The sequence below is a fragment of the Hypanus sabinus genome, unplaced genomic scaffold, assembly GCF_030144855.1.
Source record: "Hypanus sabinus isolate sHypSab1 unplaced genomic scaffold, sHypSab1.hap1 scaffold_176, whole genome shotgun sequence".
Classification (NCBI taxonomy): Eukaryota; Metazoa; Chordata; class Chondrichthyes; order Myliobatiformes; family Dasyatidae; genus Hypanus; species Hypanus sabinus.
In genome coordinates this window covers 611,073-672,020 of record NW_026779845.1, presented here as the reverse complement: position 1 = coordinate 672,020, position 60,948 = coordinate 611,073, and the positions used below count along the sequence as shown (strand labels likewise).

The window sequence follows — 60,948 nt, the reverse complement described above, 5'->3', positions numbered from 1 at the left end:
AGGTCTGTGTGACAGCAGCGGCCTGTCCGCCCACATTCCCCAGGACAGGGAGCGGCCTTTCTGCTGAAATCAGATCCTACTGGTCCGACGATTCACTCTCTTTCAGGTGTGAACAACAACACTTTAATATTGTAGTTAACCATTTCTGCTGCAGGGAAGAGTGATAGGATCTATAAGGTGATTCTAAGAAAACTACCTGGGGTCTCAAACAAACAGCTTTACCAGTCACTCTACCCCTTTCGCAGCGAGTTTCCAGCATTTTATTTTTACTCCGGACTCGCGACATCTGCAGTTTCTAAAATACCTTTTTAGATATATAAAGAAAACAAATTTTAGAAAATTAAGATGTAAGGAAAGATTGAAAAGATTCGAAGTTTATTCCTTTGAACGAAGTGGATCGAGAGGAGATATGATAGAGATAAACGAAATTATGAGGGCGATTGAGAGGGTAAAAGCAATCAGTCGTTTTCCACTGAGGTTGGGTGGAGCTACAACCAGAGGTCATGGGTGAAGGGTTGAAAAAGAAAAGTTTCAGGGGATCATGAGGGGAAACATCTTCACTCAGAACGGGTTAAACAAAGATCAGAAATAATTATCAGAATTTTAATTTTTCACAGCTTAATTCCACGAGAATATTCTAGCAAGGAGGTTATGTTCTGAAGACTTTTCAAGCTGCCCTTGTCTATGCCCCACGCGCTCATTTTTCGTAACCATGGTAACACACAGACTGCTGGAGGAACCCAGCAGGACCGGTCGCATCTTTGGAACGGAGAAATAAGTCGAGCGTTCAGGCCAAGACCCTTCAGTGGAACTGGAAAGGAAGGGTAAAGAGGGCAGACCATGGATGCGGGTTGTATTTCTGTGAAACTCGGAGCTCAGGGTCTGTGTGGAAGCATCGGCTGGACCCCACATTCCTCGGAACAGGGAACGGCCTTTCTGCTGGAATCAAATCCGACCGGTTCGACAACTCACTGTCACTCAGGTGTGAAATCATTCACTTTTATAATGTATTTGACCATTTCTGCTGCGGGGAAGACCGAAAGAACCATTAATGTGTCTTTAAGAAATTTACCTGGGGTCTCGAACCCGCAACAATACCCGTTACAATGCTGCGAGTTTCCAGCATTTCATGTTCCCCTCGGACTCGCATCATCTGCAATTATCCTTCAAGTATTTTCAGGATTCCTTCAAATAATCAGTCCGTGGCATTCCTAACCGCAACATTAACTTGGCTATGTTCCCAGTTACGGCTGCCAGTAATTTTTAAATGTTTCCTGTAACCGCGAGGGTGAGGGGGAGAGAGAGGCTGATGGAAAGGAGGAGAGTGCGGGTTGAAGGGGTGAGCAGGCCGAGGAAGGGCAGAATGAGTGTGCGGAAGTTGGAGAGGGGGAAGATGAAGTTGTGTCAGGAGCAGGAAGAGTGGGATAGTGTTAAAGAGATGGGAGACATGGAGAGGGCGAGAGAGAACGGGGAGACAGAGAAAGAGGGGGCAGTGAAACTGATGGAGGGAAAGGGCCGAGAAAGGAAGGAACAGATAGAGGGCGGTCAGAGAGGGAGAGTTTGAGAGAAAGGGTATGAGGCATCGAGAGAGGGTAAGTGAGAGGGGTAGGGAGCGCGTGTGGAAGAGAAGAGAAAGAGTTGGAGAGCGGGTGAGTCACGGGTAAGGAGGGGGATAGGACAGGAGAGAGAAAGGTGGGAAAAGGGGGATAAGGGAGAGAGTGGAAGGAGAGGGTTCAGCAGAATGGGAGAGACGATGCTGGAGATGGGTGCGAAGAGCATTGGGTGAGAGAGAGGAAGGGGTGTGCAGGAGGAGGCGAGTGAAGGAGAGTGCAGGAGAGTGAAGTGCAACAGCATAAACGGTGACTGACCCGGAAGCATAGGGGAGAGGGATGAGTGAGGTGGGGGGCAAGTAGACAGGGGAGAGTAGGGGAACTCTTTGCATGTCGTGATCACAATGCCACCAGATTCAAAGGAAATATGGGAAAGTGTATCCGGCTTGAAATTAAAACATGGAAAGGACAATTTTGATAGTATCCGAAAACACCTGGCTCTTTTTTTTTAGGCAACGTCATTCTAATAGGCGGGAGGCCTTCAAAGGCCACCAGATTCCAAGGAAATATAGAAACGTGTATCTGCATGGGTTGAGATTAAAATTTGGAAAACACAATTTTGCTGGTGTCAGAAATGACCTGGCCGCTATGGAGTCGGGCAAAGCCGTTGTTATAAGCAGGGAACCTTTAAGTGTGAAATTTTGAGAGTATAAAGTTTGTATGTGTCTGTCAGAATGAAAGGCAAGGATACCTGGTTTAGGGAACCTTGTTTTTTTTTGAGAGATTTTGAGGTTCTGGTTAAGAGATAAAAGGAGTTCCACAGTAGGTATACGGAGGTCGGTAATTATTGAGTATACAAAATGCAAGGTAACACTTAGAAAGAAATCAAGTGTGCTAACTGAATGCTTTGGGTGAAGGCCAGTACTAACGGACTATACAGATCAGACGAAAGGACTGCAAAGGATAACAAAGATCGGAACAATACAGGGAACCAAAGGAGATGGATATTCTGCATCTGAATTTACTCGGGAGATGGATACAGAGTCTGTATAAGTACTGAGGTCCTGGATCCTCTGTGGATTAGAGAGGATTCTCTGTTTCAGAAAGAGGCAACAACTCTGTGAGAATGTTCTAGGCAGGTGAGTCTGATATCAACAGTGGGAAAGATATTGGGAGCTATTCTAAGGGATAGGAAATACAAATTATCTGTCTGACATTGACTGATTATGGATAATCAACATGGAGTCGTACGTGGTTGGTCTTGTCTCAGCAAACTTACAAATATTTTTGAGGGTGTTACCACGAAATTTGATGAAGACAAGGTAGTGGATATAGTCTTCATGGAGATTAGAATGGAATTGGCAAGGTCTCGCATGGGCGGATAGTCAAGAAGTTTCAGAGACTCGGCTTTCAATACACTGGATAAGACATTGTCTTGGTGGGAGAAACCAGAAAGTAGATGGTTACCTCTCTGACTGGAGGCCCGTGACTAGTGAAATGCTGCAGAAATCAGTGTTGGCCTGGTTGTTCTTTGTCATCGAAAGCAACAATCTACATGATTATGTAGTTAACTGGGTCAGAAAATTTGCAAAGAACGCCAAGATTAGGGGTGTGGTGGATAGTGAAGAATGTTATCATGAATTGCAGCGGGAATTGCACCAGCTGCAAAAATGAGCTAAAAACTTCAAAGGTAATTTAACGCGGACAAGTGCGAGGTGTTGCACTTCAGCAGGACCAGCCAGGGTAGGACGATAGGGTACTGAGGAGTGCGGAGGAACGAAGGGATCTGGGCTTACTGTTCCATAATTCACTGAAAGTAACGTGACAGTTAGATAGGGTCGTAAAGGAAACATTTTCAAACAATCGCCTTCATAAATCTATGTATTGAGTACAAGAGATGGGATGTTATGTTGAACTTTTATTAGACTTTGGAGTACAGTGTGAAGGATTGGTCACCGACCTGCAGTAAAGATGTTAATAGGGTTGTAGGATACTGAAAAATTGCAGAAGGGTGTTGCCGGGTCTGGATGACTTGAGTTATAAGGACAGGTTTATGAGGTTGGAAGATTGAGAGGGGATTTGAACGAGGTATACAAAAGTATGAGGCATATAGGTAGGGTAAGCTTTTTCCACTGAGGGTGAGTGGGACAGCAACCAGAGGGCATGGGGGAAGGGTGAAAGATGAAAAGTTTAAGAGGAACGTGAGCGGAAACTTCTTCGCTCAGAGAGTCGTGGAATGAGCGGCCAGAAAAAGCATTGCATGCGATCACGGTGTCACTGTTTAAGAGATCGTTTGGACGGTTGGGGTATGGTGGGCTATGTCCCCGGCGCGGGTCGATGAGATTAATCATTTGGATGGTAGGGGTATGGTGGGCTATGGCCCCGGCGCCGGTTGATGAGATTCGGCAGTTTAAATTCCTCGGCTGAAGGGCCGTTTCTGTGCTGTACTTTTCTATGACTGTATGACTCCTTAATCTCCGATCCATAATCCAGACAACGGGCTGATTAAGTGATAGTCCAAAATAAATATCAGAAGTTGAATTATTCACACCTAATCCACCCCCTCAAAAAAAATCCAAAAGCGTGGATGTGTTTTGAAGTAGTTTCTCACTGCCCACACGCTCCCACGCGCCGATACTTCGTAACCATGGTAACACACAAGATGCTGCAGGAACTCAGCAGATCTGGCAGCATCTATGGAAGTGAATCATTAATCGATGTTTCGGACCAAGACCCCTCAGTGGAATAGTAAAGGAATGAGGATGAGGCCAGATCATTGATTTGGAAGATGCGAGTTGTTGTTCTGTTTGACTCGGTGCTCAGGGTCTGTGTGAAAGCAGCTTCCTGCCCGGGCGCATTCTTCAGAACAGGGAGCGGCCTTTCTGCTGAAATCAAATCGGACCAGTTTGACAATTCACCCTCATGCGGGTGTGAAACAAAGTCGCTTCAATATTGTATCTAACAATTTCTGCTGCGGGATAATGCGATTAAAATCTGCAACATGATTTACAGTAAATTGTCTACGGTTGTGAACCCGCCACGTTACCAGTTACAGTTGCTGCCCCGTTTTTTGCGAGGTTACAGTATTTTATGTTCATCTGAAACTCACATAATCTGCTGCTGTTTAAAAAACTATTTTTCATGATGCCTTTAAATAAATCAACACTTGGCATTCCCAACATCAACATTTCACAATATAAAGAACTGTATCAAGTATCTGGAAGCTGGTTCATTCCTAGTCACAGTTACCAGTAAACTTTTAAATGGTGTTGTTGTACAGGACAGAGAGAGGAGAAGCGACGGTGATGTGGATGCTGAGGGGGGTTAGCAGGGCAGGGGAAGGACAGGGTTTAGGTGTGGAAGTTGGAGAGGAGAAAGATGAAGATGTGTTTCACTATTTGGGGCAGGTAGAGGGAGAGAGAAGGAGGAGCGAGAGAGAGAGAGAGAGCTAGGGCGAGAGATAAGGAGAGAGGAGAGAGTGAGGTGAGGAGCGGGAGAGAGCGGAGGACAGCGAGGGGAGAGAGGGTGAGTTAGAGGAGGAGATTCTTAGCGAAAGGTTCGGAAGGATGGTGAAAGGGTGAGTGAGAGAGGTAGAGAGCGTATGAGTGGGATAGGAGAGAGAGAGGTGGAGAGGGGAGGGAGTAAAGTATGGGGAGAGAGTGAGGAATCAAAAGGTTAAGTACGATATAATAATGTCCTAATGGTGATATGACTAATATTTCAGTGTAATAATTATTGAAGGACAGGCAGATGATCTACTGTAGCCATTAGACTAGTTTACAGGACGGCAGGCCTGACAGCGCAGAATTTCGGGGTTCCCTTGTTTTAGACATAAGAATGTGAAAGGGATTGCGGTGTTACTAGTCATGGAAAATATGATATATTGCTCAGTCAGGACAGACTGGAAAACTCATCCACATGGAACATAGAACAGCTCATCTCAGGAACAGACCATGCGGCCGACAATGTAGTGTCGAAGCATTTCAGAGACAAATCAAAGCACACAGACAGTAATCCCTCCTACCTGCACCAAGTCCACATTCTCAGCATTCCTTACATCAATGTGCCAATCCAAACGTCTCCTAAAAACCTCTAATGTCTCTGCCTCTCCCTCGACACCAGGCAGTACATTCTCTGAACACGACTCTGAATAAAGAAGCTTACCCCTCACATCCCCCTTGAAACCACCCCCTCCTGCCTTCAATACATGCCCTCTGCTATCAGACGTTGCAAGCCCGCGAAACAGAAAACCTCTGTCCACTCCATTTAAGCCTCTCATAATATTTTAAACCTCTATCAGATTTCTGCTCGACTTTGTTGCTCCAGTGAACAGCCGATTTATCCAGCTTCTCATGATAACTCATGCCCTCTGTACAGGGCAGCATCCTTGGAAGCCTCTTCTGCACCCTCTCCAAAGCCTCGACATCTTTTCTATAGTGGAGCGACCAGAAATGTACCAGTTCTCCAGATACGGCCTGACTAGAGTTGTATAAATTTGCAATATAATATCCGAATTTTTCAGCTCAATGCCGCGACTGATATAGCCAGACATTTTATAATCTTCCTTAACCACCGTATTGACCTGTATAGCCACTTTCATTGAGTTATGAATTTGGATCACAGGTTTCTCTGCTCAGCAATACTGGTAAGAATCTTGTTCCTAATAGTGTACTGTCTCCTTGAATTTTTCCCTACCGACGTGCAACACCTCATATTTATCTGGGTTAAACTCCGTCTGCTATTTCTCAGCCACATCTGTGACTGTTCTATATCACGTTGTATATATTGCCAGTCTTCTACACGATCGACAATTCCACCCGTCTTAGTATGATCCACAAATGTTCGAAACAACTCCTCTGCATTTCCATGCAGATCGTTTATAAACAGCACAGACAGCAGAGGTCCCGATACAGATGCCTGCGGAGCTCCACTAATTCCAGACCAACAGCTCGAATTAGTCTCTTCAGCCGCTACAACCTGTCGTCCATGCACAAACCAGTTCTGAATTCAAACAGCGAATTCGCTGCGGATCCCGTGCATCCTCCTCTTCTGGATTAGCCTCCCATGAGGCACTGCCAAATGGCTACTAAAATCCATCTAGACATCATCCAGTGTCTCACCCTCATCAATCTCTCTCATCGTCTTTTCAAAACGCTCAATCAATTTGGTACGACACGACCTAACAAACACACAGCCAATCCGGCTCTCCGTAATTAGGCCATGGTTTCCCAATGCTCAAAAATACTAACCGAATAATTTCCTTCAGCAATTTCACTCCACCTGACGTGAGACCCACCGGTCTACAGTTCCCAGGATTTTCCCCACACTCCTTTCATAGAGTTGCAAAATTATCGGCTTGCCTGTTCTCCGGGACCTCACCGGTAGCGAGAGAGGACAGAAAGATAGTGGGCAAGGGTCCAGCGATATTATCTCTTGCCTCCTTCAATGAAATGGAGTAAACCCCATAATGATCTGGGAACCTATCTACCTATCAAAGTTATGGGAAAAGTCCAGCGAGCAGGTCTGAGGGGTAAAAAAAAATCAGATACGATTAAATGGTGGAGAGGACTTGATGGGCCAAATGGCCTAATTCTACTCCGAAGTCTTATGGTCTTAAAGTCTTAATAGTCATTAGGAGGCCGAATACCTCATCATGCGTTTTGTTTTATCCAAACTTCTGAAGCTCAAAATAGGTTTTCATTTCCATCTTAACTAAATTTATCACTTCACTGGTCATCTGACATAGAAACATAGAAAATAGGTGCAGGAGTATGCCATTCGGCCCTTCGAGCCTGCACCGCCATTCAGTATGATCATGGCTGATCATCCAACTCAGAACCCTGTACCTGCTTTCTCTCCAAACCCCCTGATCCCTTTAGCCACGAGGGCCATATCTAACTTCCTCTTAAATATAGTCAATGAACCTGCCTCAATTGTTCCCTGTAGCAGAGAATTCCACAGACTCACCACTCTTTGTGTGAAGAAGTGTTCGTCATCTCGGTCCTAAAAGGCTTCCCCTTTATCCTTAAACTGTGATCCCTCGTTCTGGACATCCCCAACATCGGAAACAATCTTCCTGCATCTAGCCTGTCCAATCCCTTTAGATTTTTATACGTTTCAATAAGATCCCCCCTCATTCTTCTAAATACTAGTGAGTATAAGCCCAGTCAATCCAGTCTTTCTTCATATGGAAGTCCTGCCATCCCAGGAATCAATCTGGTGAACCTTCTTTGTACTCCCTCTATGGCAAGAATGTCTTTCCTCACATAAGGGGACTAAAACTGCACACAATACTCTAGGTGTGGTCTCACCAAGGCCTTGTACAACTGCAGTAGAACCTCCCTGCTCCTGTACACAAATCCTTTTGCTATGAATGCCAACATTTGCCTTTTTCACCGCCTGCTGTACCTGCATGCCCACCTTCAATGACTGGTGTACAATGACACCCAGGTCTCGTTGCATCTCCCTTTTTCCTAATCGGCCACCATTCAGAAAATAATCTGTTTTCCTGTTCTTGCAACCAAAGTGGATAACCTCACATTTATCCACATTAAATTGCATCTGCTATGAATTTGCCCACTCAGCTAACCTATCCAAGTCATCCTGCATCCTCTTAGCATCCTCCTCACAGCTAACACTGCCGCCCAGCTTCGTGTCATCCGCACACTTGGAGATGCTGCAATTAATTCTCTCGTCTAAATCATTAATATATATTGTAAACAACTGGGGTCCCAGCACTGATCCTTGCGGTACCCCACTAGTCACAGCCTGCCATTCTGAAAAGGTCCCATTTACTCCCACTCTTTGCTTCCTGTCTGCCAACCAATTCTCTATCCACATCAATACCATACCCCCAATACCATGTGCTTTAAGTTTGCACACTAATCTCCTGTGTGGGACCTTGTCAAAAGCCTTTTAAAATCTAAATATACCACATCCACTGGCTCTCCCCTATTCACTCTACTAGTTACATCTTCAAAAAATTCTATAAGATTCGTCAGATGATTTTCCTTTCACAAATCCGTGCTGACTTTCTCCGATGATTTCACCTCTTTCCAACGGTGCTGTTATCACATCTTTGATAACTGGCTCTAGCATTTTCCCCACAACCGAAGTCAGGCTCATCGGTCTATAATTCCCAGGTTTTTCTCTCCCTCCTCTTTTAAAAAGTGGGGTTACATTAGCCACCCCCCAATCCTCAGGAACTAATCCAGAATCTAAGGAGTTTTGAAAAATTATCACTAATGCATCCACTATTTCTTGGGCTACTCCCTTAAGCACTCTGGGATGCAGACTATCTGGCCGTGGAGATTTATCTGCCTTTAATCCCTTCAATTTACCTAACACCACTTCCCTACTAACATCTATTTCGCTCAGTTCCTCCATCTCACTGGACCCTTGGTCCCTTTCTATTTCTGGAAGATTATTTATGTCCTCCTTAGTGAAGACAGAAACAAAGTAGTTATTCGATTGGTCTGCCATGTCTTTGTTCCCTATCATCAATTCACCTGTTTCTGACTGTAAAGGACCTACATTTGTCTTGATCGATCTTTTTCTTTACACATATCTATAAAAGTTTTTACAGTCAGTTTTTATGTTCCCTGCCAGCTTTCTCTCATAATCTTTTTTCCCTTTCCTAATGAAGCTCTTTGTCCTCCTCTGGTGGTCTCTGAATTTCTCCCAGTCCTCAGCTGTGCCGCTTTTTTTTTTGCTAATTTATGTCTTTCTTCTTTGGACTTGATAATATTTTCTTCTTTGGACTTGATACTATACTTGATACTGACTTTCTGTTGTCTTTCCATCCCCGTCCTTTCTCTTAACAGAAACTTACCTTTCCTGTTCTCATCAATTAACCTTTAAACATCCTGTACATATCTGTTGTTTGCTTTCCAGACAATATGTGCCCAATTAACGCTTCTTAGTTCCTGTCTAATACACTCGAAGTTTGTCCTACTTCAATTTAAAACACGCCCACGGGATCCATGCCTCTCCTTATCCATCACTATCCTAAAAGTTAAGGATTTATTTTCAATGTTCCCTGACTGTTAACCCACCGAAAGGTGAAACTCGTTATCCAAAACCAGATCCTGTATGGCCCATCCTCCCGGTGGACCGTCCACATATTACTTTAAGAAACCTTCCTGCATGCACTTAAGAAATTCTGCCCCATCTAAACCCTAACACTTAAAAAGGGCCCTATTTATATTAGAGATGTTGAAATCCATTATGACAACAATCCTACGTTTTACACATTTCCTTAATCTAATTACATATCTGTGCCTCAATGTCCCTGTGGCTATTAGGGCCTCTGTAGTACAATAACATCAGTTTGATTATACTCTGCCTCTCCCTCAATTCCCCCAAATGGACTCTGTCTGACCCCTCCAGTATATCTTCCCTGAGTGCAGATCTGATATTATCACTGATTAGTCGTGCAACTCACTCCCGCCACTTTCACAGCCTCCTGTATATTTTCTATAACCATATAACCATATAACAATCACAGCACGGAAACAGGCCACCTTGGCCCTCCTAGTCCGTGCCGAACCTTTAATCTCACCTAGTCCCACCTACCCGCACTCAGCCCATAACCCTCCACTCCTTTCCTGTCCTTATACCTATCCAATTTTACCTTAAATGACACAACTGAACTGGCCTCTACTACTTCTACAGGAAGCTCATTCCACACAGCTATCACTCTTTGAGTAAAGAAATACCCCCTCGTGTTTCCCTTAAACTTCTGCCCCCTAACTCTCAAATCATGTCCTCTCGTTTGAATCTCCCCTACTCTCAAAGGAAACAGCCTATTCACGTCAACTCTATCTATCCCTTTCAAAATTGTAAATACCCCGATCAAATCCCCCCTCAAACTTCTACGCTCCAATGAATAGAGACCTAACTTGTTCAACCTTTCTCTGTAACTTAATTGCTGAAACCCAGGTAACATCCTAGTAAATCGTCTCTGCACTCTCTCTAATTTATTGATATCTTTCCTATAATTCGGTGACCAGAACTGCACACAATATTCCAAATTTGGCCTTACCAATGCCTTGTACAACTTTAGCATTACATCCCAACTTCTGTACTCAATGCTTTGATTTATAAAGGCCAGCGTTCCAAAAGCCCTCTTCACCACCCTATCTACATGAGACTCCACTTTCAGGGAACTATGCACAGTTATTCCTAGATCTCTCTGTTCCTCTGCATTCCTCAATGCCCTACCATTTACGCTGTATGTTCTATTTGGATTATTCCTGCCAAAATGTAGAACCTCACACTTCTCAGCATTAAACTCCATCTGCCAACGTTCAGCCCATTCTTCTAACCGGCATAAATCTCCCTGCAAGCTTTGAAAATCCACCTCATTATCCACAACACCTCCTACCTTAGTATCATCGGCATACTTACTAATACAATTTACCACCCCATCATCCAGATCATTTATGTATATTACAAACAACATTGGGCCCAAAACAGATCCCTGAGGCACCCCGCTAGTCACCGGCCTCCATCCCGATAAACAATTATCCACCACTACTCTCTGGCATCTCCCATCTAGCCACTGTTGAATCCATTTTATTACTCCAGCATTAATACCTAATGACTGAACCTTCTTAACTAACCTTCCATGTGGAACTTTGTCAAAGGCTTCGAAAGGCTTCGATAACTTTTTGTCAAAGGCTTCGATAACTTCGAAAATCTGGTACATTAATCACTCATTACTTCCCCTCACTCAACAAGTCTCAGTCATAGCTAGAACTTTATAATTTCATGTCCTGATCCATGCTGTAAGTTAATCACCTTCTCCCGTGCTCCTAATATTAAAATATGCACACTCAACCTATCTGATCAATGCGAGGCAGTCGATGTTGTCTACTTTGCATTTGACAAGTTCCCACGTGAGACGCTGACAGAGAAAAGTCATTTGCCTGACATTCAGAATGAGGTAATACATTAGAGTAGATATTAGCATTGTGGGAGAAGGAAGAGAGCGGTAATGGATGCTTGCCTCTCCTGTGTAGACCTGTAACTAGTGGAATACCGAAGATATCGCTGCTGGTCCGTTGCTGTTTGTCATGTATATCAATGATGTGGATGACAATGTGGTTAATTGAGCCATCACGTTTGCGGATGACACCAATAGACAATAGGTGCAGGCGTAGGCTATTCGGCCCTTCAAGCCAGCACAGCCATTCACTGTGATCATGGCTGATCATATAAAATCAGTACCCGGTTCCTGCCCTCTCCCTATATCCCTTGACACTGCTATCTAGAAGAGCTCTGTCTAACTCTCTCTTGAATGCATCCAGAGACTTGGCCTCCACTGCCTTCTGGGGCACAGCATTCCACATATCCACAACTCTCGGTGTGAAAAGGTTTTACCGCATCTCTTTTTAAATGGCCTACCCCTTACTCTTAAGCTTTGGCCTTTAGTTCTGGATTCACCCATCAGCGGGAACATGCTTCCTGCCTCCAGCGTGTCCAATCCCTTAATAATCTTATATGGCTCAATCAGATTCCCTCTCATCCTTCTAAATTCCAGTGTACACAAGCCCAGTCGCTCCAATCGTTAAACCAAGATTGGGGGTATACTTAACAGAGAGGAAGACTATCAGTTTGCATTGAGATCTGTACCAGCTGAAATGCTGAGCTGAAAACGGCAGATAAAATTTAATACAGACAAGTCTGCGTTGTTTCGCTTGTGTAGAATCCACCAGGGTAGGTCATACAGTGAACGGTAGGGCACTGAGGAGTGCGGTAGGACAATACAGATCCATATTTCATTGAAATTGGCGGCACACCTTGATACGGTAGTAAAGGAATCTTTTGGCACATTGGCCTTCATAAATTATTCAGTACAGCAGATTGCATGTTATGTTAAAGTAGCATTAGAGGTTTATGAGGCCCAATTTGGAGTGTTGAGTGCAGTTTGCGTCACGTACGAACAGAAATATTTAAATAATGTTGACAGAGTAGAGTGAAAATTTACAAGGATGTTGCTGCGATTAGAGGACCTGAGTTACTGGGGAAGTTTGAATAGTTTACTACTTGTTCGTTGTGTACAGTTCTGGTCACCGAATTGTAGGAATGATATCAAGAAAATAGAGAGAGTACGGAGAAGATTTACTAGAATGTTGCCTGGGTTTCAGCACCTAAGTTACAGAGAAAGGTTGAACAAGTTAGGTCTTTATTGTTTGGAGCGTAGAAGGTTGAGGGGGGGGGGACCTGATAGAGGTATTTAAAATTATGAGGGAGATAGATAAAGTTGACGTGGATAGGCTTTTTCCATTGAGAGTAGGGGAGATTCAAACAAGAGGACATGAGTTGAGAGTTAAGGGACAAAAGTTTAAGGATAGCACGAGGGGGAATTTCTTTACGCAGAGAGTGGTAGCTGTGTGGAACGTGCTTCCAGTAGAAGTGGTAAAGGCAGGTTTGGTATTGTCATTTAAAGCAAAATTGGAAGTTATATGGGCTGGAAAGGAATGGTGGGTTGTGGGCTGAGTGCGGGCCACTGGGACTATGTGAGAGTAAGCGTCGGCACGGACTAAAAGGGCCGAGATGGCTTGTTTCCGTGCTGTAATTATTATATGGTTAAACGCAGAAGATTTTGGGAGACAATTGACCGAGGTCTACAAAATCATGAGGGATATAGATGGGGTAGAGGGATGGGGAGAGTGAGGGGTAGATCAAAGGATAGTTTGTAGGGAGGCTCCAATTTTAAAGCAGCACACTATTTCCTCTCTGGCGCTGATTTTCAATTAGTACGTCACTCCCTCCCAGGCGGCCATTCTGACAACGGTCTTACTTAAGTTTTTGCATCAATCGCTCAGTAACGCCCACTTTCAATCAGCCCATCCCTCCCTACCTCTCTCGGTAAATATTCTGGCCATTTAGAACATAGGACTTTTAAGAGAAACAAATTCCACAACTATTTCCGGCAGGGTCTGGACCAACAACCACTCTTTGTGAAATGATCCCCCCGTTAACTGTGGGCGAAGGGGATTCTTGTGACAATAGTAATCCGGGTGGAAATGCAATAATTTCTCAATGATAGCGTTAACTAATGAGTTTTGGTAAATTACCCTGAATCGAGAGGAGCTGAGAAATCTTTGACCAGATTTATTCCAGTTGAATGTGAATACATAGATATAGCCGATCTCTTTGGTTTAATTTCAGCAGAAAGGCTGCTCCCTGTACCTACACAGGTGAGGGACGTTTGAGCTGAAACTGCACCAACGCCCGGCAGTCCAGTTTACACACAAGGCGGAGCTCAGTCCCTCCCAGAACCCAGAATAAATCAAATCCGCAGCCTGGGAGTCGCTGAGTTAAACAGAGAAACTCCGCCCCACTGCTTGCGGTGAAAGAAAAATGAGAGATCCACAGGGAAATCCGGACAGAAAGGTTAATGCAGCAGCTCAGACTCAACTCTCCGTACAGGGTGAGCACACCGGGGCAGGAACATTGTCGATCACCCGGGAAGTCGGACTGTGATATCCCGGGACCACACTGAACGCCGTCCGGTTACAACATCAGAGGTAAGTGTTGTCTATGATTCTGCACAACTATTCAGCGTTTACAGCGAGGCTCGGCTTTGGTCGGGATCGAGAGTGAATTTAGTGGGAGAAGGGAGTCCTGACATGTTCATGTTAACGAGTCAGTCACTGCCCAAATGGATTAAGAGAAAGGAGGTCTTTGCCGTCAACCACAAATACTCTGCCTGGTGATTTCTAATGAATGCAAGCAGAAAGCATCTTTCAACCCGGTAGTGACATGTGAAATATCCTACGGGGCAGTGACCCGTCACCGAACTCTCTCAAACAAGAGAAAAGAGCAAATGTTGGAAAGCCGAACAACACACACAAGATGGTGGAGGAACTCTGCAGGCCAGGCAGCATCTATGGTAAAAAGTACAGTTACATTGGAGGTTAGAGGTAATGTTCTTTACATCGCGCCATGTAACAAAAAGGGTTAAATACAGTATTAAACTGCCTTCACATTTGAACAATAGTGTCTTGTCGAACCGGTTAGGATTTGATTTCAGCGGAACGGCCGCTCCCTGTTCTGACGAATGTGACCGGACAGGCAGCCGCTTGCTCGCAGACCGTGAGCACCGAGTCTCACAGAACAACAAGCCGCACCTTCCAAATCAGTCAATCATCTGCCCTCCTCCCCTTTCCAGTCCAGTCCTGATGAAGGGGCTCGATCCGTAACGTCGACTCTTTACACCCATCCATAGATGCTACCCGACCTGCTGAGTTCCTCCAGCACTGTGTGTGTTGCCATGGTTACGAGAGATCCAGTGGGCGGGGCTATTTGAAACAAACGACACACAGTATTCACGTTGTCAGAATATCCTATTGGAATTCAGGTGACAATAATTCAGTTTCTGATATTTATCTTGAATCTTTATTTGCAAACAATCGGTTGTCTGTGCGTTGGATCAGCGATCAAGGCGATATTTGTTTTTTAAGCCACTTTTGGCGGCGGTGATTTGTGTGTTCCTACTGTTTCCTGTTTGCACGATCTACGCTTTCCACAGGTTAGATAAGGATTGAGAATAACGGCCACCAGTTTCAAAGCAAAGGTGTGAGAGATGTACAGCAAACACCTGTTCCGTTTCCAGAATTTCCTTTTTCAGAGGAATACATCTGCTGTTCCTGTGTAGATTGGGTGTGTTTTGAACTCTGCCGCTCAATAGCCAGTGGAAGCAATGGCCTATTCTGTTTAATGCCGAGATTTTTGATAAACAGCAGGTTTGAAGTGTTACAGGGATGGAAATGGGGAAATACAGAATTATATTTATATCATTTAAGCCGTGATTTCTTTATCTGCAGCAGCAGTTTCGACGGGCCGGGTGGTCCAATTATGCATGTTGTTGTGTTGACTGGAAAAACTCTGACAATTTAATTAATGCAAGCTTACTAGTATGTGAAGAGAGAAATTATTTTATTTATAAGTTGAACTGAGCACAAGCAGTTTGCTTGATTTAATGATTTGCATTCAGCTTTGTGCAGGTCTGGGGGTCCTGGTGCAGGAAACACAAAAAGTTAGTATGCAAGTGCAGCAGGTGGTCAAGAAGGCCAATGGAATGCTGGCTTTTATTGTTAGGGGGATGGAGTATAAGAACAGGGAGGTCTTAGTGCAGTTGTACCGGGTATTGGTGAGACCAATGTCTGTGTGCAGTTCTGGTGTCCATATTTAAGAAAGGACATACTGGCTCTCGAGGCAGTGCAGAGAAGGTTCACTAGGTTAATTCCGGGGATGGGTGGGTTGATGTATGATGAGAGGTTGAGTAGATTGGGACTCTACTCATTGGAGTTCCGAAGAATGAGAGGCGATCTTATTGAAACATATAAGATTGTGAAGGGGCGTGATCGGGTGGATGCGGGGAGAATGTTCCCAATTATGGGTGAAACTAGGACTAGGGGGCATAATAAGGGGATGCCTTTCCAGAACTGGAATGAGGAGAAATTTCTTCACTCAGACGGTAGTGTTGCTGTGGAATTCACTGCCCCAAAGAGCTGTGGAAGCAACTACACTCAATAAATTCAAAATGGAGATAGACATTTTCCTGGATAAAAATGACATTAGGGGATAGGGTGAGCGAGCAGGTAAGTGAACATGAGGCTAGGGTTAGATCAGCCATGTGATCTCCTGGGCCAGTTTTCGATTGCCTGGATGGGTCGGTGAGGAATCTTCCAGATTTTTTCTCCTCAATTGGTAAATCGTTTTTTTCCCCCCCGGGTGATCACATGGGTTTGGGCAGGATGCATAATAAAATAAAATGGGCGGCATGGTGCCCTGTTGGTTGGCACTGTTGCCTTGTGGGATTCGGTGATAACTCGAGTTAAGATTGGATCAGCCATGATCTTGTTGCATGGCGGAGCAGGCTTGATGGGCCGATTGGCCTACTCCTGCTCCTATCTCTTATGTTCTTATGTTCTTATGTTAAATGTGTGCCCCAGCTGCATTAGGTTGTCAAACTTTTGACTCATTCGGTGAGCTGGCCAGCACGGTCCTGGACCGATGGACGCTCTTCCTGTTCCTTGTCCCTGACTCCACAGTCTGCTCAGCTACCGCGCGCACCAACTCACCGCCCCGCCCTCTGCCCACGCGCGCACATGTGGCCAAAGTATTTGAGCTTTTCAAGCCTCCTCATCAGCAGTCTGGCTGTACTTGAAGTATAGTCTTATTGGGTATTCTTGCTGGCTAATGCACTCTTAACACTTTCCTCCAGCATCCGAGTTCAAAGATGTTGATTCTTTTGTATTCAGCCTCACTGATAGTCCAGCTCTCGCAGACATAAATCATAACTGGAAATACCATAGAATTGACAAAATGGATCTTCGTAGACAATGTTATGTCTCTGCCCTTCAGTATTTTGTCTAAATTCCCATTGCTGCCCTCCCTAGAAGTAAGAGATCTTTAATTTTTTGGCTGCATTTACCATCCATAGAAAACTTTGAACCGACAAAATCTGTTACTGTTTCCACTTCGTTTCCATTTATTACCACGAAATTCATAGGGCTGGTTGGTATTCTTAATATTGAACATCACGTCAACATTTCCACTTTCTTCTTTCGCCTTCATTAGAAGCTTCATCAGATTCTACTCACTTTCAGCCATTACAGTAATATCACCTGCATATCTGAGGTTGTTAATTTTACATCCGGCAATTTTGATTCCAACATTTTGAGTCCTCGAGACCAACATTCCTCATGAAGTGTTCTGCATATAGATTAATTAAGTAGGGCGACAGTACGCATCCTTGTCGTACTCATTTCCCAATGTTGAACCAGTTTGTTATTCCGTGTTCAGTACTAACTGTTGCTTCTTGATCTTCGTACAGGTTTCTCATAAGGCAGATCAGATGTCAAGGTGTCCCCATTTCTTTAAGGATTTTCCATAGTTTCAAGGTTTTAGAGTCTTCATGAAAACATAGATAATTACTTTCCTGAAATTCCCTGTATTTCTCCATTATTCAGTGTAAGTTAGCATTTTTTTCTCTTGAGCCTCTGCCTCCTCTAAAACCAGCTTGTACATCCGGCTGTTCACGTTCCATATATTGCTGCAACGCACACAAAATGCTGTTGTAACGCAGCAGGCCATGCAGCATCTATAGGGAGAGGTGCAGTCAATGTTTCGGGCCGAGACCCTTCGTCAGGACTCGTATATTGCTGTACTCTGGCTTGCGTGAGCTTTAGTATTAACTTGCTACCATGTGAAATTGTTCGGTAATTTGAATATTCCTTTACAATTCCCTACTTAGGAATTGGGATAAAACAGGTTTTGTTTTTACCAGTCTAAAGGCCATTGTTAGGTTTACCCGATCTCCTGGCAAATTGCATGCAACATTTTTACATCATCACCTTTTAAAATTTTAAACAATTCAACAGGACTCCTGTCACATCCTGCAGCCTTATTATTGGCAACATTTTCTATCGCCCATTCGACTTCACCTTCCGGAATGTCCGGCTCTAGATTGACCAGGGAGTCCATATAACCATATAACAATTACAGGACGGAAACAGGCCATCTCGGCCCTTCTAGACCGTGCCGAACGCTTACTCACAGCTAGTCCCACTGGCCCGCACTCAGTCCATAACCCTCCATTCCTTTCCTGTCCATATACCTATCCAATTTTCCTTTAAATGAACATACCGAACCTGCCTCTACCACTTATACTGGAAGCTCGTTCCACACAGCTACTACTCTCTGAGTAAATAAATCCCGCCTCGTGTTACCCTTAAATTTTTGCCCCCTATCTCTCAACTTATGTACTCTTGTTTGAATCTCCCCTACTCTCAATAGAAAAAAGCCTATCCACGTCCCCTCATAATTCTAAATACTTGTATCAAGTCTCCCCTCAACCTTCTACGCTCCAAAGAATAAAGACTTAACTTCAACCTTTCTCTGTGACTTAGGTGCTGAAACCCACGTAACATTTTAATAAATCTTCTCTGTACTCTCTCTATTTTGTTGATATCTTTCCTATAATTCGGTGACCAGAACTGTACACTATACTCGAAATTCGGCCTTACCAATGCTTTGTATAATTTTAACATTACATCCCAACTCCTATACTCAGTGCTCTGATTTATAATGGACAATATACCAAAAGCTTTCTTCATCACTCTATCCACATGAGATTCCACCTTCAGAGAATTATGCACCATTATTCCTAGATCACTTTGTTCTTCTTCATTCTTCAATGCCCTACAATTTACCATGTATGTCCTATTTGGATTATTCCTACCAAAATGTAGCACCTCACATTTATCAGCATTAACCTCCATCTGCCATCGTTAAGCCCACTCTTCTAACTGGCCTAACTTTGTCTGCAAACTTTGAAAACCTACTTCATTATCCACAACGCCATCTACCTTAGTATCATCTGCATACTTACTAATCCAATTTACCACCCCATCATTCAGATCATTCATGTATATGACAAACAACATTGGACCCAGTACAGATCACTGAGGCACACCACTAGTCACCAGCCTCCAACCTGACAAACAGTTATCCATCACTACTCTCTGGCATCTCCCATCCAGCCACTGTTGAATCCATTTTACTACTTCAATATTAATACCTAACGATTGAACCTTCCTAACTAACCCTCCGTGCGGAACCTTGTCAAAGGCCTTACTGAAGTCCATATAGACAACATCCACTGCTTTACCCTCGACAACTTTCCTCGTAACCTCTTCAAAAAGATTTGTCAAACATGACCTTCCACGCACAAATCCAAGCTGACTGTTCCTAATCAGACCCTGTCTATCCAGATAATTATATATACCACCTGTAAGAATACTTTCCATTAATTTACCCACCACTGACGTCAAACTGACAGGTCTATGATTGCTAGATTTACTCTTAGATCTCATTTAAAACAATGTAACCACATGAGCAATACGCCAATCCTCCTGCACCATTCCCATTTCTAATGATATTTGAAATATTTCTGTCAGAGAACCTGCTCTTTCTACTCTCACCTCCCTCAAGGTCCTGGGGAATATCTTGTCAGGATCCGGAGATTTATCCACTTTTATATTCCTTAAAAGCGTCAGTACTTCCTCCTCTTTAATCGTCATAGTTTCCATCACTTCCCTACTTGTTTCCCTTACGTTACACAATTCAATATCCTTCTCCTTAGTGAATACAGAAGAAAATAAATTGTTCAAAATCTCCCCTACCTCGTTTGGCTCCACACATAGCTGTCCATTCTGATTCTCTAAGGGACTAATTTTATCCCTCACTATCCTCTTGCTATAAAATTTAACTGTAGCAACCCTTCGGATTTATTTTCACCTTACTTGCCAAAGTAACGTCGTATTTTTTTTTTAGCTTTTCTAATTTCTTTCTTAAGATTCTTCTTACATTCTGTATATTCCTTGAGCACCTCATTTACAGCATGCTGCCTATATTTATTGCAGATATCTCTCTCTTTCCTAACCAAGTTTCCAATATCCCTTGAAAGCCATGGCTCTCTCAAACTTTTACACTTTCCTTTCAACCTAATAGGAACATAAACATTCTGTACCCTCAAAATTTCAGCTTTATATGACCTCCATTTCTCTATTACATCCTTCCCATAAAACAAATTGTCCCAATCCACTCCTTCTAATTCCTTTCGCATCTCCTCAAAGATAGCCTTTCTCCTATCAAAAATCACAACCCTTGGTCCAGTCCTATCTTTCTTCATAACTAGATTGATACTGATGAAATTGTGATCCCTGAACGCGAAGTGCTCCCCAACACATACCTCCTTCACTTGACCTATTTTATTCCCTAACAGAGGATCCAACACTTCCCCTTCTCTAGTTTGTACCTCTATGTCTTGCTGCAAAAAACTATCCTGCACACATTTCACAAACTCCAAACCATCCATCCCTTTTACATTATGGGCTTCCCAGTCTATGTGTGGAAGATTACAATCTCCCAAAATCAGAACCCTGTGCTTACTACAAATATCTGCTATCTCCTTGCAAATTTGCTCCTCCAATTCTGGCTCCCATTAGTTGGTCTATGATACACCCCTGTAAGTGTTACTACACATTTCCCATTCCTCAATTCCACCAAATAGACTCCCTAGACGATCTCTTTAATCTATCCTGCCAGAGCACCGCTGAAATATTTTATCTTACAAGCAACGCAACACCTCCCCCTCTTTTCCCTCCGATTTTATAATAACTGAAGAACCAAAATCCAAGAATATTTAGTTTCCAATCACACCCCTCCTGCAACCATTTTTCACTAATATCTACAACATCATATTTCCAAGTATCAATCCATGTTTTAAGCTCATTCAGCTTTCTTAAAATGCTCCTTAATGAATTTCATTTAAGAAATTTTCCACCTCTTCCTCTATGTTTATCTCTAACAGTACAAAGAATGTTATTGTCTTCTTTTTCTTCCTTCTCCCATACATCTGTTCCTACACTCTGGTTCTCCTCCCGTCTGATATCTAGTTTAAATCCACTGGAGGTTCTCTACCAAATCTACCTGCAAGAATATTTGTCCCTCTCCAGTTCAGATGTAAACCGTCCCTCCGGAACAGGTCCCACCTTCCCTGGAAAACTGCCCAATTATCTATAAATCTGAAGCCCTCCCTCCTGCACCACGTCTTCAGCCATGTGTTGATCTGCACTAACTTACTATTTCTCAACCCATCTGCACGTGGCACTGGTAACAACTGTGGAGACCATTACGGTAATGGCTGAACTACGGATAACTGTTAAAAATGATTCTTTCTAAACAGGCTGACCTTCGAGTCAGCTCCAGGCAGAAGGGGCGCAGTAAAATCTGGAGAAAAGGAAGGCCTCCTGTTCAAAAGAGAACATTATTCCAAATACATAATATTCCATCAGTCCTGAAAGCGCCCTTCCTTCGGCTGTCTCTGTGCAAGTAGCTGATGAGTTTCCGTAACACTCATACTACACGGTCTGGCACCAGCGATCACTCCATGGTACACTGCAGATGTTGTGGTCAAATCAAGACGTACAAAAAAGCTGGTTGAACTCAGCAGGTCGGGCCGCATCCGGTGAAAGGAGCAGTCAACGTTTCGGGCCGAGACCTTTTGTCAGGTCTAAAGAAGGAGGGGCCCTATAAAGAACGTGGGGGGGGGGGGCGGGTGGAAAAGCAAACGGAGGAAAGATCAAGGGCTGGGGGAGGGGAAGCAGGGAGGGGATAGGCAGGAAAGGAGAAGAAGGAATCTAAGGGGAAAGCACTATGGGTAGTAGAAGAGGGCAGAATCATGAGAGAGGTGATAGTCAGCTAGAGAGGAGGCAGAGTGAAGGTGGGATGGTGGAAGTGAAAGGGAGGGAATTACCGAAAGTTAGAGAATTCAATGTTCATACCAAGGAGCTGGAGACTACCCAGACGGTATATGAGATGTTACCCCTCCAGCCTGAGTTTGGCCTCATCATAGTAGTAGAGTACACCATGTATGGGCATATCCGAATTGGAATGTGAAGGAGAGTTGAAGTGAGTGGCAACCGGGAGATCCTGTCTGTCTGTGCTCAACGAAGCGGTCCCCCAACCTGCGTCGGGTGTCGCCGATGTGGAGGAGCCTGCACCGGCAGCACCGGATGCCGCCGATTACCCCAACAAACTCACAAGTGAAATGTTGCCTCACCTGAAAGGACTGTTTGGCGCCCTGAATGGTGGGTATTTTACCCGCAGTGGTGGCAGAGAGAGAGAGAGACAGGGTCCGTTTGTACCTCCGCATGGCGGTGAGCGTGGCTTGGAGAAGCGGTTGGAGCAACGGTCAATAAAACGGCGCTACCAGGGATCCTCGTTGGGCCCAAATAGCTGCAAGAGTAGGCCCTTCGGCCCTTCGAGCCAGCACCTCCATTTAATGTGATCATGGCTGATCGTCCACAATCAGTACCCCGTTCTTGCGTTCTCCCCATATCCCTTGACTCCGCTATCTTTAAGAACTTCATCTAACTCTTTCTTGAAAACATTCAGAGAATTGGCCTCCACTGCCTTCTGAGGCAGAGCATTCCATAGATCCACAACTCTCTGGGTGAAAAAGTTTTTCCTCAACTCTGTTTTAAATTGCCTACCTCTTATTCTTAAACGGTGGCCTCTGGTTCGGAACTCCCCCGACATCGGGAACATTCTTCCTACCTCTAGGGTCTCCAATTCCTTAATAATCTTATATGTTTCAATCAGATCCCCTCTCATCCTTCTAAATTCCAGTGTATATTCCGGTCAAGGTCACTGACATCACATTTATTTCCTATTCAGATGTTTGGCCTGAATAACAACTGAACTCGTTGACCATACCTGCATGTGTTTATGCTTTCATTTGCAGGCAGATGATTAACAGATTCGCATTAATGAGCTGGTATACAGTTGTACCTAACAAAGAGGCCATTTAGTGCATTTCCCATTTAGACAAACACTCACCCATCTCGAATATGAACAAGGGCCTGGGCCTGATTATTGACCATTTGCATGCTTGCAACAACGAGTTGTCGCTGGCACGGCAGTGGACAAAACACTGTTATAAGGCGGGCGTCATTTGGAGAGAGAGAGACCCGTCACTGTACCCTCTAAACTGCGCATTCGCATAAACAAAATGATTCCGCGAACGGAGCCTTTGTTGCAGGGCCGATGGAATTAAAGACTGCCAGAGAAACGTTTATGAAACCTGAACGTTCTTCTTTGTTGTACTGCATTTTTATGCTATCCTTACTAAATAATTTAAGTCAAAACAATGTTTTCTTTCCGTGTTAGTCTTCATTCTAAATATTCATAGAAGCACATTACAAAAAAAAAGATCATATATACGATGTTGCACTATATTCAGGCCGTGTGAAAATTTCCGGCTCAGAGCAATGATTGATCCACGCAGCTGACAAAATAGTAATTAGTGGGAACATTAAAGACAGAACTACGTTACTTTCTATGCATATTAGTCACGATTGAAAGTGGTACATTATCGTGCTCCCTGTTATAGACGAGATGTTAAAAGTCAATAGAGTAGACAAAACTGTCTCACCGGAAGCCTCTCTGGTATCAGGGAAATAGTAACGAATAACGCAAGAAAAATTAATAATAATTTCGCCTTGTCCGGGGGAGCAGACTGTGAGGCAATAGGCTCAAGTGCTTAACAGTACGAACTAATGTTGAACAGCGAATAACTGGAAGGTCCATTTACTATGAACTCAAGAGCTTTTTGTTTTCGCTTCACGAATGATCACTATTAATGCCCCGATAAGCACTTTTAATACCTTTTCAGAACACTGGGTATAGTACCTCCCCCATTATAGGTATCAGCAAGGATGAGATACGGGCCAAATTGTGCAATTAAGCGTTCAGCATACCACGCAGCATCTTGGACAAACCCAGTTCTGATACCAGTGTCTTTTTACACAGATCCAGTCTGATTTACCGAGTTTCCAGCACTTTATGAGAGGAAGGCAGGAATACAGCGTTGGGGTGAGAAAAAAAAATCAGCCATGATTGAATGATGGAGAAAACTCGATGGACTGAATCGCTTTATTCTGCTCTGATATCTTATCATGACTCAATGATGAGTCCTTCGTATCCCGGATCAGGATTGGTGACGTGTGAGGGACTATTACAGATTTGTTCACTGAAATCTTTTTATTTGTCTTCAGCGCTTAAATTTCAGTGAGATTTGCTTTTGAAACATTGAGCAGAAATATATATATTTTTTCTCCTTTGTATTGTTAATGTGCTTCATTATCTCTCTGGTTAAAGTTAGACCTGCGGTGAGAGATTTATTGGAATAAAGCCCACAAATGGAAGCAAAGCTCGACTGAAAACGAGGGAACAGCGATAAGTGAAACAGCCCGATTACTGAGAGCACCAACTTGAGAGAACCTTTCTGACCTAGAGTTTTCAGTGATTTAGTCAGGAGAAAGTTTGGTGAGTCTCATTTACTTGAACACGGGTCCTTTAGATATTATATAACTGTACAAAGGAAGGTACGTGTTAGGTAGAATGGACTGAATGTGCCCAAAAATACCAGTTATGCCTCTGCCTGACCTAGTTCCAATCACTCCAGGTCTGGTAATGTGCTTTTAGAAGCCCGGCTCTTTAAAGTCACTCCCATTCTCTCAGTGTTTGCTCATTTGAAGGTCCTGCATCATCTGAAGTAGTTTTCGATCAGTACTGATGTTTCCTTGTTACGTCATCGTCATCTCAAAATGCGTTGACAAATTACTCCCTTTATTAGAAGCCCCAAGTGCGTCGTGTTGTAGTGATCGTAGAAAGGTGGAATTATCATGAACTGCAACAACATGCCATTGATTCCTCTAGCTATAGCAATCTGCAGTGATATACTTACCCTCAAATATATCTTCGCGTAGGCCTGTGCTGAGAACAGACCTTTCATAAAGCAAAATGTCCCAACATCGCAGTTTATTCAGTCCTCACTAGCAGATGGCAACCAATAATTTACATTTACATACCTTGGCCTTGTCAAGTACTTTTCTACTAATTACATTGTCAGAACCTGTGAACGTGACATTAAGCAGAGGTGGAAATTCAAAGTTATGCTCCCATGGATGTTGTACATGGGACGTCACAAAGCCTTTGACAAGGTGTCACATGACAGTTTGGTCTCGATGGTCAGGTCCAATACGGTCCGGAGAGAGCAAGTGGGATGTATTCAAAATTAGCTTCAAGGTAGCATGCAAAGAGTGCTGGTTGAAGGTTTTTCCTTGAAACGGAGGCGAGTAATTAGCGGTGTGCCACAAGGCTACAGGTTGGGACCTTTGATATTCCTTATTTTATAGCAATGATTTGCATGCGGTTGCACAAGAACAGTTAAGTGTGCAGAATGCACAAAATTAGTAGTTGCTTTCACAGAGATTATCATAGCATATATGAAATCTAAGTGGCCAGGGGGTAGAAAGAGATTGCAAAACCAATTCGAGCAGCAACGGATTCATGCAGATGTTGGGGAATATGTGAACGAAATAGCCAGAGGAAGAGGATGAGGCAGACGCAGTCGCATAATTCAAAAAGCAGCTGGGCTGTGTAGATTGAGTGAAAAGGCCAGAAGGAAGATGGCCCCATCACAGGAAATTGTGACCATCTCAGTGGGCACTGTGGTTGGCATTGCCTCGTTGGGCAGAGCGCTCTGAACTTCGACTCTACCGCCCCGTGACTCTGTCAATAGATGCGCCAGGTATCACTGGACAGACATACAGATATTGTGTAGAAGTTGTTATTAACGGGGAATGTTTAGTCCCAAAGCTAACTGCTGCTCTGATCCAGGAGATGGAAATACTATCATATTTGCAAAGTAATCCTACTCTCTCTGACTCACTGTCTGCTTGTTGTGTAGTTCAGGGCATCGCCAGAAGGTGGAGCTATCCAGCACAGGGACAAAGGTGTAAACAAGACGACAGTCAGCAATCGTTAGAATGGACACAGGTATGATCACAGGGATCTTTGAATCAAACTTTTGTTGTGTTTTTACGCAGTAGTTCAGATGAAGAAACGTGCACAGAGTTAACAGGGCATAGAAAAGTTTCATCAAGCAGTGTCATTTATCACACTGGCAAAGCGGCATTGAGTAATTGATCAATATAACAGTTCCAGCGTAGGGACTTGACACCGGTAATGGTCAAATCACTCCACTCACCATACAAAAATTAACCTGAGTAAATGAAATGGGGACTCCTGAATGAGGTGTTTGTAAGTGAAACACAGACAGGAATGTGACAGCGGACTTGTGGTTCATGTAACTGTTCAGGGTCAGGGTCCGTTTCACCTCCAAACAAGTAGTGAAGTGTAGGACATCTCCAACTTTCATTTATAAAATTCAGAACCAGATAATAGGAGCATTTCCGGGATTTCAGAGATTGTGTGATAACAGAGCATTTCAGGTTTTGGAAGGAAAGCGACCAACGCCCTCCCAGTTTTTCTTGGCTGCTGCACAAACGAGAAGTGGGGTGTTTCCAAATTCTGATTTCTGTAGCGGAGCGGAGATCATTGCCGGTGCTGGGAATGGCTGAGGATCAGGAGGCAGCTCATTGTAGATACATATGTGATCTGCTTCGGAGTTTTAACACCCCATTGAATGTCTGGGCTGTGGAGAAATGGGGAACGTGAGCTTCTAAATATTTCCCTCTTGATATGATCTTCTACCTGAATTTCAATTCTCAGGATCTCTGCTGGGAGACCTGGTATAACCAATGACCAAATGTCTCTGTCACCTGTAGACATTGTGATTCTGTTCAAATCTGTGATTCCGGCTGGAATAAAAATATCTTACAGCCTGGAAACAGTTCCTTCTGCCCATCTAATTCATGCAGTTCTAAATATCTGAGCTTGCCCCATTTTCCTGCGTTTTCCCAAATTTCCCTTGTAAACTTTTCCTATCCTTTTTCCTGCTCACATGTTCTCAACTTCGTAATTTTATTAGTGTCTGTAGCCCCCTCTGGATGCACGTCATTTATACCCATCAACCACCACGTGCAAAAATGCCCCTTTGATCCCTTTTCAATGTCTGTGCTGAAGTCTTAGACTCCCTAACTCTGTGAAAAAGACTGTGACCATCTACCCTATCTGCACCCCTGATTATGGTATGTGTGTGTGTCAGGTCACCCTTCTAGGACCTGAGCTCCAGGGCAAACTGTCTCAGCCGAACCATATGACACAAAAAACAACACCCTAGTCCAGTACCGTAGTGTTCATTCTCCACTACACACTTTCTAGCTTCATCACCTCCATCCTATCGATTAGCAACTTGAACTACAGGCAAAGCTCTATAACCAAGACTTTGCCAGTGACATGCATAGTTGTTACATGACGATCATCAGGCGGGCGATAAGATGGGAACCAGGGGAGCGGTCAGCATAGAGCTCAAGGTAATGGTCAGTCTGCGACCCAGGGGACCGGACGATGTGCGTCTCAAGGGAATGGTCAGTCTGTGACCAAGGGGTCCGGACATCGTGTGACAAAGCGATCGAAGAATGTGTGACCAGTAGATGAGACAATGTGTAATCCCGTTGCTGGTCTGTGTGTGGCACAGACTACCGGACAGTTAGTGACCCTGGGAGATTTTAGCTTGTGGAAGATAATCGCAAAATGTCGCCGGGGGCCGGTGGTGGGAATGTGTTGGTGTGGTACACGTTGTGTAGTGGGCAGCCATTGCCCCACTACAGGAATTATCCTGCCTGCTCTGAGGATTTCCAGGATGTGTATTGGAGGAATGCAGCTGTACAGATGAGGAGAGTATTTCCAGGATGTGAATCAGGGGAAGGTAATTCGCCAGGATGGAGGGAGTATCTTTGAGAAGCGAATATTACCGAATGTCCCAACATTTATGCCGTTCCAAAATTGAAATAGGTGAGTAGGTCGCATGGGGGAATGGACTGGTTTATATTAAATGTGGTCCTTCTATTACGTAATGCCTAGAGCATTGTTGGGTAGGATTTAGGGCAAGTGTTAGAGTCAAGTCAAGTCAAGTCACTTTTATTGCCATTTCGACCAAAATTGCTGGTACAGGACACAGTAAAAATGAGAAGTTTTTCAGGATCATGGTGTTAAATGACTCATTAAAAAATAGACTGAACTATTTTTATTTATAATAACTATATTATTGAGGAGTCTGATTGCTTGGGGGAAGAAACTGTTACACAGTCTTGTCATGAGAGCCCATATGCTTCAGTGCCTTTTCCGGATGGCAGGAGGGAGAAGCGTTTGTATGAGGGGTGCGTGGGGTCCTTCATAATGCTATTTGCTTTGCGGATGCAGCGTGTCGTGTAAAATGTCCGTGATGGTGGGAAGAGAGACCCCGATGATCTTCTCAGCTGACCTCTTTATACGCTGCAGGATCTTGCAATTTCTGAACCAGGCAGTGATGCAGCTGCTCAGGATGCTCTCAATACAACCCCTGTAGAATGTGATGAGTATGGTGGTTGGCAGATGGCTTTTCCCAGCCTTCGCAGAAAGTAGAGACGCTGCTGGGCTTTCTTTGCTATGGAGCTGGTGTTGAGGGACCAGGTGAGATTCTCCGCCAGGCGAACGCCAAGAAATGTATTGGTCTTAACGATCTCTACCGAGGAGCCGTCGATGTTCAGCGGGGAGTGGTCGCTCCGTGCCCTCCTGAAGTCAACAACCATATATTTTGTTTTGTTTACATTCGGAGACAGGCTGTTGGCTCTGCACCAGTCCATTAGCCGCTGCACCTCCTCTCTGTAAGCTGACTCGTCGTTCTTGCTGATGAGACCCAACACGATCGTGTCATCGGCGCACTTGATGACGTGGTTCGAGCTGTGTTGCAGCACAGTCGTGGGTCAGCAGAGTGAACAGCAGTGGACTGAGCACACTGCCCTAGGGGGCCCCCGTGTTCAGTGTGATGGTGTTTGAGATAGGGAATTAATCCAATTTTGTATCTGGAGGCAGGTTCAAGACACGGTTTTTTGTTGAGTTGGGTGAGAGCGGTGAAGATGAGGGATATCTGAGTTGAAGCCTACATTTTCCTTTTTATATTCACAGAGCCAGAGTTTACAATCTCCGACCTCCTGGCACAGGGGGATGAAGATCGACTGTATCAACTAACAAAGTTCTACAGAGACAGACTCAAACAAGCAATTGAAGAAAAGGTTGAGAGACTCGGGTTGATGTTGACAGAGGAGGGACATTTCAGTAGAGAAGAAAATGAGGTGAGTGCAGTTCGTGTGTTGTCACCGAACTGTTGGTATCAGGGGCAATAGCGATCAACGTTAATCTGCTGCTTGTTTTAGGAGATGACTTGGGAATGGAGACCTTGATCTCTGACCTGTCTCCAGCTGATCTGATTTCAGCTCTTCAGGTAGAGAGCACTGGGAACTGCAGGTTCAGCGTCACATTTTCTTGTCTCACCTCCTGTATTTATCAGTGTGATATAAGAGCAGTGGCTGCATATCTGGACTTCCAACAGGCATTCAGTCTGAAACTAATTTCAAATCCTGGCAGATTTACCTCATTTCATTAATCCTGGAGGAATATTAAACTGTCAGATTGGGCGAACTGGCTTCACTGCGGTACATCAGGGAAAGAAACCGGCTAACCACAGCTGATCGTGGCTCCATCAGTTCCCAAACAATGTGTGGCTGACTTGTCATAGTCATAGAAATTACAGCACAGAAGCAGGCCGTTTGGCTCATCTATTCCATACAGGACCTCTGTAACTGCCTATTCCCATTGACGTGCACTGGGCCATGGTGTTCTATACCCTTATTACGCATTTATCTATCCAGACTTCTCTTAACCACTTGTACTGCTTGAGCTGCTAGTTCGTTCCACACTCTCAGCATCCTCTAAGTAAACAGGTTTCACCTCTGTAGGCTTTGAACTTTACACCTTTCCCACTTTACTGATAAGCTCTTGTTGTAGTATCTCTTTACCTCAGTACAAAATGCCTACTTGCATTTATCCTGTCTATACCCCAAGTAACTCTGTAAGCTATCAAATCTCCGCTCAATCTTTCATGTTCTAATGAATAATGTCCTAACCAGTTCACCCTTTTCTTATTACTTAGGCCTTCAAGTCCTGGCAACATCCATGTAATGTTTTTTTGTGCACTCTTTCAATCTTATCTCCATCTGTCCTGTAGGTAGGTGAGCAGAACTGCACAAAATATCCAAATTAGGCCTCACCAACGTCTTACACAGCATCATATCCCATCTAATGTACACGATATTTTCATTTACGAATGTTAATGCGCTACGAATCTTGCTTTTAGAGCCTATCAACATGTGCGGCCACTTCCAATGGCGTATGGACCTGTATTCCAGATCACTTTGTTCTACCGGTCGCTGTGTAAGATCTGCCCTGCTTGTCCATCTAAGTGCAACATCTTGCACCTGTCTGCATTAAATTGCATTGGCGCCTTTTAAGCCCTTTCTCCAGTTTGTCTGGATCTCACTGCAAGCTCTTGTAGTCTTCCTCTTTGTCCACTGCACTTTCCCGATGTGGTGTCATCCGCAAATTTGCTGATCTGTTAACCATAATTTCATCCAGATAGAAGACAAACAACAACAGACACCGGCACAGCACCAATCCCTTTGACACTGCACAATCTACAGGCGCCAATCAGAATACAACAGTCTATAACGATACTTCGGATTCTTCCAAAAATAATAGTCTAATCCAGTTGACTACATTATCTTGAATCTTGAACAATCGAATCTTCTTGACTAACCTCCTGTGCAGAACCTTGACAAATACCGTGCTGAAGTCCATGTAGACAATACTTGCCTTCATCAACATTTCTGGAAACTTCCTCGAAAATCTCTGAGATTGTTTAGAGGTGAAAGATCAAGCACAAAGCTGATAATCTCAATAACACAAACATCAAACAGTTTGACCTAAAAGGGAAGAGGAAAGAACAATATATATATATATATATATACACACACACAGAAGTGTGGAAATAGGAACCAGAACCAGGATCTTTCAGGATCTTTCAGTAAATGGGATACAGTTTTATAATATGATGAAGAGAGTCCAGTTCAGTTCCAGATATTTGGTTGAGTAACGTTGGAGAGAGAGAGAAAGAGAGAGAGAGAGAGAAAGAGAGAGAGAGAGAGAGAGAGAGAGAGAGAGAGAGAGAGAGAGAGAGAGAGAGAGAGAGAGAGAGGAAGAGGAGAGAGAGAGAGGAGAGAGAGAGAGAGAGAGAGGAGAGAGAGAGAGAGAGAAGAGAGAGAGAGAGAGAGAGAGGGAGAGAGAGAGAGCGAGAGAGAGAGAGAGAGAGAGAGCGAGGAGAGAGAGAGAGAGAGAGAGAGAGAGAGAGAGGAGAGAGAGAGAGAGCGAGAGAGAGAGAGAGAGAGAGAGAGAGGGAGAGAGACGTTGCCGTCGATCTTCCCGTTGTCTCCCGAAGTCCTGTGGTGGTCACCGACCATGACCATACTACATATGACCGTTCTTCGTGGTGGAATTATCACCCAGGCAAGGATGGGCACACAAATAATTCCCCACCGGTCGCACATTTTCACACTATGAGCCACTGATCGATTCACTGAATTGATCCTCCAAGACCCTCTCAAGGGTGCATAAATCTTGTTCAGTCTCGCCATGCTGGACACCGGCTGTCCATCAAACGGCTCTGCCCTGCTCTCTCTGCAGGTATCTTAACAAGCAGGCAAAACGTCCTTGGGGAAAGGGTGAACAAGCTGGCAGAAGAAACCAAACCTTAACCTCTCACTCTCTCTCTCTCTTCTCTCTCTCTCTCTCTCTCTCTCTCTCTCTCTCTCCTCTCTCTGTAACAGCTCAAACAGAGTCCAAAAGCGAGTCTCATTCTCCTGACATTTTGAAGAGATTGCCCCAGAAAATATGAACCCTAGCGGTATGTAACAGACCTAAAAAGGAAGAAGATCAATAGGTTGTCCTGAAAGAGAAAGGAAAAAAAAAGGACATCTGCTAACTTGCGGAATATCTAACTAATGAGAGACAGGGCGCATTATTGCAGGTCCTCTCTGGAGTTTTCACAACGACATCACATATTTTCTCTGATCAGCATCTAAAACGGTTCACAATATGCAAGTGTGGTCTGGCCAGTGCTTGTTCATATATTCTAATCCTCTCGAAATTAATGCTAACATTGTTTTTGCATTTCCTAACACTGATTCAACCTGCAGGGAATCTCCTGATACTCTAAAACATAGTCAACGTCTTCATTATTTATGCCAAAGTGTATGGCCACGTACCTCCCTCTACTACATTCCAATTGCTACTGATTTGCCCATTTTTTCATTGGTGGAAATCCCTGCTTCCTCAACGCTTCCTCTCCCTTATCATATCTTCGTAACGTGCGCAATCTGGACCATAAGGCCTTCAAGTTATTGACATAATGGAAAACAGAAACTATCCCAAAGCCCTATTTCTTCCCATTCAGTGCATCCTTACAGTTAGACAAAATCTGTCTGGGGAAAAACATGGATCCTCCATCCATGCTGGTGTCTTTCTTGTCCTACTGTCGGCCTTTGTCTTCTTGAACAGCGTCATTTGGTCGGCTTAGTCAAACGTCCTCGGGAAGTCCAAGTAAACAACTTACTCTGAATCTCCGTCGTCGACCCAGCATGCTATGTTGTCAAAAACTTCCAACAGGTCTGTCAGAGAAGATTCCCTTCCATGGATTTTGGCCTTTTTTCATCAGGTGCATCCAAATACCCCGAAACCTTATCCTCAATAATCAACTGCTGACATCTTCTGAAACGCTGATCACACTAACTATAATCTACAGAACCATTCCAAAATTTAGTGATTCCTGAGTGATCCTTACTAATGTCTCCATAATCTCTTCAGCCTCCTCTTTCAGAAGCAATCGGGTGCAGTTGATCTGGACTCATCTATCTTCAGAACTTTCAGCTTCCGGAATGCCTTCTCCTTAATAATTGCAAATATCCTCTCTTCTGCCCCCTGACATTCTCAAATATCTGGCACGTTCTACTGTTTTTTTACAGTGAAGACTGACGCAAAACCTTCCGCCATTTCCTTCTCCCCTGAAAGTACCTCTCCACTGTCATTTTCCAGCGGCCCAAAATCCACTTTCTTCTCTTTCACTCTTCATATATCAGACGGTCCTTTTGGTAAGCTCTTTTACATTATTCGCTTGCTAACCTTCATATTTCATTTTTTTCTACTTACGGCTTTTAATTGCCTTCTGTTGGTTTGTAGAAACATCCCAGTCCTCCAGCCTTCTACTATATTTTGTAATATTCTGCACACTCCCCTTTGCTTTTGTGCTGCTTTGACCACCTCGTCAGCCACAGTTAATCATCCTCCTTTTAGTATAATTCCTCATCTTTGTGATCATTTGTCCTGTGCCTTCTGAGTTGCTCCGAGAAACTTCAGCCATCCCTGCTCTGCCATTGTCCCTGTAGTGTCATTTTCCAATTTATTTTTGCCCAGCTCCTCTCAAATGCCTCTGTAATTCCTTTATCCAACTGTCACACTGATACAACTAATTTTACCTTCTCACTCTCAAACTGCAGTATGAGTTCTGTTATTTTCTGATCATTGCCTCTGAAGGGTTTACTTAGCTGAAGCTCCCCAATCAAATCTGGTGCAAGACACAACACAGACTACAGATATGTCTTTCCTATAATGGGCTCAACCATAGGCTTCTCTCAAAAGCCATCTCATAGGCATTAAACAAGTTCCCTCACTTGGATTCAGCACCGACCTGGTTTTCCAAAGCTACCGGCATATTGAAATTCCAATGGACTATTTTGACATTGACCTCTTTACATGCCTTTTCTCTATCCCACTGGAAGTTGTAGCCCACATCCTGGTTACTGTTCCATAAGGGTCATTTTCCCTAAGCAGTTTATTCACATCAACATCGTCCAATCCGCTATCACCTCTTTCTCAGAACTTTGCATTTATAATTACAACATAGAAAACACAAACCTTCCACCCACCGACCTATCCTTTCGATTAAATATTTATCCCTGGATGTGAGCACCCAACTGTGATCTTCTTCCAGCCATGATTCAGTGATCCCCAACATCCCATTTTTTTTTTGCTCTCTCGCTTTCCCCTCAATTACCATCTTGTTGTCCTATCTTGTTGATGGAATGCTCCACATTGACAGATCAAGGAAATTAATCATATTACATCTACTGCAGGGTATCAGTAAATGCTTATTCTTACACACTATTGATTTAGAATTTCCTTCAGTTACTGTTTCTCTGCTAATGACTGAACCCAGGGAGGATGAGGCAGCTGCCCAGTGACTGCATCCGTTCTGAAGCTACTGGGACCATGAACAGATATTTTCCTGCACATTCTCCATGTCTGTCTGTCTGCTCCACAATAAATCCTTTGTTTCCTTTTCTAGAAAGTCACTGAGCTGACAGAGAAGGGAAACCGGGCAGAGAGTTCCAGACTCTTCCTCAGTTTGGTGATGGGCAAAGGCTCCCGGGCCCAGAGGGCGATGTGGGAATCCTTTGTGATGTGGAGGACTGAGTTACCGAAGTTGGAGAGAATACTGAGGGAAATACTGGAACACGGTATGTTAAAACCACGCACTGAACACAAAGGCACATTGAAATAAACATTTTAGTTATTTTAATTATTTTAGCTCTGTTTCCATGGACTTTTTTTCAAATATTTAAACAGGTCCTGATCCACGGGAATACACGAACATCGCCCAAGGGTTATTTGAGTTACCCACTCAACTGATCGGTGAGTGATCAAATGCACAGTTCAAACCACGTCTCAAAAGTTAGTCTGGGACTTGGCAAAAGCTGGGAATGAAAACTTGCCATTAGCCATTCGTTGATCTCTGGATTCAAGTAACAATTCAAAGAATCTCTCGTTACAGCCTGAATATTCTACAATGTATTTTTCTATTAATCCAGCTGTTGGTTCTGCTGAAGCCTTCACTCCAGGTCCTCAAGCTCTGGGAATGCCCAATCACCCCAGGCAGGCTCCTGATCCACTGTATGACCCAGTCCAGGTGACTTTTCCATCTTCAGACTTCCATCTTCCAAGCCCCTTTTCCTTTGTAATAGCACTACACGCAATTCTGTTCACTGATGTTCTTTACCTTTTGTAATTCCACCAGTGACTTGCACAGAGTTTGTCTGGCATTCCCTTTTCACCCGTTACTACATCTATAACAACATTTTCAGCAATCCGATATCGACCCTCTCCCCTTTTTCCTTTACTCTTTATATGCCTGGGAAAGTGAAAAAAATAAACTTAGATATCCTTTCTTATATTATTGACCATATCCTTGCATTTCCTGTACATTCGTGTATATCTAGGAGCATCTGTAATATAGTTGCCTCCGACATGGCCCAGACAGTAAATTCCAGCACCCACAGCTCTGTGACAAAACTACCCACATTTGCTGTAAATTTACCCCATCTCACCTTAAACAAATACCCTCTAGTATTAGACACCAGTCTAATAAAAAATAACAATCAAAATACAGTCTGTCGACTCAAACTCTTATCTCTCAAACATGTACATCTCAGTCAGATCCCGATTTAGAGGAGGGAATTAAATGCAGCATCTCCAAGTTTGCGGATGACACGAAGCTGGGCGGCGGTGTTAGCTGAGAGGAGGATGGTAAGAGGATGCAGGGTGACTTGGATAGGTTAGGTGAGTGGGCAAATTCATGGCAGATGCATTTTAATGTGGATAAATATGAGGTTATCCAATTTGGTTGCAACAAAAGGAAAACTGATTATTATCTGAATGGTGGCCAATTAGGAGACGGGGAGGTGCAACGAGATCTGGGTGTCATTGTACACCAGACATTGAAGGTGGGCCTGCAGGTAGAGCAGGCGGTGAAAAAGGCAAATGGTATGTTGACATTCATAGCAAAAGTATTTGAGTACAGGAGCAGGGAGGTTCTACTGCAGTTGTACAAGGCCTTGCTGAGACCGCACCCAGAGTATAGTGTGCAGTTTTGGTTCTCTAATCTGAGGAAAGACATTCTTGCCATAGAGGGAGTACAGAGAAGGTTCACCAGATTGATTCCTGGGATGGCAGGACTTACATATGAAGAAAGACTGGATCGACCAGGCTTATACTCACTACAATTTAGAAGGTTGAGGGGGGATCTTATTGAAACATATAAAATTCTGAAGGGATTGGACAGGCTAGATGCAGGAAGATTGTTTCCGATGATGGGGAAGTCCAGAACGAAGGTTCACAGTTTAAGGATAAAGGGGAAGCCTTTTAGGACCGGGATGAGGAAAAACTTCTTCACACAGAGAGTGGTGAATCTGTGGAATTCTCTGCCACAGGAGACAGTTGAGGCCGGTTCATTGGCTATATTTAAGAGGAAGTTAGATATGATCCTTGCTTGTGGCTAAAGGGATCGGGGGTTTGGAGAGAAAGCAGGTATAGGGTTCTGAGTTTGATGATCAGCCATGATCATACTGAATGGCGGTGCAGGCTTCAAGGGCCGAATGTCCTACTCCTGTACCTATTTTCTATGTTTCTATGATTATACCACCAGAGTAAACCAACCACGTTTATCAAACCTCAACTTGTAGCACATGTCACTGAATCCAGGCAACATCCTGATGAACCTGGTCTGTACCCTCCCCAATCCTTCCAAGAGCTGGACAATCAGAGGTGAATACTAATCTCCAGATGCACCCTAAAACCATAAGCCTTAGGATCCATTCGGCTCAGTGAATTTCCTTCCCAATTCCTCTGAACCCCATTATCCTGCTTTGTGTAAATGTTGACGCTCTTCAGAATCAGGGACGTGATCCAATATCCAATATCCAATGACGTGTCTTCCTCAGTCCTCTATGACAATAATTTCACAGATTCACCACCCGCGAGCAAAGAAATTTTTCCCAGTGTGGGTCCTCGCTAGCCAGGACAATTCACACAGTTCCGAAGCATGTTAGTTTTCTGTATGAGCCTCCCATGTGGGATCTTGTCAAAGACTGCCAACATCCAAGTAGACAACATCCATGTGTAACATCATCCATCACCTTTGTCACCTTCCAGAGGGACTCAATCAAGCTGACAAGACACAAACCCGACCCAAAGCCTTGCTAATGGTCCCCAAACCACCTCAAACATTCTCTCTTTCACACTCCCATGGGGCAGAAGATACAAAAGGCTGAAGATATGTGCCAACAGCCTCGACAGCTTTAATTCTGCATTTATAAGACTATTGAATGGTCACCTACTATGTTATTATTGGCTCTTAATAATGATAAGACCATTATATATATATAAAATTGTAGAATCATGCACCTCGTAACTAATAACAACTCACTTAGATAACCACAATTTACTCACAGGAGAGCAGAAAGAATACCGTTTGGGTGTGAACAACAGATAACAGATTATGTAATTCTACTTGAAAACCTGTGGAGAGCAGAAATCGTTCAGTGATATATTGTCTATCAAAACATTTGATTCTGTCCCTCGCGTGTTAAAGCTAAGTTCCAAATATATATAAAATTCATACAGCACTTGTCAAATTTCTGCAAGGTCGAATGAAGCATTGGTGTAAAATAATCATCCTATTAACAACCACAAAGGAATTCTCAAAATAAATTGAGGAGTTTTCCAATTAGCCTAATGTGGTTCTGTGTAGCTTTACATCCGCTCATAATTTGCTGAAACGGACAAAAATCAGATATCAAATCAGAAAAAAAAACACGATTTATACCTTGAAGCAGTTATACATTGACGAATTGAAAATATTTGCTCTTGCATCAGTAAACCTAAAACAAGCAATTCAAATAATGGAACTAATTCCCAAAGATGTCAGCATGAACTTTAGACTAGAAAAGTACAGGACATGAAACATAATGTGAGGTACAATAGAGCCAGTAGAATATCAAACAGAGCATCAGGATACAATGAAACAGAATAGGAAACATGTATTTAATATATCAATTAGCAAAGAAAATAGATAATCGTGTGATAACGGAAAACCTTCCAACAAAATTTACTTCATGGCTGAAGAAAGTCTGAATTTACTGCAAGCCGCAGAAAATCTGAATTTACATCAAGAATCCTGCAGTAGTTTAACGGCATCTCATGACTTGCACAAGTGGTGGACAATATTCACAAAAATCTTGCTTAAACTACAACTGATGAAAAACACAATTGTTCATCCCAGTTTGGCAAAAGAATAAACCAGGGAAGGTAGTGCACCTGTGGCTGACAAGGGAAATTAGGGGTAGTATCGTCCAAAGAAGAAACATATAAATTAGCCAGAAAAAGCGGCACACCTGAGGACTGGGAGAAATTCAGAGACCAGCAGAGGAGGACAAAGGGCTTAATTAGGAAAGTGAAAAAGGATTATGAGAGAAAGCTGGCAGGGAACATAAAAACTGACTGTAAAAGCTTTTATAGATATGTGCAAAGAAAAAGATTGGTCAAGACAAATGTAGGTCCTTTACAGTCAGAAAGAGGTGAATTGATCATAGGGAACAAAGACATGGCACACCAATTGATTAACTACTTTGGTTCTGTCTTCACTGAGGAGGACATAAATAATCTTCCGATAATAGTAGGGGACCGAGAGTCTAGTGAGATGGAGGAACTGAGGTAAATACATGTTAGTGGGGAAGTGGTGTTAGGTAAATTGAAGGGTTTAAAGGCAGATAAACCCCCAGAGCCAGATGGTCTGCATCCCAGAGTGCTTAAGGAATTAGACCAAGAAATAATGGATGCATTAGTGATATTTTTTCAAAACTCTTCAGATTCTGGATTAATTTCTGGGGATTGGAGGGTGGCTAATGTAACCTCACTTTTTAGAAAAGGAGGCAGAGAAAATCCGGGGAATTATAGACCAGTTAGTCTGACATCGGTGGTGGGGAAAATGCTAGAGTCGTTTATCAAAGATATGATAACAGCATATTTAGAAAGAGATGAAATTATCGGACAAATTCAGCATGGATTTGTGAAAGGAAAATCATGTCTGATGAAACTTATAGAATTTTTTGAAGCTGTAACTAGTATAGTGGATCGGGGAAAGCCAATGGATGTGGTATATTTAGATTTTGAAAAGGCTTTTGACAAGTTCCCACACAGGAGATTATTGTGGAAACTTAAAGCACACAGTACTGGGGGTATAGTATTGATGAGGATAGAGAATTGGTTGGCAGACAGGAAGCAAAGAGTGGGAGTAAGCGGACCTTTTCAGAATGGCAGGCAGTGACTAGTGGGGTACCGCAAGGCTCAGTGCTGGGACCCCAGTTGTTTACAATATATATTAATGATTTAGACGAGGGAATAAAATGCAGCATCTGCAAGCTTACGGATGACACGAAGCTGAGCGGCGGTGTTAGCTATGAGGAGGATGCTAAGAGGATGCAGGGTGACTTCCATAGGTTAGATGAGTGGGCAAATTCATGGCAGATGCAATTTAATGTGGATAAATGTAAGGTTATCCACTTTGGTTGCAAGACCAGGAAAACAGATTATTATCTGAACGGTGGCCGATTAGGAAAAGGGGAGGTGCAACGAGACCTGGGTGTCATTGTACACCAGTCATTGAAGGTGGGCATGCAGGTACAGCAGGCGGTGAAAAACGAAAATCGTATGTTGGCATTCATAGCAAAAGGATTTGAGTACAGGAGCAGGGAGGTTCTACTGCTTTTGTACAAGGCATTGCTGAGACTGCACCTGGAGTATAGTGTGCAGTTTTGGTCCCCTAATCTGAGGAAAGACATTTTCTCCATAGAGGGAGTACAGAGAATGTTCACCAGATTGGTTCCTGGGATGGCAGGTCTGTGATATGAAGAAAGACTGGATCGACTAGGTTTATACTCACTCGAATTTAGAAGATTGAGGAGGGATCTTATTGAAACATATAAATTTCTAAATGGATTGGACAGTCTAGATACAGGAAGATTGTTTCTGATGTTGAGGTAGTCCAGAACGACGGGTCACAGTTTAAGGATAAAGGGGAAGCCTTTTAGTACTGAGATCAGGAAAAACGCATTCACACAGAGAGTGGTGAAATTGTTTGCCTCAGGAAACAGTTGAGGCCAGTTGGCTATACTTGAGGAAGTTAGATATGAGCCTTGTGGCCAAAGGGATCAGCGAGTATGGAGAGAAAGCAGTTACAGGGTTCTGAGTTGGATGATCAGCCATGATCATACTGAATGGCCGTGCCGGCTCGAAGGACCGAATGGCCTACTCCTGCACCTATTTTCTATGTTTCTGTGTAAGTATAAGCCTACTCCACTATTAGAGTTTTGAGGTCTCGTTGATTTGCACCTTGTAAGGTATGGAAGTACCGGCAGTTGCCCATGCTGCAAGTCTCCCCTCTCCACACCACCGGTGTCATCGCAGAGCAATGTGTGGTTAAGTGCCTTGCTCAAGGTTACTACAGTGCTCTCTCAGCTGAGCCTCGAACTGGTGACCATCAGATCACTAGACCTATGCTTTAACCATTTGGCCACACACCACCTGGTTAAGAATTAGAGTCCTTCATATCATACTGTGATAGTCATTGTTTCAGATAGGGTAGTCCTTGGTAACCGTTCGGATATAATTTTACAGGATAAACAAGCGCAAACAACTTTTTAAATATACATAGTTATTCCAAACAAACATAACTTACAGAAATGAATTAGTAAAAAACATCATAAATATGCTGAATTAAAAGGGGAAAATGGAACACAAACAGGGTACTCATTATCCCAATCTTAATATCGATAACCGGTATCATCCTAAAGGCTTTACACAATAGTGTTATCCAATTAGGCCCACAAGACAATACTTGTGTAAAACTTCGAAAACCCACAACACTATACACCTTGAGAATCGTCGGACATTTCCTATCAATTCAGACATGAGTGTCTTGGCTATGCCCATACCTCAAATTTTACCAGTTTAGGCTAAGAAAATAATAATAATAACTTATTCCTAAAGCCCCTTTCATCCGGACGATGTCGTTCAAACCGCATCACAACGGAATAAAGTACAAACTAGAAAATAAAAGACAAAATGTTGTCAGTCTTAGTGTACACTTCAGACTTCTGCACAGTACTATAGTTTTAGGTGTTGAATTCTGCAGTTTGTGAGCACAGTTCCAAAAACTAAACCCTGACCTCCCAATGACCCTTTCGCCTGCTACCTTATTGTCTGCCAGTACTGCATTTTCTGGGCAATTGTAACATTGTTGCCCTGAACTATTCTGTTCCGTTTTTCCTTGTACAACCTCATTGCACCGATGTGATGTAATGATCTATTTGAGTCGCGTGCAGAAAAGCTTTCCATTTTACCGTTGTGCATGTGACAATTGTTACGTATTCCGGCAACAATAAATATATGAGTTCGGCAAAGGTTTCTTATAACAAACAACACGTTTATTAAACACAGAAAACAAACCCCCCAAAAGTAAACAAACACTACCGTAACCGGAAGCAGCTGCTGAGCGGCAGCCCAAACAGTTATATTCCAAAAACAGTTCTTAAAAGTGGTATTGCCAAAATTTCGATATGCTCGCAGTCCATTTAAAAGGAGAGACTTTATAGGACGATTTAAATTCTCTTTCACGTCGCTTGCTTCGATCCCCGACGTCGAAATTCCCACGAAGAATTCATGAAACAGAACGGCTTAAAGGCACTGACCTTTCCTTCTCCACTACCTTCAATCCTTTCTGGTAAAACCCAGGGATTAACACGAAGATAGTCAACGAAATCCTTCCGAATAAGGATCAAACAAAGGTCGCCCCCGTTTCACGGTAGAAAGCGATTCTCCTCGATCTTTAACTTACGAACTTCCAATCTTCACTGTCCACTGATTTCGAACTAACAGGATCGTAAAGAACCTGCTGGCAATGACCTCTTAAACTTTAGGCATTAAATAAAAACTTCATCTTTCAACTAAACTGCGTCATCACTTAAAACACGCAGTGGCATGAAGTCAACCTGGCAAATCCAGTCATGAACTGCCCCTCCTGACAGGGTGGGGTCTACCTTTTATAACCTGTAAAAAAAACCCATCACATTATCTCTACTGGCGGGAAAATGACGTCATTCCACCATCACAAGACCAGCACAGCTTCAACCCCAGTCACATGACAAGGGCACCACTGTCATGTGTCACGAGTACGTAACACGACAATAAACCAATTTATCAATTTACTGTTGTCAATAGTACATAACCCCTTGCTTGCTTAAGATTGGGGTGGTAGTGGGGATGAGCTGCCATGACCTGTTAAATGCTCCCAGTGGCGTGTGACTCAAATAGCCTCCGACAACAAAGTTCAGCTCCTGTCCTTCACGTGTGGTTTAGCCACTGAGCCCGGTGGAAGCATTTCTTCCGACAGGAGAAGGGGCAAAGGCGGATTACTGGTACCTTACAGCCAGTCGCTTTGGGCAGATGAGGCTCATCGGCTGTGATTGGCAACTCAACCAGGAGTAGGGAAACTCTGATCTCAAAACTCCACTGCCTTGCAAATGTATCCCTTATGGGGAGGAGTTTGGGAGTAAACCTAATGGAAAACTCTTGACCTGGAGCCCCTAAGTCAGTGTTAAATGTTGTTCAACGCAAACTGGCATCTCCTGCGACACCTCTGACCAAGCTGTGTCAGTCTCTGCCGTTCCTTTGTGTTCATCAGATGCATGGAGAGAGGGAGCTTGCTACATCGGCAAAAGTTTCTTCTCCATATCGTAATGTCCCGGCTTGCAGGGGCAGGGCATCCATGATCGACTCTGACAGACTGAGGCCTCACAAGACAGCGCCCTACACCCCCACAGCAAGACTGATGAGTAGCAGTTGCCAAGACTTCACCACCCTCTCCCACATCATTAAGACAGACGCTTGTGGCATCTTCCATTAACAGAGATTCCATCTTTCCACCAATCCTCCACTCCTGCGATTGAAAACTACCCATTTTCTTTCTTGTCATTCCGATGGGTTATCGATCCGCAACTTCACTGTGATTCTCCCCCAGACGCTGTCCGACTTGAGTATTTCCCACATATTCTGCTCCTGTTTTGATGCAAGAGCAGTGGACACCTGTGACTCCCCAGTGTGCAGCTTTGCCAAAATTCACTCTCCATATTTCCACACCAGATCAACATCGACATCGTCTCTTAATGATGCAAACAACGCTTTAAATATAGTGAAATGTTGTTGTAACGGGGGTTTGGAATAGGATATCACCATCCCAAGACATTAGTACCAGAACATGAGATCTGGACATTTTCAGGGGCATCCATCGCTGTCAGTTTCGGTATCTTTGAACAGATTCTTACTTTCTGTCCTAATATCCATGGCAGCATTGGATTAATTCTTGTAATCTCAAACACTGATATTTGAAATTATAATTTTTTTTGGTCAGTTGAGGCATTTAACATTTGGACTATGTTCTCTGTTCCCGTGGAAGATGTTCAACAGAAACACAAGGAGACTCTGCGGGCACAAACTGAAACACTGAGAGTGCACACGATCCTGATGACGGAGAAGGTGAAGGTTTTCCAGCTGGTTGATCGATACGCTGAGCTCACGGTCATTTCTACTGTTCGAGATCGGAGACTGGTGGAACATGAGCTGCTGGCAAGAGGCCGAGACCACGAGGAGTGGAGAGAGAAACATCTCCGCGGGGAGCTGGAAAAAATACGGACTGATCAGTTGTTCCAGAGTAGCTTTTCCCGGAGTAAATCAAAATCTGGGAGTTCGGCAGCAGTGGCCGGATACCCGGGGATCGGGAAAACAACAATGGTACAAAAGATTGTTTATGACTGGGCCACGGGGAAAATATACCAACAATTCCAGTTTGTCTTCAGTTTCAAATTCCGCGATTTAAATAGTATTAACTGTCGAATAAACCTGAAGGAACTGATTCTGGATCAGTATCCTTACTTTGGGAATATCCTGAGAGAGGTCTGGAAGAACCCAGAGGGATTGCTGTTTATATTCGATGGTTTGGATGAATTCAAACACAAAATCGATTTTGCTGACAGTCGGAGAGATACAGAGCCCAAGCACCAGTGCCCAGATCCCGAGTGGTGGTGTGAAGTGTCCGATATTGTCTACAGTTTAATCCAGGGCAAGCTGCTCCCAGGGTGTTCAGTGCTGGTGACCACCCGTCCCACTGCGTTACATTTATTGGAAAAGGCAGAGATCAGTATCTGGGCTGAAATCCTGGGATTTTCTGGAAAGCAACAGAGGGAATATTTCATCAGACATTTTGAAGATCAGACAGTAGCAGCAGCTGTTTTCAAATATGTGAAGGAGAACGAGAACCTGTACACCATGAGCTACAACCCCTCCTACTGCTCGATCCTCGCTCTGGCAATGGGTCCATTCTTCACACAAAGACACAGGGACCCACAGCGAGTTCCCAAGACCATCACCCAACAGTACTCCTACTATATTTACAACATCCTGAAAAACCACAGCCGTGAGATTGAGAACCCCCGTGATGTGTTACTCAGGCTTGGTCAGATGGCCTTCAGAGGAGTGTCCGAGAAGAAGATTGTGTTTACAGATGGAGATTTGATCAAGTACAATCTGCAGCCTTCCCAGTTCCTGTCCGGGTTCCTGATGGAGCTTTTGGAGAGAGAGGATTCTGTCCGGAGCGTGGTGTACACATTCCCACACCTCACCATCCAAGAGTTTGTAGCTGCAGTCGCACAATTCCTGATCCCAGATGGCAGAGATATTACGAAACTCCTCACTGAAGCCCACTGCGTGAGGGATGGGCGATTTGAGGTATTTCTCCGTTTTGTTGCTGGTCTCTCCATCCCAATGACAGCTCGGGGCCTGGAAGTTTCTGGGTCCATTTCCCAATGAAACAACCTGCCGGGTGATTGACTGGGTGAAGGAGGAGGTTAAACGCCAGAGTGGAAACACAAGGTGTGAAGCTGGTAAAAGGAGCCTCCTGAACACATTGCACTACCTGTTTGAGTCTCAGAATCGTGGGCTGGCTCAGGCCACACTGGGATCTGTGGAAAAACTTTCATTCAGTGAAATGACACTGACCCCGATTGACTGCGCGGTCCTGTCTAATGCCATCGGACTCTGTGATACCATAAAACACCTCAACATCGGAAACTGCCACATTCAGTGTGAAGGAATCCAGCGGCTGGGACCCGGGCTGCACAAGTGCCAGGAGTTGAGGTAACCTGACTTATCTCTCATTCTGAATTGTGAAACTGTTCCATTGTGTCGTTTCAATGTAAAGGGGTTTGGGTTAAACTGTAGTAAATCAGATTGTGAAGAATTGTGACAAATGCCCAGGGGATCGGTCAGTAATTCCCCAAGGACGGGAGGGTTCTGTGGTTCCTTGTGAAGGGGTGTTGGAGACCTCATCAGATCAGTGAACAATGACCATTGGTTTAATGATAATAAATCACAGGAATGGCCGTGTTTCTCGCTGTCTGTGACAAGTCCATTGACAATGTTCCTTCTCACTGTTACTGACACCCAGACCGACACTGACTGCAGCAGGTGGGTCAGAGATTCACACCCCCTTCCCGGTGAGGGACAAGAGACCGTCAGCAGACTGTCCCAGTGAGAAGGAAAGAAATACCATTGTGAGATTGAATCCCACTGCCCTTCCCCGTGTGTGACTTTGCTCACTTCCAGATACGCAAAGAGCGAGGGCGCATCTTCTCTGGGCCTCTGTTCAGACCCGACACACACGTACAAAAATTTCTGCATCCTCTCGTCTTGTAGGATTATCGTTTACCCTTGGAATCCTCCAGTCGGACCTCTCATCCCAATCCCTCTTCCATTCTTAAGGATTTCGTCCCAATCCCCATTCCTACTGTAGGCTCACTATTACACTTTCATCATTCTCCTGTGGGATGTCTTTTCCCCACAACCATTCCTCCTGTGGGATATCTCTTCCCAATCTCCCTTTTCCTATGAGATCGCTCTTCCCTATCCTCTTCCACATGTGGGATTTATCTTCGACACCCCCTTTCTTTCTGTGGGATCTCTTTTCCCCATCCCCCTTCCTCCAGTGGGATCTCTCCCCCCCTTCCCCCATCCTCCTGTGGGATTACCCTTCCCCATCTCCCTTCCTCTTGTGGGATCACTCTTCCCTGTCCCCCTTCCTCTTGTGGGATATCTCTTTCCCATCTACTTTCCTCTTTGGGATCACTCGTCCATCTGAAATCCTCCTGTGGGCTCCCCCTTCCACATCCCGCTTCCTCCCATGGAATCTCTCCTCCTGATCCCCCATCCTCCTGTCTGATCTCTCCTCACCATACTCGATCCTCCTGTGGGTCTCCCTTCCCCATCCAATTTCCTCATGTGAAATCTCTCTTCCCCATCCCCCATCCTGTGTGATCTCTTTTCCCCATTCCCGCATTTTCCTGTGGGATCTCTCTTCCCCATCCCCCTTCCTCTTTTGGGTCATCTGTTCCATCTCTCCACTTTCTGTGGAATCTCTCTTTCCCATCCCCATTCCTCCTGCGGTAGCTTCCCTACTCATCCCTCATCCTGTTGCATGATCTCTCTACACCGTCCCTCCTCTTCCTGTGGGATCTCTCTTCCCCATCCTTCCTCCTGTCGGATCTCTCTTCCCCATCCCCCTTCTTACTGTTGGGCTTTTGTTCCCAATCCCCCTTCCTCCGGTGAGATTTCACTTCCCTATCCCCCTTCCTCCTGTGGAATATCTCTTCACCATCCTCCTTCTTCCTGTGTGATCTCTCTTTCCCAAACTCCTTCCTCCTGTGGGATATCTCTTCCCCACCGGCTTTCCTCCTTTGGGATAACTCGTCCATCCGCCATCCTCCTGTGGATCTCTCTTTCCCATCCCCATTCCTCCTAAGGTATTTTTCCTACTCATCCCCCATCCTCTTGTACAATCTCTCTTCCCAGTCCCTCCTCTTCCTGTCGGATCTCTCTTCTCCATGCTCCTTCCTCCTGTGGCATCTCACTTCCCCATTCTCCTGTGGGATCACTCTTCCCGCCCCCTTCCTCCGGTGGGATCTCTCTTCCCCATCCCCCTTTCTTCTGTGGGATCTCTCTTCCCCATCTCCTTTCCTCTTGTGAGATATCTCTTCCCATCGCCCTTCCTCACTGTGTGACTTTTTCCCCTTGAACCTTGCCCCTTCCAACCCTCTCACATTAGGAATATTTTGTCTGGCCTTCAGGGAATGAGACAGTATATGCGGGGTTTACAGGGTCACACCGACAGACTAAATTACTCACATTCGGTGAATACCCTGGGGCTGGACAGTGAGGGGGATAGACTGTGATGGGAACTCCGATCAGTGATTTACTGAAGGGTTTAATGTTTCCTGAAATATCCGAGTGAGAGAAATTCCCCCAGACCCACGGTTTGAATCACGTTGTGCATCAATCTGTCTGTTTGTGTTTAGACTGAGTTTTAATAAACTGGGAGATTCAGGAGTGAAACTGGTATCTGCGGCTCTGAGGAACCCGGAGTGTAAAATACAGAGTCTAATGTAAGTACCAGACTGTGTGAGATGGTGTTTACAGTCACTGGGTGCCTGACACTGACCAATAATGTGATCAGTAATTGTGTTACTGATGAACACTCGGGATTTGTACCGTCTCCTGTCTCTCTGCGTCCTTTACTGTCACACTCTCTCTCATCTCCAGGCTGTGGGATGTCGGTCTCATGGATTCTGCTGCCGAGGATCTCGCCTCCGCTCTCAGTACAAGCCCATCACTGACGGAGCTGGACCTGGGTGAAAATAAACTGGGAGATTCAGGAGTGAGACTGATGTCTGCGGCTCTGAGGAACCCGGAGTGTAAAATACAGAAACTGTGGTAAGTACCAGACAGTGGAAGATTGTGTTTACAGTCACTGGCTGTCTGACACTAAACAGTAATGTGATCAGTAATTGTGTTACTGATAAACACTGTGGATTTGTACCGTGTCCTGTCTCTCTGTGTCCTTCACCCTCACTCTCTCTCAACTCCAGGCTCACCAAGGTCGTCTCACAGATTCTGGTGCCGAGAATTTCGTCTCCGCTCTCAGTACAAACCCATCACTGACGGGGCTGGACTTGAGGTGGAACTCGCTGACAGACCGATCTGTCCCCGCTCTCCGCCGCCTCATACTGACCCTCCCGAGTCTGGAGTGGATCTGGTGAGTGTTTCTGTTAATGTTCAATGTGATAAAATATCAGCGGATCCGCGGGTTTTCTGGTGATATTTGTCCGTGAGTGTTTTTGAAGCATTAACCCCAGTCCTCTGTTACTAACACTGTAGTGTAATCTGTTTATTTCATCTTTGTTCTCCCATCTGTTTCAGGCTGTGGGGGAATCCGTTCAGTGAGACCGGAGAGGAGGAACTGAGTTCTCTGCAGGAACCCAGACCTGGACTGACAGTGATTCTGTGAACATCTGAATGTGTGAACATCCCCGCCAGCGGGGTGGGGACATTTTTGCCGATTCCCCGCCCTCCCCTTTAACCCCCGCTTTAACTTCCGCCCTTACCTTGAATAGCCGCGCCCCAGGTTTTAACGGAACCAGCTCAGGTCTTGCACTGTGTGTCACTCAAAGCAGTCCCCGCAGTGACGCAATTCCGCCTGTTGTCCGGCGGCGCAGCATCCGCCGTATGTCCGGGTTCGAGACTCCCCACGTGACACTGCGGGAAATTATCCAGACAGGAAGAGCCCGGGGGCCGGGGCTTAGTCTGAGACATCGGTGTCCCGGGGTGGAATTATCCCGGGAGAGAATCCTTTTGCTCCCTTTGCTGAGGACGGTGGATTCGGCAGTCTGGCCGATTTAATGATGTTAAATTAATAAATACCTCGGCAGTGACCCTGGATCTGCAGCGATCCCGGACACGGTCCTGAAGTGTGATTTTATAATCATCGGTTCCCCGATGCAGAGTGACGGTGAGAAACGGGACTGATTATTCAACCGGTCACTCCTTGTCGCCGGTCAGGTAATTGTGTGTGACTGTGAGTGAGTCGATTTACATTTGTCATGAGGAAATCAATAAACCACTGCAACTTCCTGACTTGAGTCTCACATTGTAGCTTTTTTAATGCATTGAATCAGCTGTTGTTACCATTGTGACCAGGATTAAAACCCCTTGAAGTAATTTGAGTTTGGGAGCTTCTGCCTAGACTGTGTCCAAGAAAACGACTATTTGCAGTGATGAATAAAGACTTACATGTTCACCAAGCTGTCAAGTATCTTCAGTGACTCCCTCACGGTCAGAATATTTGGGGAATCCTTCAGGACCCACCCCTAAACCTGATGGCCAACATGGCCAACAGCAGTCTAAGGGAATGACTGTGTGTCAAAGACCACGTCAGAGAGCTGGAGGGGCGGATAAGAGAGTGTACTTGTGTATGTGTGTTTCCACAGCACTGTATCGGTCCCTAAACTAATCACACTTCCCCCTCTTACTCCAGAGCACTATATCAGTCCTCTAAACCAATCACACTGCTCCCTCTTTCTCCGTAGGTGCTGTATCAGCTCCTGGACTAATCCCAGCGCCCCCTCTTATTCACAACACTGTACCAGTTCTGAACTACTCCCACTGCCCCGCTCACTCTGCCGACATCACTATATACGTCATAAACTCATCCCAATGTCACCTCGCCCTCCGCAGCACTGTATCGATCCTTGAACTGGTCTCAATGCTTCTGCACTATCTTCACCGTTCCGAGTCGGTCGTCAAAATAATATACCGACAGTCTGTACCGACATCCTGGAGCCAAATCCCAAAGTAATCCATCGGCAACACTGTTTCGCCACAGGTGGAGAGACAAAGAGAGAACTGCAGAGCGATTGGCAGACGTGTGTCGTGGAGAAAGAGGGTGCAGGAGTGAGAGGGTTGGTGAAGGGAGAAACAAGTGAGACACATAGGAGGAATGAGAGCGAAAGAGAGAGAGAGAGAGAGAGAGAGAGAGAGAGAGAGAGAGAGAGAGAGAGAGAGAGAGAGAGAGAGAGAGAGAGAGAGAGAGAGAGAGAGAGAGAGAGAGAGAGAGAGAGAGAGAGAGAGAGAGAGAGAGAGAGAGGGGGAGAGAGAGAGGGGAGAGACAGACGAGAGGGGAGTGGGAGTAACGCGAGGAGAGAGAGAAAGACAGAGACGAGAGAGGGAGACAGCATGGGGAGGGAGAGCGCGAGATGTGGGGGGCAGTGGGGGAAATGGAAGGGAAATGAAGGGGCTGAAAAAGATAGGTCTAGGGAGAGATGCTGTGGTAAGAGAGAGAAAGGGTGATAGGGGGAAAGAAAGAAAGTGGAACCAGCGTGATCAAGAGAGGAGGGACGTGATGGGAGAGCGTGTGCGTAAAAAATAGGGAAGGGTAGGTGAGGGAGCGAAGAGATGATGGAGAATGAGAAAGGGATAAAATGGGAAGGAAGTGCCAGTGATAGAGTGCGGCTTTGGATAAATAGATGAGAGTGGACGATGCGAGGGAGAGATTGAGGAAGGGAGAGAAAGTACGGGAAGAAGAGGGAGGACAGACTGGGGGGAAATGGGGAAGATAGAAAGAGGGAGTGAGGCAGCGTGAGATAAGGGTGTGATAAAGGTGGTATGTAGAGATGCCTGGAGTGGGGGGGGGGGAAGGACTTCAGTAAGGGAGGCGGGGCTGCTGGGCTCCTCTCTTGTTAAACAGCCTGATATGCAGTTTCTGACACATCCTCAAATTTCGGATCCCGTGTTGAACAATCATGGGTAACAACTTCCGTCTGCACATAAAGCTTTTTAGCCATAGCTCGACTTACAACACAGGAGGAATCTGTGTTAGAATCTATCCGTGGTTCCTCTGACTTTATTGTCAAATGCACTTCAGGAAAAATTTGTCCACCTGCCAAGTCATTGACTAACAATAAAGAAACATATTTCACAGGTAAGCTAGGTTGTAGTCCTACTTTAACAAGTCCGATAACTAATCCTGACCTTAAATTTACCCTATAAAAATGTACAGGCATAAGGACACTCCCGACACCTCTTATATATGCACCTCACCAGTGTCAGACTCATCAATAAACTTTAACACCCTGTCCAACTACAGCGATTGAGAAGCTCCACTATCCCGAAGGATTTTTACTGGCACTGAAGTAGATCCCTCTTACAACGATACAAATTCTTCAGTTATAAAATGATTATATCCCCTTTTAACCTGGTCAGACTCTGACGAACCTTTATTTGTATTTATCCAACCCTGTGGATTTAAAGGTGTTTCTGTATGTTGCACAGAAGCATCTGGAAGTGCTTCCTTCTTCTTCGTTTTTAATCGGAAACAGTTAGCTATTACGTGACCAGGTTTCATACAATAATGACAACTGGGACCAAAGTGTCTTTCCTTCATCCTTACCTTTCTTACTAAGTTCTCATTTATTTTCTGGTTTACCTTGACTCTGTGCTATTTTTTCCTTTAATCTGTTCTACACTGAGGAAATTTATTCTTGTGGATTAAAGCATACTCATCAGCTAATTTATCAGATTCCTGCAATGTAGCAGCGCCCCCGCCATTTAAATATGTATTTACTTCAACAGGGATGTTCCTTTTAATTTCTTCCATTACAATCAACTGTTTCAATTTATTATAGTCCCCATTTACAATTTTAGAGGAAGCCCATCTCTCAAAACACGCAGTTTTATTGTAGGCAAATTCCGCATCTTTTTTTTCACAGATTTATTCAAATTTCTGCATGGTCCTCTATATGCTTCCGGACCCAGTTCATACGCCTTCAGTATTGCTGCTCGATAATATCATAATCAATTGCTTGCTCAGCAGTATACTTGCTCAGTATAAACTTGTTGTGCTTTACCTTTGTTATACTTTGTAACGTCACTAGCAATTTCTCCTTCGGCCACTCTGAAAGCAGAGCAACAGTTTCAAAATATTTAAAATTTTTGTCTAGTTCTGTTTCACTAAATGGAGGAACCAAATTAATTTCCTGACCAACAACAAGCGTCTTCCTAGAACCAGAGGACTATTCACCGAACCTTAATTCCGCCATCACGTTCAAATTCAGCTTCTAACCTACATCGCTCCAAGTCCCCTTTACTTTGATCTACCATTATTTGTTCGATGAGCAACTGCAACTCTAGATTACTGATTGGAAACATATCTAAAACCGCTACATCAAAATCACCCAACCTTCTATAGTGTCAGGCGATTGTTCTTTGTCTTGCAGGCTTTGTTGTTCTCTTCAAAATACCTTCAAGTTCCAACGTGCTAGCAATCTCAGATACATCACTCATTTTTCCATTCGCTTATAACTCCGGGTACTGGCAAAGCCAGAAAGTCGTCAATATTCATTGTTGCCGAACACCATCCACAGAGGAGGAGCCCTTAATTGTTACAATACGGCAACAATAAAAAATAGACAGGTTTTTAATCAACCAATAAAACATTTATTAAAAACTGCTCTATAAAAAGGAGAAGTAAACAAACGACTAACTTAACAGGAAGTTAACTGTTACACGGCAACTCGAACAGTTCTTAAAGCAATAAATTCGAAAACAGTTCTTAAAGCGATAAATGCGAACTCAATCTAAAAGTGGTAAAAGGGAAAGTCCAAATGATTTACACAGTCAGTTAAGAGAGACGTCCCTGAAGTAACAAATTCCTCGACGACGTGACGTTACTGCTGATCCTAGCCGAAATATGCCTTGCCCAAAGGATTTACGACGAAGCAAATAAAAACGGCTTAATGGAACTGAACGTTTCCCTTGGCGAAACGCTGCGTACAGCCCTTTCTGCTTTGACAATGCTGGGACTACTCTTCCGAACGAGGATTAAATTAAGTCGATCCTATATTAGCGCCGACGACAGCAACTTTACTCGCTCATTTGTGTTTCCGTTCCTCGATAAATCTTCACTCTCCAATACTCAGACTTCAAAATTAAATCGAAGAGGCTTCAAACATAACTGGCAGTGATTTTCATTACTGCCGGCACAACGACAATGTACCTTACAGTCAGAATCAAAACTCCACTTTAAATCAAAGCTCCGCCATGAAACCAAATATGCAGCATAATGGAGTAACAGACGTCTTAAACGTCGTCCCAACAAAAACTTCTGTGTCACTGCAGGCTTTCCCCGTTTTATACCTTTTGAAAACAGGCCATAACATGACATCTCACTGGCGAGAAAATTACATTATGCTACCTCACACTGGCGGGAATATGCATCACTGCTCCATCACAAGACCATTACATCACGTCAGAAGACATTCAATTACGTCATGGTGATATTACAGTCGCAAGATACCACAGAGTATGTAACACATTAAATTGAAAAGTTGATTCAATGATTGATATGTATAGTCTGCACATTGATATGTCTAGATTTAGAGAGAGGACAAATGCTATTTTCAGCTGGATTACAACGTTGGGAATGCGAGTTTCCCAACTCTGGAAAGGAAATTCAATAGGTTATTTAAACAGTGAGGGATTCCAGCGCGATTTTGGTCAGAGGGAAGAGTGAGTATATTATGAGTTGCAGAAGGTGCACCTGCTTATGGGAAGGCAAATGGAAGGTCGGCTTTCGTGGCTGGAGTGATTGAATTTCAGAACAGAGGGATTATGCGGCATATTTTCAGGGTAGTGCCGAGGCAGCTGCCGGAGTACCGTTTGCGGTTTTGCCCTCCCTATTTAAGGAAAGATCGAACACAGGACAGGCCTTTACAACTATCTGTGCCTCTGATCATCTTGTACATACCTGTTCATTCACCACCCATTCTCCTTCGCTCTTAAGGGAAGAGCCCTAACTCGCTCAAACTATCCTCACAAGATATGCTCTCTAACCGAGGCAGCATCACCGTAAATCTCCTCTGCACCCTCTCTAAAGCTTCCACTTCCTTCCTATAAAGAGGCGATCAGGACCCAGGACTAGGAACGGTGCAATCACACTGATGGGATTGTTCTGCAGACCCACCAATAGCCCCAGGGACTGTGAGGAGCAGACATGTAATGCGATTCAGGAAATATCGGGTGTTGTCATGAGGCGTTTCACCCACCCGATTATAAACTGGGACTTTCTTAGTACAGGGACTTCAGATGGGGCTGAACTTGTTAAGTGCAGACGTGACAGTTTAGTGAATGAATACGTGGGCGGTCCAACGAGAGAAGGGGCCGTACTGGACTTGGTGTTGAGTAATGAGCCTGGACAGGTGACTGACCTCTCAGTCGGGGAGCAGTTAGGGAACAGTGATCACATCTCAGTAACTTTCACACTAGCTGTAGACAAAGACTGGTTTGGTCCTTGCGGGAGAATTTTCAATTCGAGTGGGACACATTTGCATGAACTTCGAAGAGTTCTTTGGGAAATCCTTTTCTCAGGTATCTCCATCTCAGACATGGGGAGAGTGTTTGAAGATGAATAGTATATCGTTCAGGAATGGTGTGTCCCCTTGAGAAGGAAGGACGTGAATGGAAATATAAGAAAACCTTGGATGTCCAGAGAGGTGCTGAATGCAGTCAAGATGAAAAAGCAGAAGTAGGTAAAGCTTCCGAAGTCAGGATCAAAGGAAGTCGGTGAGGAGAATAAAGACGCCTGGAAAGAAGAAAGGGAGGGAATGAGGAAAGCCAAGGGGGGGGGGCAGGAAATGTCCTTGACAAGTAGGATTCTGGAGAATCCAAAGGCTTTTCATTCGTACATCAAGAACGATAACTCTGGAGAGGGTGGGATCACTCAGAGATAATTGGGGAACATTTGTTTGTCTGCGGAGAATGTGCGTGAGACACTTCATGAGTACTTTGCCTCAGTATTTACCAAGGAAAACGACTTGGAGGCCCAGGAGATCAGTGCTGAGAGCATAAACATGTTACGGTGTTTAGAGATCAAGCAGGAGGAAGTGCTGGGCCTCCTAATGAGTATTAATGTGGATGACTCCAGGACCTAATGGGATGTTCCCCAGGTTATTGAAGGAGGCGAGGGAAAAGATTGCTGCGGTTTTGACCAGCATGTTCGTGTCCTCTAGGCACAGGCAAGGTCCCGAATGACTGGCTACATGAGAAAGGAAAAGGGGAATATTCTGGGAACGTCAGACCGGAGAGTTTTACATCAGTTGTAGGAAAATTGCTGGCGAAAATTCTGAGGGACAGTATACATGATCGTTTGGAAACCCATGAAGTAATTAGGGAGAGCCAGCATGGCTTTGTGCTGGGCTTGCCTTGGATAACAAACTCGAATGATTCTTTAGACAATGTGACGAGAGCGATCCTCTTCCCAGGGAAGCAGTAGGGAATCTGTCGGTAAATATATCATCAGTGGCCACTTCATTGGGTACGGGTGTGGTCCTCTGCTACTGTCGCCCATCTATCACAAGTTTCGACAGGGTGAAGTTCAGATGGCGCTAAACGGCGACTCCTTTACTTTGTATATTTCGGAAGCAGCTTTATTTCTATCGCTGATATCTCTTTTTATACATTTGCGGGAGTAGGGGTTCCTTTGAAGACCCTGTCCCGGATTTACACTCCGACTTCGGTTCTTTGCGAGAATGGGACCCGCTCTAAGGGCGTCACTGACGGCCGCTTTCGATTAAGGTTGCAGCCTGGAGGAGGAGAGCGCCTTCAGGGTTCCGGGTTTCCTGACTCTAGGGTCGTCCTGATTCTGTGCCGTTGCCCCTGAGTGCAGCGGCGCTGGAGAACACGAAACATCGGGAGCATCGGGTTGGCTGCTGGGGGTTGTGTGCACGGAGAGATGTGCCTTTTTGGTGCAGACACTCCGTGTGCAGAGCTCGGAAAAAAAGTGACGCAGCAGACTTTTATCATCGTCAAGCTGCCAGTTGTTTGTTATGTCTCCCCGCTCGCTGTGACACGGAGACATCTCTTATTAGGGAGAGAGAGCCTGTGGTATGTCGAATACCGGGTGAACGAGCAGTCTTCGGGATACTGCAAGTCCGTGTCTTTACTGATGCTTTGCTGCGGGCCTGAGCCCTCGGTGGAGGGGGGGGGGGGTGCTGATGCTTTCATTTGCAGGGGGGATGGTGTTCGTTGTTTTGCTGTTGCTTGTGCGTGGGACAGGGGAGCTGGAGATGGGCGGGGGCTTTGGGGTTTTAACGTGTTATTAGTAATTCATTCTTTTGTGCATCTCTCTGTTTTTTCGGGTGTTCTCGAAGAAAGAGAATTTCAGGATGTATATTGTATCCATTTCTCCGACATTAAATGCGCCTTTTGAACTTGCCTACCGTCTGTGAGTTCAGAGATGGTCTTCTGCGCACCGCCGTTACACATTTGTCAGTTTGAGTTACTGTCAGGCTTCACAATCACAGGAGATTATTCGTTTCGCAGATTCTCAAACCACCCTTTCTGTCAGCAGTAATTATTCCACTGTCAAACTCAGTGAAATTACATTTCTTTCCTTTCCTGAAGTTTGGTCTCAACAAGAACTGATCCTCCTGACCTTGTCTGCACACTTTTATGCATTCAGGTGCTGCCACATGATTGGCTGATTCGATATTTGGATTAGTGCGCAGGTGTACAGGCGGAGACCACTTCTACTGGAAGCTCATTCCACACAGCTACCACTCCCTGAGTAAAGAAATGCCCCTCGTGTTACACTCAAACTTTTCACCCTAGCTCTCAACTCATGTCTTCCTGTTTGAATCTCCCCTACTCTCAATGGTAAAAAGCCTATCCACGTTAACTCTATCACCCTCATAATTTTAAATATCTCTATCAAGTCGCACCTCAACCTTCTAGGCTCTGAAAGAATAAAGACCTAACTTGTTCTACCTCTCTCTGTAACTTAGTTGCTGAAACCCAGGTAAAATTCTAGTAATTCTCCTGTGTACTCTCTCTATTTTGTTGACATCTTTCCTATAATTCGGTGACCAGAACTGCACACAATACTCCAAATTTGGGCTCACCAATGCCTTGTACAATTTTAACATCACATCCCAACTCCTATACTCAATGCTCTGACTTATAAAGGCCAGCATACCAAAAGCTTTCTTCACCACCCTATCCACATAAGATTCAACCTTCAGGGAACTATGCACCATTATTCCTAGATCACTCTGTTCTTCCGCATTCTCCAATGTCCTACCATTTACCACGTATATCCTATTTGGATTATTCCTACCAAAATGTCGGACAAGTAAGCACAAGTTTGTGATTCTCGGAGATTTTAATTTTTCATCATCAACTAGGAAGCCCATTCTGTAAAAGGCTGGATGGTTTGGAGTTTCAAAATGTGTGCAGGATAGCATTTTACAGCAATACATAGAGGTACCAACTACAGAAGGGGCAGTGATGGATCTCATGTTAGGGAATGAGATAGGTCAGGTGATGGAGGTATGTGTTGGGGAGCACGTCGGGTCCAGTGATCACAATGCCATTAGTTTCAATATAATTATGGAGAAGGATAGGACTGGAACCAGGGTTGAGATTTTTGATTGGAGAAAGGCTAACTTTGAGGAGATGCGAAAGGATTTAGAAGGAGTGGATTGGGACAATTTGCTTTATGGGAAGGATGTAATAAATAAATGGAGGTCACTTGAAGGTGAAATGTTGAGGTACAGAATCTTTATGTTCCTGTTAGGAAAGGTTAAAAAAATTGAGAGAGCCATGGTTTGCAAGGGATATAGGAAACTTGGTTCGGAAAAAGAGAAAGGGCTACAATAAATATAGGCAGCTCGGGATAAATGAGGTGCTCGAGGAATATAAAGACGGTCAAAAGAAAAAAAATAGAAAGAAATTAGAAAAGCGAAAAGAAGATACGAGGTTGCTTTGGCAAGTAAGGTGTAAATAAATCCAAAGGGTTTCTACAGTTATATTGATAGCAAAAGGATAGTGAGGGATAAAATTCTTCCCTTAGAGAATCAGAGTACACAGCTATGTGTGGAGCCAAAAAAGATGGGGGAGGTTTTGAACAATTTCTTTTCTTTGGTATTCACTATGGAGAAGGGTATTTAATTGTGTCAGGTAAGGGAAACAAAAAAGGTAGTTATGGAAACTGTGATGATCAAAGAAGAGGAAGTAGTGGCGCTTATAATGAATATAAAATTGGATATGTCTCTGGGTGCTGACAGGCTATTCCCTAGGACCTTGAGGGAAGTTAGTCTAGAAATAGCAAGGACTCTGACAGAAATATTTGAAATGTACTTAGAAACGGGGATGGTGCCGGAGGATTGGCGTATTGCTCATTTGGTTCGATTGTTTAAAAAGGGTTCTAAGAGAAAAACTAGCAATTATCGGCCTGTAAGTTTGATGTCAGTGCTGGGTAAATTAATGGAAATTATTCTTGGAGATGGTATATATAATTATCCGGATAGACAGGGTCTGATTAGGAACAGTCAACATGGTGTTGTGCGTGGAAGGTCATGATTGACAAATTTTATTGAATTTTTTGAAGTGGTTACGAGGAAAGTTGACGAGGGTAAAGCAGTGGATGCTATCTGTTTGGACTTCTGCAAGGCCTTTGACGAGGTTCCATATGGAAGCTTAGATAGGATGGTTCAATCGTTAGGTATTAATATTGGAGTAGTAAAATGGATTCAACAGTGGCTGGAAGGGAGATCCCAGGGAGTAGTGGTGGATAACTGTTTGTCAGGTAGGAGCCGGTGACTAGTGTTGTGCCTCAGGGATATATACTGGTTCCAATGTTGTTTGTCATATACATTAATGATCTGGATGATGGGGTGGTAAATTGGATTAGTAAGTACACAGATGATAGGTGGAATTGTGAATAATGAAGTGGGGTTTCAAAGCTTGCAGAGAGATTTAGGCCAGTTAGAAGAGTGGGCTGAACGATGACAGATGGAGTTTAATGCCATTAAGTGTGAGGTGCTGCATTCTGGTAGGACTATTCAAAATAGGACATCCATGGTAAATGGTAGGGCACTGAAGAATGCAGCAGAACAGAGTGATCTAGGAATAATGGTACATAGTTCCCTGAAGGTGGAATTTCATGAGGATAGGGTGGTGAATAAAGCTTTTGGTATGCAGGTCTTTATAAATCAGAGCATTGAATATAAGAGTTGGGATAGAATATTTAAATTGTACAAGGCATTGGTGAGGCCAAATTTGGAGTATTGTGTACAGTTCTGGTCACCGAATTGTAGGAAAGTTGACAACAAAGCAGAGAGAGAGAGTACAGAGGAGATTTGCTAGAATGTTACTTGGGTTTCAGCACCCAAGTTACAGAGAATGGTTGAACAAATTAGGATTTAGGTAAAGTGTATGTTGGTTGCCCTAGATAGATCGAAATGTCAGCCGCGTATAAGCCAATTTGCACTCTGTCCCTTTAATAGTAATTCCCCTGGTATCTTCATTTTGTGTGATGTATTGAGCTAATGGTTCCAGATATAATGTGAAGAGCAGCGGTGACCATGAACAACCCTGTCTAGGGTAAGACTATTTGATAAATATCCATTGATTTTAATCCTAGCAGTAGGGTTGGCATATAATGTCTGTATTGTTTTAATAATTGCGGCTTGGAAACCAAATCTATACAGAATTCTGTAAAGAAAATTCCAATTAACCGAATCAAATGCCTTTTCAACGTATTTTTAAGCCTTCTTTGCGTGATCCAATTTATCTGCTTTGGAAAAATAAAGGTAATAATTATTTTTCTTTGGATCTATTTAAAGCAGATAGACGTATGTCTTCTGAACAATTAATTGATAAATATTCTCTTTCATACACTTCTTACAATACCTTCAAGTTAGACATTTCTTACAAAAATATTTAAGTAATTTTCCTTACATATTGGATCACGCCCTGTTAGACACTATTATGAGCATGAACTGTTTGGTGAAGGGTTCCATTGGAAAAATGTATAATTTACTATTACAATGGGACAAGCGTCCTTTATTTAGGATTAAACAAGATTGGGAAAAGGAACCTGAATTTAACGGAGGACTGGAGGCGGATTATGAAGTTGGTTAACTCTTCTACGATTTGTGCTAGCCATTCACTGATTCAACTTAAAATTGTACATCTGTGACGACCCACTTTCTACGCAGGCGAACCGGCTCACAAACTAGCGCGCGCGTCGGCAGAGAGGCCAGCCCCAGTATGGCGCTGGGCTTTCTTCTTCACCAGCAAGGGGAGAAAGCCCGCGCGCGGGAAGAGACTTTTGTACTCCACCTCTGATATCATTTCCGCCCGGAGAGGGCAGGGACGGAACTGGGTAAAAGCCAGTGCCGCGACGTTTGAATAAACTCGTCTGGAGTGCAACTTACAAACTGCGTATCGTTATTTCTATCTCTGTGTGTAGCACATCGCTACACATTGTTACTATTTGAGGAAGGAGAGATCGTCTAAAATCTTTCTTAATGTTGATAGTTATTATAGTAGATGGAAAACTGAGACAGCTGCACTGACACATGTTTTGGTCTTGTTCTATACTGGAACAGTTTTGGAAGTGAGTTTTTTCTACAATTACTAAAGCACTTAAAATTAATTTACAACCTAGCAAATTAACTGTGCTCTTTGGAATAATTCTCAAAATATCCGCGGTATCTTTTTTGTCTTATGTCAAGTCAACTCAAGTCGTCACTTTTTATTGTCATTTCGACCGTAAGTGCTGGTACAGTACATAGTGAAATTGAGACAACGTTTATCAGGACCATTGTATTACATGACACAGTTCAAAAACTAGACTGAGCGACGTAAAAAAACAACACAGAATAAAACTACACTAGACAACAAACGACACAGGACTGCATAAAGTGCACAAAACAGTGCAGGCATTACAATAAATAATAAACAAGACAGTCGGTCATTAAGGTGTCAGTCCAGGCTCTGGGTATTGAGGAGTCTGATAGCTTGGAGGAAGAAACCGTTACATAGTCTGGTCGTGAGAGCCGGAATGCTTCGGAGCCTTTTCCCAGATGGCAGGAGGGAGAAGAGTTTGTATGAGGGGTGCGTGGGGTCTTTCATAATGCTGTTTGCTTTGCGGATGCAGCGTGTGGTGTAAATGTCCGTGATGGCGGGAAGAAAGACCCTGATGATCTTCTCAGCTGACCTCACTATCCGCTGCAGGGTCTGACCAACATGTTATTGCGTTTATTACATTGATAGCTTGGAGGATATCTAGGAAGTGGAAAGATACGTCGGC

The 60,948-nt window shown here is 44.1% G+C and overlaps 1 long non-coding RNA gene across 1 annotated transcript; it reads left to right on the top strand.

The window, feature by feature from the left end:
• The first annotated feature begins 13,951 nt into the window (after positions 1-13,951).
• LOC132387342 (uncharacterized) lies at positions 13,952-34,539 on the top strand. The gene is made up of 3 exons (XR_009509864.1): positions 13,952-14,086; positions 29,046-29,212; positions 34,372-34,539. It is a non-coding gene; the product is annotated as an uncharacterized LOC132387342 (long non-coding RNA).
• Positions 34,540-60,948: the final 26,409 nt, after the last annotated feature.